Source organism: Megascapheus bottae, chromosome 27, assembly GCF_031878675.1.
Source record: "Megascapheus bottae isolate mThoBot1 chromosome 27, mThoBot2.hap1, whole genome shotgun sequence".
In the NCBI taxonomy this organism is placed as follows: Eukaryota; Metazoa; Chordata; class Mammalia; order Rodentia; family Geomyidae; genus Megascapheus; species Megascapheus bottae.
The window spans coordinates 21,773,312-21,844,876 of record NC_143535.1 but is presented as its reverse complement, the minus strand read 5'-3'; the positions used below and the strand labels follow the sequence as shown (position 1 = coordinate 21,844,876).

The 71,565-nt window shown below is 44.5% G+C and overlaps 2 protein-coding genes across 2 annotated transcripts in view; one reads left to right on the top strand and one right to left on the bottom strand.

The window, feature by feature from the left end:
* Positions 1 to 22,225: 22,225 nt before the first annotated feature.
* Positions 22,226 to 44,865, bottom strand: Adamts8 (ADAM metallopeptidase with thrombospondin type 1 motif 8). The gene is made up of 9 exons (XM_090319742.1): positions 44,098 to 44,865; positions 36,255 to 36,494; positions 34,460 to 34,595; positions 33,685 to 33,852; positions 31,769 to 32,070; positions 28,520 to 28,703; positions 26,320 to 26,492; positions 26,037 to 26,212; positions 22,226 to 23,614 (listed from the first exon to the last, which is right to left on the bottom strand). The coding sequence occupies exons 1-9, from the start codon at positions 44,854 to 44,856 to the stop codon at positions 23,044 to 23,046; spliced, it is 2,709 nt and encodes a 902-aa protein (XP_090175868.1). The 5' UTR covers positions 44,857 to 44,865; the 3' UTR covers positions 22,226 to 23,043.
* Positions 44,866 to 65,302: 20,437 nt separating this feature from the next.
* Positions 65,303 to 71,565, top strand: part of Adamts15 (ADAM metallopeptidase with thrombospondin type 1 motif 15) — a 26,034-nt gene continuing 19,771 nt past the window's right edge. Inside the window, exon 1 of the mRNA XM_090319737.1 lies at positions 65,303 to 66,347. Coding sequence (XP_090175863.1) covers positions 65,367 to 66,347 — 981 coding nt within the window. The 5' untranslated portion in view covers positions 65,303 to 65,366. The remainder of the gene's footprint in view (positions 66,348 to 71,565) is intronic.

Below are 71,565 nucleotides of genomic sequence, written 5' to 3'. Positions count from 1 at the left end.
GCTACTTTCCTGGTTGTATTTTAACAAAATATTATTCTTTTCTTCAAATAATTGTACAAAGATGTTTCAATTTAACGTGTCTATACATACAATGTGTCTTGATCATCTCATGGCCATCATTCACCCCTTCCATTATCCTCCCCCACCCATTTATCTCATTCCTGTCTCCTAAAGCTTCCTAGTTCCATTTTCTCTTATATTTACCAAGTATTATTACTCTATTCACCTATTTCTCTCCCCATTCATCCCTCAACTCCTAATCCTTCCCTCTTCCCCCTTCCCCCATTTTTAGACAAGATGCTTCAGCTTATTTGAAACAAGGTGCTACTTGTTTTGTTAAAGTGTCTATTAGTTGTTCAAAGGGGTTATGCCATGGAAACCTACCTTGTGCATACTATATTTTAGTCAGTTTGAATGGAGAAGCAGAATAGTAAAAACAAGAAACAAGACTTCCCTTTCTTTTTCTTTTCCTCTAGTCCTGGGCCTTGAACTCAGGGCTTAAGCACTGTCCTTGGGCTTTCTCAAGGCTAGGGCTCTACCACTGAAGCCACAGCACCATTTCCAGCTATTTTTCTATATATGTGTTACTGAGGAATTGAACCCAGGTCTTCGTGCATGCTAGGCAAGCAATCTTCCCAGTAGGCCAAACTCTTGGTCCTTGGGCTATATTTTCTATAAGGGGGAATCACCATATTTGCATCATGATACTACTTTGGGGAAAGTTTTTTCTTTGCTGAAGTATACCACCTTGCTTGAAAAGTCAATAAATAAGATTTAGTAACATTTATTGAAAATCCACTGAGCTTTGAAATTTTTTCTTATATTTTTAACAGACTTTATGGCGATATCTCTGATGTTTGGGAGATGTTGGGAGATGGCTGTGTCTGTGAATAACTAGAGAAAGTGTGATATATGAAAAAGTGCTATAAGATTAAAAAAAGTTTTGAAGAAGCAGCATTCAGTTCTAGTAATCTGGGAAAGTGTTAGAAAGGAGGCGGCCAAGAAAACAACATATGGGTCTGTCTATAAATGCTCAGGGGAGGGCCATAGGAGCAACAGGAGGCTGGTGGGGGTCTGAGTAGTAGAGAATTTTGACAGTATAAGCAGCCCACTGGTTCTCTCTCTTTCTCTCACTCTCTCTCTGCCACTACTCAGCTTGAACTCAGGGCCCAAATCTATCTTGCTTGTGGCAGGTGCTCTACCACTTGAGCCATACCTCCAATCCAGCATTTTGCTGCTTAATTGGAAATAGAGACTAGCAGACTTTTTTCCCACCCTGGTCTGGCTTTGAATTGTGATCCTTCTTCTGAGTAGCTAGGATTATAGGTGTGAGCCACTGGGTGCATGGCTTATCAAGTGGTTTCTATATGGACCTCAGATTCTCAAATTCCCCACTAGTTGTGTTAACTTGTGCAGTCTTCTTTCCTTGGATAAAAGTGTGTTGGTCTCCAGAGAATAATTGCTGTACGATGTGCTTGATGAATTGGAAATGAAGTGAGTGGTCTCCCCAAATGGTCTGAATTTTGACAAATTTGACAATGAAGCAGATGCTTTGTGTTATTGCCTTTCCATCTTTCAAAACTGATGTGGCTTATTTGAAAAGCCTAGCCATTATTTTACCAAAATCAGCTCTCCACACTCTGGAGATGGATTTCTCTTTGTGGTCTTTGAGGCCACTGTGTGGTTTCCCCTACTGGATTCCCTTTTGTGGTTGGAGGTCAAACCTTTTCTTGCCTGCTGCTCCAGGAATGTGTGGCGTGTGTCTCCTCGTGCTACACAGGAGGGTTTTATTTTACCTCCTTTGAATGGGATGGCAGTCATCCAGCAGGCCTGGGTGCATATATAAATAGAGGAACACGTAAGCCTGCGCTTAATATCCAGAACATAAACCAGCCACCACTGTGTGCTACACCGTCATGTTTTGATTAAAAGCTGCTGACAGCCCTACAGACCGTGCCATGGGCCCAGCAAGCCACCTAATCCCACCGCTTGATCCCAGCCACAGACAGGCAGGGTTCACTGCCAGGAACAACTAACTTTCCAGCCACTAGCCGGTCTGAGCTTTTGCTTTTGCTTTTCCTGCTTCAACTCCCTGCTACTGATGATCCATGTTCAGAGAGGCCAGGTGAACATCACTGACCTTTTTTTTTTTTTTTGCCAGTCCTGGGGCTTGAACTCTGGGCCTGGGTGCTGTCCTTGAGCTCCTTTTGCTCAAGGTTAGCACTCTATCCTTTGGGCCACCGCCTTACTTGAGGCATTTTTTGCAGCATTAAGTTAGCCTGGAACTGACTTCAAACTGTGATCCTCAGCTCTCAGCCTCTTGAGTAGCTAGGATTATAGGCATAGGTCACCAGCACCCAGCTGGCTTCTTCTTCTTCTTCTTCTTCTTCTTCTTCTTCTTCTTCTTCTTCTTCTTCTTCTTCTTCTTCTTCTTCTTCTTCTTCTTCTTCTTCTTTTGTTAGTCATGGGGCTTGAAATCTGGACCTGGGCATTGTCCTTGAGCTCTTTAGCTCAAGGTAGCACTCTACCACTTAAGCCACAGTACTACTTCCGGTTTTCTGGAGATTACAGTCTCACAGACTTCAGTACCCAGTCTGGCTTTGAACCATAATCCACAAGATCTCAGCTTCCTGAGTAGCTAGGATTATAGGCCTGAGCCATAGGCACCCGGCTTGACTTCTTTTTAATATAGGAGATTCAGATTTTGCTTCCCTGTGACCTCCTGAAGTATAGAGGTGATACGAAAGGAGCCCACTGAAGAAAAAAAAAAACTATGTTTCTGTATCTCTTGCTCAGCTTTGTACAAAGGGCCATGTGAGAGTGGTAAAGTATGTAGATGATAGTGTGAAGTATGACTTCACTGGCTAATCCTAAACTATCTGTCTGACTTTATAAGCAACTGCTTCTCTACTTCAGTGTCTATGTAAATGAAGATTGTTCTACTTTCTATTCCCAAAGTATGTATATCATGTCATTATTGTAGTAGTCTCTTCTAGTGATCTAGAAGATCATTTCCCCTTCTCTCTGCCTAGTAAGAGCGTTTTCATCCATTGAGACTGAGTTTATTTCAGTTCTCCACCATTCCTATTCACACATGTCTTTCCATAGCATAAATTATTATTATTATTCACTCAGTGAATAGTCTTGTTACTTATGACACATTCTTTATCATCTCATATACTGATTTGGGTAGTCTGATTTTAGATTGGAAGTCTAGTATTCTCCCATAGAACAGAGACCCAGTAAGGTCAATGGACTATGTTATTTCTGTAATTCCTATAGTAATGAATATTTATGTTGTATGCATGAGAGAAACCAGAAAATGCTTGTTGATTAAATTGAATGGTAATCCACTTTTGAACAAAGCAGAATCTGCTGTACTAATTAAGGAATCCAACGACCTTTCAGGGACATTCTCTGGATAAGCATTGGAAAATTGGAATTAGAAGCAATAATTAAAGCCATTCGCAGGTCCAGAAGAGAGCCAAGAGAGTACTGCCGTATGGAAACAACATGAAACATTCAGAATGCTAGAAAAACTCAGATAGCTTAGCTTCCGGATTGGAATGTTTCCAGAGATTGAAGTTTCTTGGAAATCTCTTTCATGGATGAAGAAAATGAACTTTTTACAATTATCATCTTTTAGTAGTTTTCATGTTTATTACATATTTGATGATTTGCATGAAAAGAACAATGGTCCTTTAAATATTGTAGATAATGTCTGGAATATTTGTGTGAGATGTGAAGGCTTTTTATATGAAATACAGTGTGTGTGTGTGTGTCTGAGCACTGCCCTGAGACCTCCTCAAGGCTAGCACTCTATCACTTGAGCCACAGCTCTTAGCCCCAAATATAGTTTTTGAGTAATGCCTTTGAAATTCCTTAAGTAGCTGACACAGTGGTTGAAAAGCTATTTCATTCAACAATGGATTTGATTTTTGTGAACATCTTGAAGGACAAACACTGATCAAATATGGGTTTTATTATAGAGTGTTCTAATTTGCACTCCTTGAAAGCTGGTCATAAAGCTCCTTGGTCTCATGCATAAGGCACAGACATTAAACTGAAGGGATTAAGAGTTGAGAAGCTTCTAGATGTGCCATGTCGGAACTGACAGTGAGAATTCATTATTTAGGACTGGGTGTGATGCCCCAATTTGCCTTTTATCTTGGCACTGACATCCTTTCTCTTGACTGAACTATATTCTCATCTAATCTTAGATTACCTTCCAGAGATGGTTCTTTATGCACATGGAGCTGTTTGGCAGTGTTGTCTGTGTGCTGTGGTGTGAGATAGCACTATTGTTTTTCCTTTCCAGGAAAGTGCTCTCAAGGAAAATTACCTTGTGCCTTGATTCCCATTTTCTATTTTCCCCTCTTCCTTCGGATACTTGGCAAGAGAAGGGGAGCATATACCATTGGTCCTTTGTAGTGGAACCTGGTCGAGTATTTGATGTATATGACCACACATAATTCTTCTTTTTGGTGAATCAGAAAGGAGAGCATCAGTTGTTAAGATGGTCTCTGCACTGAACACCCAAGGGAATTTAGGAATAAAAGAGTTGGAAGAAGCCTACAGATAGAGAGAAGGGACATACATCAAAGCACAGAACAGCTCGCTGTGCATGGATTGAGAGATCTCAAAATAGAAGGTGTTTCTCTTGGGATACACATCATGGGCCTTGGCAGGCAGCCCACCCTTATCAGCATTAATTTCCAGGCTTCAGAATTCGGTGCCACACCCAGGTGTTAAGCTGTTAACCTCTAGCATCAAAGCTATAGCTGTTGGGGAGAATTCTTTTCTCTCAGGCTATGGCCACCTGTGGGTCCTTCTGTTGGACATGCCACAAAGGGTAAATGGACCATTTAGTTCCATGATTCTGGGAGCTGATTATGTAACTTGGTGACTATGTCCTCTTTGTTTTGTTATTGTTATTGACTGTTATTATTTGTTCCAGTAGTGGAGCTTGAGATTGGGTGCTGTCTCTTAGCTGTTTTTTTTGGGGGGGGGTGCAGTGGGTTGATATACCAATCCTGTTTGACCTTAGGGCTTGGGGTGCTATTACTAAACTTTTGTGCTCAAGGCTAGCACTCTACCACTTGGAGCTACAGCTTCATTTCTGGCTTTTTGGTAGTTAACTGGAGATAAAAGTATAGATTTTTCTGCCTGGGCTAGCTTTGAACCCTGATTTTTTTTTTGCCAGTCCTAGGCTTGAGCTCAGGGCTTGAGCACTGTCCTTGGACTTTCTCAAGGCTAGAGCTCTACCACTTGAGCCTCAGCACCATATCCGGCTTTTTTCTATGTATGTGGTACCGTGGAATCGAACCCGGGTCTTCGTGCATGCTAGGCAAGCACTTTAACCACTAGGCCAAACTCCAGGCCCTGAACCCTGATTTTCAAATCTCAGCCTCTTCAATGGTTAGAATCCCAACTGTCAATTCACTTTATTTTAATTAACTAATTTATCTATTGCCAATCCTGGAGCTTGAACTTAGGGTCTGAGCATTGTTCTTGGGCTTTCTCAAGGCTCTACCACTTGAGCCACAGAACCACTTCTGGATTATTTTTTTGCCAGTCCTAGGCTTGAGCTCAGGGCCTGAGCACTGTCCTTGGACTTTTCTCAAGGCTAGAGCTCTACTACTTGAGCCACAGCACCACTTCTGGCTTTTTTTCTATGTATGTATTACCCAGGAATTGAACCTGGGTCTTAGTGCATGCTAAGCAAGCACTCTGCCACTAGGTTAAACTCCTGGCCCCACTTCTGGCTATTCTATGTATGTGGTACCAAGGAATTGAACTCAGGTCTTCATGCATGGTAGGCAAGCCCTCTACCACTAAGCCAAACTCCCACCCTCCCTCTCCTCCCCCGTTTTTTTTTTTTTTAATTAAGATTCACTTTCTGCCAATTGAACCATGTTTCCACATTCAGCTTTTTGGAGGTTAATAGGAGATAAGTCTCACAGACTTTCCTGCCTAGACTGGACTTGAACTATTGTTAAGGGAAGCAAAGACTGACACCATCTTGAATGTGCTAAGAGTTCCCCACCCCATTGTGGAAGGCCAACAAGGGTAAAGCAGCCCAGCCATCTTTTCCCTTCTAGGGAGGGGAAATCTTATCCTCACCCCCAGAAGGCAGGATACCTGCTTGGTTTGTGTGTGGGGGGGCGCTGCATTGTGTGGAGATCAGCCAAATTCGCATGCCAATTCCAGTAAAGGTGATGAGTTAATTCAAACACTAGGCTGTAACCCTATTGGCTACCTGCGTGTGGCTGGAGCTGACTGTATGGTCCCTCTGTGTATGTAACTATCCCATTGGCCACCTGTGTGTGGCCAGGTTTGACCGCATGGTTTTTGCCCTTAGAAAACCCAGCGTGAGAACCATTGGGCGTCACAGTGTCAGCTCCCGAGTCTGCGCTGTGTCCCTGGCTGGTCAGTTCACCAGCTACTTCCCCAATACATTCACCTTTTTATATGAGACTGTCTCTGTGTGGTGGACTCTGGTGGGACATGAAATCCCCACCTGGAGGGATGTGAAATTTCTTCCCCCTGACCCCATAACACTATGAGCCTCAGATATTAGCCTCCTGAGTAGCTGGGATTACAGGTATGAGCTGCTAGCTTATTTTTATTCTTTATTTTAGCAAATATACATATAGAGCAGTCTTCTGGGGTAGCAATGATCAATGATGCTGAACTTACAGTGAGAGTGGGGTGATGTTGGAAAGAATTCATAAAAATACAGGTGCCAGGTTGTCTATGCATATGTGCAGGTACAGGAACATAACTATATATACATATATACATGCATGCACACACATGTATATTTTAATGAATGATATATATATAGCATTTTAATGAATGGTATATGAACTTCTTTCCAAATCTGAAACCTTCTTCTAAAAGTCTAAAGGAATATGGATATTTGGAAGAAATCTAAAACTATTTCAAGAGCTTAGGTTCTAACAGAAGACTTCTCTAGGTCTAGAGATAGATTACAGATCTAAGACTCAAGAGTTTGTCCTATTTTTTCGCTATGTGCTAAGAAGTTACAATTGAGCCATCAGCAGAGGGCTCCCTCAACCTTAGAAGCTTGTAGAAACAGGGACAGCTAACCAAAGTAAATGGGAGGTAGCAGATCTGACTGTGAATTTAAAATTTAATGGCCATATGAGTTTTAGGATGGTTCTTTTTGTTTGAGTGAAGTCTGACAGTAGTGTTTTGAGAAGGCTTGTAGCAGATCGCTTTGGGCAGTGCAGCTATTTTAACAATTCTAATTCTTCCAATCCCTAAACCACAGAATATCTTTCTATTTTTGTATGTCCTCTTCATTTTCTTTTGTCAATGTTTTATTGTTTGCATTGAGAGGTTTATTACTTGCTTGGTTAAACTTATTTCTTAGTATTTTATTTTGGGGGTGGTCGTTACAATAAATTTTTTTCTACTAGTAGTTTTTTTTGGTAGTTATCTATTGTTTATAGAAACACCACTAATTTTGCATGTCATTTGGTGTGTGTGTGTGTGTGTGTGTGTGTGTGTGTATGTGTGTGTGTGTGTATGCTGGGGCTTGAACTCTCCAGGGCTTGGGAATTGTACCTTAGCTTTTTTTGTTTAAGGCTGGTGCTCTCCCACTTGAGACATAGTCTACTTCTGGCTTTGTGCTTTCTAATTAAAGAGTCTCATGGACTTTCCTACTTGGGCTAGCTTTAAACTTCAGTCCTTAGATCTCAACCTCCTGAGTAGCTATAATTACAAGAATGAGCCACCAGTACCCAGCTTTACATGTTTTGAATCTTGCAAATTTATTGAACTTGAACAGTTTTTTTTTTGCCTGAGTCTTTAAAATTTTCTCTTTATTTATCATGTCACCTTCATGCATGTCTTTCAGTTTTTTTTCTTTTGCCTAATCACTCTCACTTCTAGGACTTCCAGTACTGTGTTAAACAGAAGTAGCAAGAGTGGGCATCCTCATCTTGTTCCAGATTTTCAAGATCATAATGTTAAATGAAATAAAGCAGACACAGAAAGACAAGTATCATATGATTCACTCCTATGTGGAATCTTAAAATGCTGAACTCGTAGAAGAACACAACAGAATAGTGGTTACTGAGGCTGAGACATGGGTGCTTGCTAGAGGCTGGATGCGAGAGACTGGTTAATGGTACAAGTCATAGCCAGACAGGAGGAATAAGTGCTGGTATTCTGTTTTACAGAAGGGAGACTGTAGTCAACAATGCTGTATCCTATAATTCAAAATAGCTATGAGAGGATTTTTGAATGTTCTCATCAGAAAGAAATGATAAATGCTTGAGATGATGGATAATTTAAATGTACAGAGTTGTTCATTATACAATGTATAAATGTACCACAACATCACACTGGGCCCCTATAAAAATGTACAATTATTATCTGTCAAGTAAAAGAAAAAAATCCGAAATACTTTGATAGAGAAGAAACTGTAACCCATTCTGAAAATAGACCACTTCAGCAAGAAGGTATTTGTTAGCGTTTACATTAAATGACACTGTTTAAATTCCTGGATCAAGGTCAGTATAATGTTTATGCTCAGTATAACACAAAGCTACATTATCCTTCAAAGAAACTTAGAAGCAGGGCAACTCTTTGACCAACAGTTTAATTGTTTCTGGCCCAGTGGCTTGGCAGTTCTGAACTATCAAATCACAGAACCATCAATCACCATTGTTTCCAGATCTGAACCAAAGCTTTGCAGATGCCAGACCTCTAGATGACATTTGCCCAGATTCATGTAGGCTCACTACAACTAACGCCTGCTCTGTGCCTGGGTGATTGGGGCTGGATAACTCATCTGAAGTAAAAGAGAAAATCTCGTGGTTAAAATATAATCAGGAAGAAGAAATTGGACACAAGTAAGTCAACCTAAAGTTAGTATCTCTTAGAGATATGGCAGGCTGGTAGTCTAGAGTCCAATAGCAGTTATTAGATTTTTCTCCCTTGGGATTTGCAAGATTCAAGTTTTCCTATTTAACTCATTTTCTTCTTCAGCTTAGGACAGACAATCACCACCTTTTATTACAATGTCCTTAGAGATGAACTCTGATGAATGATATTATTTGTTTGCTATGGTGTATGCTTCCCTGAGAAAATCATAGTACAACCTCTCAAACTCTGACTGCGTTGGGAAGATATCTTGGTCATTTCTTTGGGGTCAGTACATGAAGCCTTTGATTTTTTCAGATTCTAAGAAAAAAGCACCATATTGTGGCCACATCCTATCTCCCACCTGCCCCCCATTAAAATGCATCCAACACAAGTCCCATAAGCACTGGGCAGACTAGGAAAATGAGCAGCAGGGGATGGAGGGAAATTTTATCTCTGAGGTCAGGATCCTCCAGCATAATCTACAGGCCCCCAGGAATTGTCTTCCTTGTGACAGAGAGGTCCAACACTATGCATAGAAATTCTGGGGAAATTTGTTAGGAAATGGAAAGACTTAGAACAAATCATATTAAGTTAAGTAAGCCAGACTCAAAGGAACTTAGACTCAATGGTTTCCCTCATTTGTCATAATCAGTAGAAACCTTTGGCTCTCCTAGCAGAGATTCACAACAGAACAAAATCTAGAAACATTAGGCCACTATGACACTAAATGAAAGGACCTCCAGGATAAGGAAACAAAAGCCATATAATGAATGACTGTTGTCCTTAATGTACTATGTTATCTCTCATCTCTTTTGCTGTCCCTTGGTTATCTCATATTGTTACAGTATCTCACTTTGTTATCTGATATATTGGATATATTTGTATTTGGTTATTTGAAATTGGATAGGGAAGGGGGGAAAACCAAGACGGGGGGGGGGAATGGGGGAGGGTAATGGGGACCAAGACATGTGAAAGGGTATCAATGTATGTGAAGTAATGCACCTTCTATCTGGCAAATATCATGTAACCCTTTTATTAATTACAATAAAAAAATAAAAAAAAAAGAGAAATTCTGGGGAAGCCATTTCAGCCCACAGCAGTGGGAAACTCAATGCTCTCTGTTTGTCCTGGCTTCCTTCATTCAGATGTTTCTCATCAGCCACATTCAGATTGATTCCATTTGCAAAGCTCTCCTGGCAGTCTTGGTGGATGGGGCTTGGTGGCAAAACCTCTGGCACTTGTTGATGCTGTCCAGACCCTGTCTTCTTGTGTAGTTTCTTGGCACTTTGGCTTCTCAGCAGAAATTTGGCTAAGCAGAGGCTGCTGTTGAACAAAGCCAAATGTAAAACAGAACGCTGGAAAGGCAAACGAAGGGAATTTTCTAAATGTGGAGGGCAGGGTATGCAGGGGAAGATGGTGAAGGATCAGGAAAGGGAGGGACTTCCTTAAAACTGGACTGAATCATGCTCTGGTGAAGGTGTGTCATTGTCTCCCACCTCTGATCAGCATCCGGATCATCATCCTTGCTAATTGTGTGGGACCAGAGGTTATGTCTCCTTCCCCCTTCAATCTCACTAATGAACACCACATAAAATGCCTGGGTCCCACTGGGTTCCACCCTCTCTTTTTCTGGTCTTCACAAAAGTGTGTGATACATGAGATCTGGACAGTACTATTTCTTCTTATAAGCCTGGTGCTAGGCCTCTCAGCCTCTTGGCTGCTTCTCACCTCCCCAGCACCATGGTACACACACACATGGGCCCCAGCTTTTACATCTGTACTTGACATTAAATTGTCCCGTGCTTTCGGGAGGAGGCTCATTGTCCTGCTCTGCACATTGCTGCAGGACAAACAGGGTCTGATTGCACAGCCTGCCATTTCCTCTCTTCCCAGGGATGGGATGGGAAAGGGAGTTTGCTGCCTGCCCTTCAGGCCTTCTGCTTTATTTCTCTTGGGCTGACAGCATTTGTTCTGTGGCTCTGATCCCTCTCACTGTATAGATTTTATTGCCCTATGTGCAAATCTCAGGGCCTGAATTTTGGGAACAGATTCTCTCTCTCTCTCTCTCTCAAATACTGAGTCTGGTGGTACACATCTGTTATTCCAAATGTGGGGGAGTTGTAAATAGGAAATTCACAGGTTTTAAAGTCATACAGTTTATAATCCCAATGCTGCAAAAGGTTGTATAGTAGGGCTGGGGGAGGGGCTCACTTGATAGGCCTAACTTGAAAGCACAAGGCTCTTAGTTAAAACACCAGTCCACCTTCAACAACAGCAACAACAACAACAACAACAAAGTTGTGAAGTCCTCCTGGTAGCTCACTTCTGTAATCTCAGCTATTCAGGAGGCGGAGACCCAGAGGATTGTTGTTTGAAGCCAGCTCTAAGGAAAAGAAAAGTCTATGAGAATTTATCTCCAACCAAGCACCAAGATGCCAGGCATAAGTGGTTGAGCTGTAAGCAAGTAAGCAGAGCAACATCTCAAGATTCTGAATTTGAGCCCCAGTAATGTGACATGTGTGGGTGAAAAGTTTTCCCCATGCTTGTTGTCATCTTTAGTTCCTCTCTGTAGAAGTACCCAGTGTTTAAGCATCTCTGGTTCATTTCCCGTGTGTTTCATGTGTACACAAGGAAATATATGCATACATATGCTCACATATTTTTTCCTCACCATCAGTAGCATGCGATATATTTTATTCAGTACTTTACAGTGTTTCACCATTTATTTTAATAGCTACACTGTTTCACCATTTATTTTAATAGCTACACAATATTTCATTGTGAATTTCTTTGACCAGTTTTTAAGAGAAGGGTATTAGATGGTCCCCAATCTTCTGCAGTCATAAATAAGAACATTGAGGCTGAATGTAGGGGTTCATGCCCATAATCCCAGCTACTCAAGATATGGAGATTGGGAAGATTATGGTTAGAAGTCAGCCTGGGCAAAAAGTGAGTAGGACTCCATCTCAACCAAAAAGCTGACTATGATGGTACGCTTCTGGTGTCCCAACTACCTGGGAGGTGTAAATAGGAGGTTCAAATGACACTATATTAAAAAAAATAAAGAACCCAAAACCCTAAAGCAAAAAAGGCAGGAGGCATGGGTTGCATGGCAGAGTGTCTGCTTGGCCAGTGTACAGCCCTAAGTTTAATGCCACTATTGAGAGAGAGAGAGAGAGAGAGAGAGAGAGAGAGAGAGAGAGAGAGAGGGAGGGAGAGAGAGAGAGAGAGAGAGAGAGAGAGAGAGAGAGAGAGAGAGAGAGAGAGAGAGAGAGAGAGAGAGAGAGTTATATTTGGGTCCTCATATCTTGTGTTTGTTTTCCACAGGCTTAGCATTCCCAGGAGAGAGCCCAGTGGTGTACATTTCATGTTTCTGCCATGCCAGGAACTGGATTCAGACTCCACACTACTGGGTCAGTACATGCAGGTATATTTTCTGTGTCCCCTACTTTTGCTGTCAGGTACAGAATTTATGTGATTGATTCTGTTCACTAAATTAGGTAAATTTAAGCTCTTTCATTTCCATCTCTGCCTACAAGTTGGGTGTTTTTATTTTATTTTTGCCAGTCAGGAGCTTGAACTCAGGGGCTGGGCACTGTCCTTGAGCTTTCTCAAGACTAGCACTCTACCAGTTGAGCCACAGCACCACTTCCAGCTTTTTCTATGTGTGTCATACCAAGAAATAGAACCCAGGGCTCCATGCATGCTAGGCAAGCACTCTGCCATTAGGCCACACTCTCAGCCCTAAATTTTTTTAATCTAAAAATCTGTTGTGGCAAGTAATGCTTCCAATCTCAGATGTCAAGTATAGAAATCCCCACATTTGTGTTAGGTGCTGTAATTTGTATAACATCCTTTTATTTTTATGTTTTTTTTTTTTTTGCCAGTTCTAGACTTGAGCTCAGGGCCTGAGCACTGTCCTTGGACTTTCTCTAGGCTAGAGCTCTACCACTTGAGCCTCAGCACCACTTTTGGCTTTTTCTATGTATGTGGTACTGAGGAATTGAACCTGAATCTTTAAAATTTTTTTTGTTTTTATTAAAGAATAATTAACATTGATTTTACATAATATTTCAAATGACATTTAACAAACAAGTATTCAAGAAGGGAATCTCTATATACAATCACTGGCACTTAGATTTTAGAACATAATTGAAATTAGCCTGAGGGTTTGTATGTCATAGATACATATTAATCTATATATTAAAACATTATGTCTATAGAGTCACAAATTTTTATGTCTATGTAGTTGTGTTTACATTTCCAGTACCATGTCCATAGCACTGGGTATGTGAATAATGAGTTCTCACTCTTATACTATTTGGATCTAATAGCCACATATTAAGGATACCATGAGCCTTTTGTTCCTTTGGTTTTGACTTGTCTCACTCAACATAATTCACTCTTGATTCATCCACTTCCCTGCAAGTGCCATTATTTTATCTTATCTGTTGGCTATGTAGAATTCCATTGTGTATATATATACATATATATATATGTATATATATACCACATTTTCTGTATCCATTCATCTGCAGTAGGGCATCTGGATTGTTTCCATCGCCTGGCTATTGTGAATAGTGCAGAGATGAACATAGCTGAGCAGATGTCCTTATCACATCTTGGGTCATGATATTCAGGATAGATGACCAGAAGTGGTATGGTGGGATCGTAGGGATGGTCTATTTTCAGTTCTTTAAGAAAACTCCACACTGCTTTCCAGAGTGACTGAACTTGTTTACAATCCCACCAGCAGTGCAGTAGGGAACTTGAGTCTTTGTGTATGCCAGGCAAGCACTCTACCACTAGGCCAAACTCCCAACCTAGTTTTCCTTTTTCTTTCTGCTTTTTCCCCCATTGGTCCTGAGGCTTGAATTCTGGGCCTGGGTTCTGTCCCTGAGCTTCATTTGCTCAAGGTTAGCACTCTACCTCTTTGAGCCACAGTTTTACTTCCAATTTTTTTTGGTGGTTAATTGGATATAAGTGTCATGTGGACTTTATTGCCTGCGTTGGCTTCAAACCATGATCCTCAGATCTCAGCATCCTGAGTAGCTAGGATTATAAGCCTGCTTTCTTTCTTTCTCTCCATCCTTCCTTCCCTTTTCTTCCTTTCCCTTCCTCCTCCCTTCCTCTCCTCCCCCCTCTTCCTTTCTTTTTTTCAATACAGGTTTTTGAGGCTATTGGAACATTTTATGGATGAGTTAACTGAGACTGTAGTTTGTCTAAGACCAATACAGTTGGTAAATATCAGAGCCAAAACTTGAAACTTGCCTATCTACCTTTTCATCTACTGTGTTTCTTTTGTTCTGCATGACAACAAAGTCAGATTTCCATTTAGGAATTGGTGAAAGGCTGAAATGCTTTTCATTTTTTGACATCACTGGAATTTGAACTCAGAGCTTCAAGTTTGTTAAGTGCTATACTCCTGAGCTTCCCTTCTAGTAGTAGGTTGAAATTCTAGCAAATTCTTGTCTTCTTCTTCCTCTTCTTCATCTTCCTCTTCTTCTTCCACTTCCTTTCCCATTTGAAATTCTAGCAAATTCTGATTTTCTTCTTCTTCCTTTTCCTCTTCTTCCTCTTCCTACTCCTCCTCTCCCTCTTCTTCTTATTGCCAGTCCTGGGCTTGGGCTCAGGGCCTGAGCACTGTCCTTGGGTTTTCTCAAGGCTAGAGCTCTACCACTTGAACCACAGCACCACTTCTGGCTTTTTTTTTTTTTGTATGTGTATGTGGTACTGAGGAATCAAACCTGCATTTTCATTCATTCTAGGCAAGCACTCTACCATCAGGCCAAACTCCTGGCCCACTTTCTTCTTTTTAATAGTTGCATAGTACTTTGTTGAGTTAATTCTCAGTTATCCTGGGACAAGTGCCAGGCTGGAAGCCTCTGGCCAGTATGCTTATGTCTGAGGTGGAAGTCATGGTATGGGCTTGCAAGAGAGGCAACAAGAAGAGAAGAATAGAATGTATACATGCAGAAAACCCTGCTCATCAGGCTTTGCTACATATCACTTACAGAATTTGGGACAGACACTCACAGAACTATAACAAGGCAATGCTGGTTCACACAGGTTTTGGGCTGTTCTACCTGGCAGATGGGAGAAATTCCCAGGGGCAGGCAATGTACTCATGAGCAGTAAGGCCAGGGCTGAGCGATAGGTTCTCAGACTTCTCTGTGAGGACTAGGATAAAATAAAGCTCTTCTCGGCGGCTCTTTCCTCTGTCAGGGTGGAATAACTTCCTCAGCTTCTGGGCACAGGTTTATAGTGGGTTTGCTACTGTTGTTTAATGTGCCTTCCAGCATGCACGGCTCCTGTAAGAGCCAGTTGTGCTGGAGAAAGTGGTAAAGGAGGTTGTAGAGAATCCCATAGAAGTAGGTGCTATAAAGAAGAGGGAAACAGTAGCAAGCTGTGGCAGAAGAAAGATACATTCTAGGGCTGCTGCCTAGAGACCCTGGAGAGAAAATTGGTGGCTGGGTTATCGCAGGATCAGAGCTGAGGGAAGAAGGATCCCAGGCTTGGGACAGATAGCAGGTATGAAGAGCTCTTAAATAGGAAAGGTCTGGCAAACAGAAAAGACAATTTGTCACCAGAGGAAGAAAGGGATACAAAGTAAGACTAGAAGCTGGCAGACAAGTTCCCATGGGGATGTGTTCTTGCTAAGAAGTTGGATTGTTATTCTTAGTGCATTAGCTATTCAAGTGTTTTGGTACAGAAGTGAAATGAACTGATTTTAATATTTGTAAGATCACTCTAAATAATATGAGACTGGGTTTGAAGGGATGCCATGGGAACCAGTACAGAAAGGTATAGTTGTGCTGAGGAGAAAGGACCCAGAACTTTCATGGAAAACAGATTGGCTCTAAGTACTAGAACTGGGAGGGAAGAGGGTGAGTTTGACTGAGCACATTGAGTCTGCTGGGAAGTTGGAAACATACTTAGCTCATGAAGAAAGGAGCTAACACAGCAATTCTGACTGCTGTCCTCAGAATTACCTTCCTGCAAAGGTAAAAAGGGCTAGGGAACTGGGTTCTCAGAGTGTTGACACGTTAGTAGTTAACTAGTTAGGTTGGGAGGGCCCATAGCTAGGTTACTTGAGTAAATTATATGACTCAAAGCAGGTGCTGAAAGCCTATTTTCCTTTTGGGAATCTAGACTGTTGGTGGCACTAAACAGAATGGGACAACATGAACATCCTTGTAGGTCTCTTAGGCAGGGATATCACACATGTGCTGTTGTCTTTTTTTTTTTTTTTTTCTTTTTTGGTCAGGTGTAGGTGCTTGAACTCAGGCCTTGGGCACTGTCACTGAGCAATTTTTGCTCATAGCTAGTGCTTTGAGCTATAACACCACTTCTGGTTTTCTGGTGGTTAATTGGAGTCTTACAACACACATTCCTGCCTAGGCTGGCTTTGGACCTCGATCCTCAGATCTCAGCCTCTTTAGCAGCTAGGATTACAAGTGTGAGCTACAGGTGCCTGGCTCTTTGTCCTTTTGTGATTGTGGGAGAGTGAGTTCTGAATGGCCCTTTGTGGGAAGAAGGTGACATAAAGGCTGCATTGTCCCAGATGACCCAGCTGCTTGTCCTTACTACAATACTATTAACAGATCCTGTCCAGAGAACAACTGCACTCCAGAGTCCTTTTAGAGAGTCTCTAAGTGGTGAGGTGTTCCTGGAGTTACTGACATACCGTCTCAGGATTTAAATAGAAGGAAAAGCAGAAACCTGGGGAGTAGATGAGACCAACCAGGAAAGGTGAGGTGGCGCCTGGAGGAATGCCTGGGCCGAGGGAAAATAAGACAGATACAACACAAGAAGGAGGGCCAAGACTTAGGCTGTAAGACTGAGGAATGTCTGCTGGATTTAGCACAAGGTCACTGACAGCTGGCAAGACAGTCCCTGTGGGCAGTTGCAAGAACTGGCTCATTATTAGGGGTCCTGAGAGGGGAGATGTTCTCTCAAGTGATCGTGGGAGGAGCAGAGAGGTAGCAGAGGAATTCAGGGAAAATGTTCACATTATTTTTAAAGATGGTAGGAAATGTAAATCATTTGTTGTGTCTGTGTGATAAATTCTAAGCTAGACTCAGTAATGCAAATGAACATGAAGTACAGAACCATAACTCACAGACTGTATAACATTATAGCAAAGACTGAAAAGAACCCAATGTGCTGGTGCTTCAAAAACAAAGTGTAGGGCCCGGAGTTTGGCCTCATGGTAGAGTGCTTGCCTAGCATGCACAAAGACCTGGGTTTGGTTCCTCGGCACCACATACACAGGAAAAAGCTGGAAGTGGTGCTGTAGCTCAAGGGTAGAGCTCTAGCCTTGAGAAAAGTCCAAGGACAGTGCGCAGGCCCTAAGTTCAAGCCCCACAACTGGCAAAAAAACAACAAAACAACAAAAGACCCCTCCCCCCAACAAGTGTACACCAACATGGAAGTACTTAAACTACTCTGGTTTGTTTGTTTCTTTTCTCTTTTTTCTTGGTAGTACTGGGATTTGAACTAGCCAAGAAGTCTACCATTTATTTGCCTCACCCCAGACCTTCTTGCTTTTGTCTAAATTAAAATTAATTAAATGACTTAAATTATTGTACAGGTCCCGGGGCTTGTACTCAGGGTCTGGGCACTATCGCTTATTTTTTGTTCAAGGTTAACACTCTATCACTTAAATCACAGCCCCACTTCTGGCTTTTTGCTTGTTAGTTGGAGATAAAAGTTTCATGGACTTTTCTGCCCAGGCTGGCTTTGAATCTTGATCCTTAGATCTCAGTCTTTTGAGAAGCTTGGATTATAGGCCTGATCCACTTCACTTTGCCTTTAATTTATGTTGATTATAAGTCCTCATGTTTTGCCTAGGGTTGGTGTCTGACCACAATCTTCCTATCTCCACCTCCTGTGCAGCTAGAATTGCAAGCATATTTTAGAATTCAGGGCCTATCCTGGGGAATTTTACTTAGCCTTTAATCTAGGACTTAAAGAATAAGTGGAGGGGCTGGGAGTTTGGCCTAGTGGTAAAAGTGCTTGCCTAGCGTGCACAAAGACTCGGGTTCGATTCCTTGGTACCACATATATAGAAAAAGCCAGAAGTGGTGCTGAGGCTTAAGTGGTAGAGCTCTAGCCTTGAGAAAGTCCAAGGACAGTGCTCAGGCCCTGAGCTCAAGCCCAGGACTGGCAAAAAAAAAAAAGAATAAGTGGAACTATATTCAAGTGGGCAGAGGAGAAATGGAACAAGGAATATTCTGGGAGAAGGTAGGAACATATAGGAGTAACTGGAGAGTAAAAACCATCCATGCACTTTGTAGGACTGTGGGGCAGAGTGGGGAGAGATGGCTGTAATAGGACAGGGGTGAGAGCATGGGATAGTGCTAGTAGCTGTGATGGGAACTATTGGGAGAGAAGGAAGGAGAGCAACATCTCCAGGGAGAAAGGGGTGCTTGGTACACTGAGGACCTGGCAAAGGTGAGAGCTCTGGTGTCTAGAGGGATGAGGAAACAGTAAAATTTAGAATGGATGGATGTATCTATAGGCAGGATGTTAGGCCTGGTGGTAGGGAATGAGCAGAATTCTATGATAACTTTTATCTTCTGATGGATCAGACACTTTTCTTTGTTCACCCTATGCCTATTCCTGAGATCTGGCACATTTGGATGGCAGAATTCAGCTTTGGGAAATATAACAAAAGATACAAAGGAGGGCGACACTCTGAGCCTGTGGTTGAGGTGAGTGCTCTGAGAGACAGGGCTGTGTCTTGGTGAGCGCTGGGGTTCCAGCAGCACCTAGAAAGTTCACTGACCTTTGAGAGTCTAGAGGAAGGGGATAACATTGACCAGGATGCATTTTACTGAGGAATTGACACATTGAATTGAAACCTCTTTGTCCAACTACTGAAAGATAATCAAAGGAATTCTAGAGGAGAGAATGTGAATCTCACATTTAGCTGTACTCAGATCCACCACCAGTCTCCAAGGGGAACAGCCTGTCACTTGTGGGAACTATATAGGTGAGGGGAGGGGTGGTTTGGGATAAGGACTGAGCAAAGGCTGGAGTGGGAAGCCAATGGATAATTGACAATATTGGCAAGGTGGAGGTGTGGGTGCTGGGACATGGAATCTAAATAGCTTAGGGGAAGGAGTAGAAGCAGAGGAAAAAGTTAAGGCAGTTGGGGAAAATACAAGGATCTAGGGACCTCAAGGATGAGGAAGGCTGTTTAGTGGGAGCTAGTGAAAGATCTGGAAGGATGGGAAGCTATGGTCAGGGAGTAGCAGTTTTGAATGGATGACTTCAGACAGAGGTGGGGAAGTTCTGAGTAATCCAGTCAGGAAGTGGTCTTGGGAGGGGCCTCGTTGATTCTTGTCATCACTGGGATCCTCTCTTTGATCCAACATTCACATGGTTTCTCTCTCTCTCTCCTTTCAACATCTGATGTATCTGCCTTCCTTTTCCCCCAATTTCTGGTCCAGCAAAAGGAGGAGCTCAGCATCTTTTCTTACTTCCGGAGAAATTTATTCCACATGTGTCTGATTCATTTGCGTTTACAGAAACTCAAAATCTCCAAGTGTCCAAAAATCCTTTCAACTTTTTTGCCCCCCTTCCCTTTCTTAGTAGCAGGAAGTTGTGTTTGGCGGAGAACAAACTCGTTCAATATACTCCCAAGACTCACAAGATGCTTGGGACGAGGAACAGTAAAGTCTGAGAAAGGCCTGTTTGCTTTCTCCTTTCCTGGGGTAGACTGAGCAACCCATGGGGGTAGAAGACTAGGTAGCATGTTCCTGGTCCCCTTTCTTGATGAGCCCAAGGCCTGAGGGAAAGTATGTTCTAAGAGGTGCCTTTTTCCTCTCCATATTAGCTTTGTAGTCTGGCCTGTACTTCTACATTGGGTGGCATTGCTTCCCAATACTTGAGTAGTGGCCCTGGAGCTCTTTTCCTGTTTGGTTCAGTGTGTCTGGGTTTTCCACTTCTTCCTAATTCAAATGTCGGAGAAGAATCTTCCATTTTGAAGAAAAATAATGAGGCAAATTGTAGTGGGGCTCTTCTATTTTAGTAAGGCTTCTAGGCCATTCTAAAGTGTTGGTCTAGAAGGCAGACAGGAAATAAAACCTGGGAATCCCAATCCAGCCACTTAAACTCACTCAATCCACTAATGTTTAGTGTCTGTCTCTCTTATTGTGTAGTTTTCAGAATATTTTCTTTCTTCATCCTGCTGAGGTGGTAGGGATGCATAGAACCTAGGCACATTATTACTAAGCTCGATTAATTCATTTATCTGTGTAATAAACACAAAATATGGTGTATTTATCTTACTGATGGCCCACCATAAGCCAACAAACGAGTCATCTTCAATGGGTGACTTCTTTCTCTTTCTTGTACCATGGATGGATGCAGACCAGGCAGAGCACTGCAGATGGGAAAACGTGCTCTATTAGAAGAACTCTTTCCTCATAAAGACATACTGACCTCCCGCCACAGGCCACCAAAGAGCAGACTCCTAATTATCTTCCTCAAGGACATAAGCACTGTAGGTGGTATGTGCTCAGGGTCTTGGAGGTGGCTGACAGTCTAGCCAGTCTAGCTATGAGTGAGGATTACTAGGTAGGGATATACTTCTCTTATTTAGGGAATTCCCTCCCCTAATTTACCAAATCCTTTGGTCAGCTATAGGGGAATAAAAGGCAGAGAATAAACTCTAGACAAGAAGTTACTTAGGAATGACAAGTTGGATGTGAACTTTGATGCTCCTGTACCAACTTTAAATATTCTGGAAGTTGATCTGAGTTTCCAGATTAATGACCAAGTTACCTATGAAGTGAGGGTAGAGGGACTTCCATTAGAAGGCACCAGTATTTGTTTCCATCAGGAGCAATAACTGGACAATGACACAAACTCTTAGCAGAGGAAACCTAGCTTTTACTTTACTGGATGAAATGGGTGGTTGTGGTTGCCTGGGGAAAACAGTGGTGTGGTCTCTCTCTCTGCAGCTCTGTTTCCCCAGTCCCAAAGCTGCAGCTGTTGAATTTCCAGACACAAACAAGTATGTATTCTATGAGCCTTGCTGAGCCCACACAGCAAGGGAGGGCCTAGCCGGATTCCTTTCTGCTTTGCACATCAGTAGCTCTGCTGCCAACTGAACTCCAGGGCAAATGAAGGGCCTAGTAATGATGGAGGCAGTTGGGATGGCACAGCTGGCCTGATATAGGCAGTTAGTAGGGAAAGATTTGCCTAGATTATTTAGGAGAGAATGAGAAATAGAAGGAGATGAAGACTTGCAGACATATCTCTCACTCTCAACAAACTGGGGCACAGCAAGGAGAAATCTGCTTGTACTACTTGTCAACAACATGCTTGCGTGTGCTTGCTTATGTTAAGGTAAGCCTGGCCTCCTACTCAAAGCAGAGGCTAGGCAAATACGGAAAAGCAATCAACAACTCTGTCAACTGTTATCATGAGAGACCAGATAAGTGGGAGAACAAGCTGAATCCTATTGGCTTTACCTGGTTTCCCACCAATGTTTCCTCTAGCATCCTATCTCTACTAGGGCGTGTGTTCAGTACAGACACATCTCCACATTGTGAAAGAAACTTAAAGGAGGTAAAAGCAGGGAGGTACAGGTTTAGGTTATTTTCCTTCTATTTCTAGAATATTATTTCCTCTTGTTCTTCATTTCTTTTCACCCATTTATAACCAATGATTGAAGTTCCTGTACGGGAGACTGAACCAGAGAGGTCTTTGGGGCCACCAGAGAGATGAGGAGATATGGAACAAAGGAGGGGATTTTGGAGGTTCTCAGAGTGATTTTAGGTGTCTGGTGGGAAATCCCATTCTGGACTACCAGGGCTTACTGGAACTGTTGCATGTTTCTTGGACCAAAAGAGTTTTGAGATGTGGCAGGTGACAGGCCAGTTCTGAAGATACTGGATTACTTAGTCACAGGACAAGAATATTCTAAGATCTGCAGATTTTATTGTGTGTGTTTGGCTTAAGGTTGGCAGGCCAGTGTGTAAATGCAATGATGAGACCGCTTGCAGGTGGAACAGGATACTCTTTCTCAAGAACAATACATCCAGAGGCATTGTGTCATCCTGTGACTTCTGAATTGCGATTTCTTCTGTCACACGCACCTCCATGTGGGTCCCTAGACCACCAGCCTCTGCAGCTCCTGGTTACTTGTTAGATATGCAGATTCATGGACTGCCCTCTTATCCACTGGACCCAGAAATCTGGGTTTGACTAAGCCCTTTCAGATGATACTCCTGAAGCACACTGAAGTTTGAGAAACACTGGTCTAGATCATATAAACGATCAGTTCTCTACATGAGGTGGATTCAACAGGCTTGCTAGAACCCCAACAGTTGCCCTCTTACAGAGGTCAAAAGAGAACTCACAACTGCCCACGTATGTTTGAGGTGAGCTAACTTAATTTTAGCTTTCATCTTTGGGCTTTGGGTGCTCCCCCCACCCCCCTCCTTTTTTTTTTCAAAGGAATAATGAATCAGACCAGACCACTTCCTTGGCACAAGATCATATTTTAGTTCAGAGACACATTTGCATAAATACTTGAAATGGGTCTACCGCAGGAGGTGGCAGCCTGAGAACACGTGGCTCTCCACAACCCTGTGACAGACATTGTGGACCTTTAGACAATGGATTTGAACACTTTAGACAGTCATGATCATTTCCAAAGACAGCTCTGAGAGCCCCTTGCTTTGCTACTGACTATTGACTCCAGGCCCTGCACTTCTCTTGAACTAAAAATTTTTCCCCCTGTGAGGTAGATTATTTATCAGGGAAACCAAATAGAAAAGAACTTTTCTTTTTTCTTTTTTTTTTTTCATTTAACTTTGCTAGTCCTTTGAGAATAGGCTGGCTCTGACATCTCCCTTTTGAGTCAATAAGTGCACTTTTACCTTTTAACCTACGCCATCTACTTGAACCTGAGCAAGGTCCAGTCAGCTAGAAGTCAATGTTAGCATTGTCATCCCCATCCTTTCTTCTCTTCCCTTTTAAGAACTTAGGCAGTACCCAAGGTCTCCTCAATGGGAGACCTACCTGGGTAAACCATGCCATCTTGATCCACAGGGTCACCTCAGAGGGGACCTTTGTCTATAACCCAGTACCTGAAGTTCATGAGCACAAGATGGTCCCACTGTGGGATCACAGGGGACATGGCTGGCTTTCACAGGGCTTGGCATCCTCAGGTTTCAAGTCCTTGTCACAGGTGGTGGAGGCCTGGCCAGAGGAATCCCTGCATTCCACAGTCCGCCTCTGCCAGCCAGCTCCGCAGGTGACAGAGCACTCGGACCAGTCCCCTAGCACCCAGTGTGCATGGAGCAGCGGCTGGATGAAGTTGGTGGTTGCTCTCTCTTTGTTATTCTGCTTATCGAAGTCTGTGTCATTGGGAACAAAGAAGGTATATCTGACTTTGGGAGGGAAGACCTCACCAGGGACAGTCAGGAGCTGTACTGTCAGCGGTTCAGGCAGTGCCCGGAAGCTCTGAAGCCTCTCTAGGGTTGCAATGGAGCCACTGTACTTTAGGATGGTCCCTTTCACCAAGATGTCCTGCTCTATGGCGGAGATAGCCAGATTGCCATTAAGCAGGTACTGTCCATCAGCCGTCTTCAATGCCAGGTAGCTGCCATCGTTCCGGACCCCTGGATGGCTTCGTTGTTTCACATCAATGTTGGTGGCACCAGCAGGGATGGTGACAATGTCATTGTAGCCATAACTGTGAAAGGGACAGAAAGACACTGTGATAGCTGGAGAGTGGTTATCTAGTGTAGGTACCACAAATGTTTGAGAGACAGAAGTAGGCAGTTCAGGTGCCTGGATGGGCAGACAAAAGCAACAAGCAAATAATGAAGTGACATTCTGCTACTGAAACAAGCAGAATTGTCTTGAAGTCTGGGATTCCCAAGGGTGTCTGCTTGATGTGGCATTTCTATTGTCCAAGTTAGAGCAGATTTTAACAACAGCATAGCTTGAAGAGTTCAGAGGGGAGTTGAAAAGCTGCATTGGTACAACCAAACTTGGCAGCTCTTGGTTTAATTTAGATAGTAAACACATTAGTTCCCATGTACTGGGTTCAAACTAGACTTGTCCACTTCCATACCCAGAGTTCAAACTACACGAGACTCCTTACCCATTCCAGAACCACCGAGGATGGAAAGTGGCACACTGCCTCTTTGAGTCAAGCAGTATTGTATATCGATATGGACTCAGGGAAGGACGAGGAATTAACTCTTGCTTCTTCCGCGCTACCTTCAAGTGTACCCAGACACCAGGAGCACTGAACTTCTGATGGATACTGTTTTTAAAACCTTTCAGGTGAGCCAGGTGCTGTGGGTCAGGCCTGAAATCCTAGCTACTCAGGAGGCTGAGATCTGAGGATTGTGGTCTGAAGTCAGCCACGGCAGAAAGGTCCTCACGAGACCCTTACTCCACTTAACCACTCAAAAACTAGAAGTGGTGCTGTGGCTCAAGTGATAAGAATACTAGCCTTGAGCACAAAGAGGCTCAGGGACAGTAATCAGGCCCCGAGTTCAAGTCCCAAGACATGCATAAAAGAAGTTTCAGGTCCATTATAGGCATAGTGGTTTATATAGAATGGTGAGAGCTTAGTTCTTTGATCTCTGTTAGGAATCTGGGTTACACTAGGCTGGGGAAAAAGTGAAGATGATTCAGGGGGTGGCCCATTGGGTTATTTGCTATTCTTGTTGTATGTGCAACAAAAGCTAGTTGGGGAAGGATGGAACCCCAGAGCAGCTGCTATTTTATTTGAGCTGGAAGCCATATGTATGGGGATGTATCAGCTCTGAGTCAACCAGCAAGAGAGCTCTCTGAGCAATCAAGACTTTTGCCAGTCAGACAGCTCTCCCAGGCCTGTTAAGGGAAGGACATCTTACACCAAGCCCAGTGAACCTTGTCCTTTCTGCAGATGGATATTCAGAGAAGGGAGTACAAAGGAGTGGTCTCAGCAGCCACATGAAAGTCTGAGGTCTAAGGACCTTTCTTCTCATGTATGTGCGCCTACATTCATATAATTAGTATTTTCCAAATTGCTTCATGAATTCTATGGTCTCCTTAATTCATAAAATAAAAGGTGAGCAAAACCAATACCATTACAGATGAAGAAATGAAAGCACAAAAAGATTAAGTGACTTTTTAAGATCGTATCGACAGTTAATGGAAACCAGAAAGAAGATGAGGGGTGGGGGTTGGGGGGGAGAGAAATGGGGACCAAGACATGTGAAAAGGTATCAATGTATGTGAATTAATGCACCTTCTATCTGGCAAATATCATGTAACCCTTCTATTAATTACAATAAAAATATATGGAAAAAAAAATAATAAAATAAAATACACTGAAGAAAAAAACACAAAAAAACAGAGTTTTAAAAATATTACACCATTGCTCATTTCCGGCCATTTTTTATGCTTCCTGTAGAGTAAGGGCAAGTTTAAGTATTTGTTGTTGTTACCTGGAAAATAGTATAATATTTATCTATGTTTTCCTGCTCGCTAGTTATAGGAGCATCTAAACTTCCTCCCACTAATTCTATCCTCAGTTTGTCTTACTAGTATTGTATTTACAGAGGCTTGCTCTTTTCTACCCTATATTCATTCATTCATTCATTTGTTCATTTGCTTTCTTTTATATATTATATGTGTAAAACATATTACATATTTGTATAAATGTATACACAAATGTATGTACATTTATGTCTATCTCTCATCTCACTAATTTCAATGAAGATCCTGGTCTTTTGGTCTTATCCCACTAGGTGCTAGACATATGGGCCTTGGATATTTTTGTAGGTCTAGACAAACTATTTACTGGCAAAGGTCCTGATTGTTCAGAGTAGTTCTCATGCTGATTGACTCAGAGCTGATACATCCCCATCCATATGGCCTCCAGCTCTAATAAAACAAAAAAGCTAATTCTCTGGGTCTTACTTTTCCTCTGGCCAGATCCTGTGCAAAAATGTACCACACACCCCGCCCAGGAAATCCTTACAACAACTCTGAGGGGCAGATGACTGCTATAGACAAACAGAAGCGCAGAACATTTATATAACTCGCACAGACTTCAGAATCATGAAGTAGCAGCCACATTCTTCAGCCTAGATACCACTGCTGGAGAGCCTCACCTGGTGGGAGTGAATGAGCCGGAGACCTTTCTGCATGAGGTGCCTTTGCCCCCACATACTCCACATTTGTCCACCTTCCTAGGGGAATCCACCACGTGGTCACAGCCAGCCTTGGCACATTGGCCTTTGACACAAATGGAAAGAGTCTCAGGGCCACACAGAGTGCCATCGATCACCTGGGGAAGGAAAGGGAGGAGAGGGCTTGTGGAGAAGCAACCCACAGGCAAGGTGGCCACGGGCTGCCTTCCTCCACTTTCTGATCTGTAGCCATGGAGATTCTTACCTTGGCCTCAAATACTTTAAATTCACTCCTTCCCCGGGCTCGGCAGAACAACTTGCAGCGGTCTCGAGGAGACACCCCTGAATATTTAGGGACCCATTGCAAAGGATTCCCATCTAGATCAGTGTAATTGTAGGCATTATATTTCTCACACTGCTGCTCTCTGAAGCTTTTTCCTAAAAGAAATAGCATGGAGATAACACATTGTTAAAGCAGGGAAGCCTATAGCTTAAGAAATTCTTGGACTCAGAGCACACTGTAATTTGAGCCATCAGGGTATTTGTGGGAGTTTTCCTTCAAGGAATAGGGAAAAGTGTTACTCATCACTATGTTGAGCTTTCTGGAATAAACACAGGGGTTGGGGGATGAGGTGGGGAAGATAATAATCCTATCTATTAGATAAACGTTGGTAGGAATACAGAAAATTCAGTAACTGTGGAAGGCATTGAATGATAGAACTCTGCTAATTATAGATATCTATAGATATGTATAGATACCATTGATATAGATCATTGATATAGATATATCTAGATCTAGATATATATCATAGATATATCATAGATATCTATAAATATATCCTAGATATCTATAGATAGATAGATATTTCTTTTTTTTTTTATTTTTTTTGTCCCTTATAGGCCTGGGCCTGGGTGCTATCTCTGAGCTCTTCACCCCAAGGCTACTGTCCTACCCCTTGAGCCACAGCCCCACTTCTCATTTTCTAGTGATTAATTGAGATAAGAGTCTCACATTCTTTAGTGCCCAGGCTGGCTTTGAACCAAGATCCTCAGATCTCAGCTTCCTGAGTAGTTAACATGAGCCACCATTCCTGGCTCAACTTCTATTTCTATCACTGGTTTTGTCTCTATATCTCATTTTCTACAGTGGAAAGCTCTATTTGCATATAGCACAATTGCCTCCAGTTCAACTCGATATAATCAGTCCTTCTAACAGTAGATAAGATTTTCATATGGTGACCTTACTATGTACCCTCATACCTTCTGAACATTTAGTGTCACAACCCATTATTTCTAGTCTGGAATAAAGTCCTCCCCCATATTTTGTGATTTTCAGTGACTGTATGTCACTCTTACCTACAAGGCCTTGTAGCAACCATTAGGAACCAATTCTGGCTACCCATGTGCACTGTTTTCCTCTTCCCTCCTACACCCCAGACCAAGCTGCAGGAAATAAGATAGTCTAATCGTGAAGTTAGACCTTCTCTTTCTACCATGCTTCTCCACTCTAGCTGTGTATTGGAGTGACTTATAATCACAGATCAGATTCTGTGTAAGTTGATTGAGTAAGGTGAGGGGGTCAGGCTTGTTTGGAGAAGTTTCTCTAAATCTAGTGGGGAATCTGTCATAAACTCCACATGCTATTTCAGCTTTAAAGGACCACTGCTAATATATTGGGATTGAATTCCCCTAAGCAAATGATAGCATTTCTCACACTAATACTACCTCAGGCATTTGGGATCTCAGTCTCATCAACTTCCCTAATTGACTCACTAGCCCTGGGTCTGTGCCTTGTAGATTAAGCCCTAATTGCTATGTAAAAGGGTTGAGAGACTACAAGATCCTTGAGGAAAGGGACCATCTCTTGTGCATTTTTTAATGTCCTTTATAACATTCTAATTACACAGAGGTGCTAACACTTGATGGCAATGACAGATGTGTTGCTTTCTGGCTTGTCCTAGGGGATAGGAAGAGGATAAGGTGAGGTAAAAGTGACACTGTTTCCTGGAAGTTTCTGTTGGTAGGCCCTAAGGGAAGAAGGGCAACTCTTCTTGATAGGAATGTGCATAGGAATCAGACTCAGACATCTTCCCTTCTCCCTGGGCCAAATGTTGGCTAGAAAGACCTTGGAGGTTTGGCACTGAGACTAGCTGTGCAAAACACTTCCATTCTGCACACAGACCAGGGTTCAGATGCCTCTGGGAGGATTACAACCTGGAACTTTATCCCTGTGCAGAAGTCCCTTCCTAGTAGGTTTGGTTGGAAGTGACATGTGGGTGTCTCCACATCTCTAAAGACAAGGCTAATCGTTTTACCTGGGAGAGCTGCCCTGGGTCCCTGATGACGTTTCCAAGCTTGGTGTCTTGCTGTTGCCCACTTAAGTTTGCATCACAGACATCTCAAGAGACCCACCCTTCTTCTCCTCCATAGATCTGTTGACATAAATAGCCCTAAGTGGTAATTACCATCATAGGGACATTCCTCCGTGTGGCATGACTGGTACTTGGCTCTCCGGCCCAGGCAGTATTTTCCTCCATTCTGAGGCTCTGGATTGTTGCATTCACGGTATGAAAACTGGACTCCTCCTCCACAGGTCCGAGAACATTCTCCCCAGGGTCCCCACAGGCCCCAGCCTCCATCCACCACAGGCTGCAACACATAATGGCGCTCAATCAGGAGTTAAGGAGAGGGAGCTGTGGTTGTCTGTGCTACCCAGTGACTGTGAACTTGACTTCCTCATCTAGTTACTCTTTTCTAGGGATACAGAGTTCACCTAATCTGTTGTATAGTGGTGGTGCAGCCTGTTTGGCAGTAGCTTTGGGAGCACAGAGCCTGTGCTGGGCTCCTTCACTGCTGATTGCCTGATGTTTAAAGTAGTACCTTGACCTAGCCAGATAATGGACAGTCTGCTGAATGAATGAGTCTCTAATCAGAATAAGGTTGGGTTGAATACAGTAGTTCTCCATGGGTGCCATACCCTGTCCTCTGTGGGACATTTGGCAGTGTTTGGAGAGACTGTGATTATCCTAGCTGGGTAGCGTCTGTACTACCTGTCACTAGTATGCAGAGATCATGAATGATGCTAAATATTCAAGAATGCACAGGCCCTCAGTAAAACCTTTTTCTAGTCCTCACCCCTACCTCCAAGTCACTAATGCCAATGTTGAGGCATCAGGCACTGGTGGCTTATCCCTGTAATCCAAGCTACTCAGGAGGCTGAGATCTGAGGATCATGGTTCAAAGCCAGCCCGGGCAGGAAAATCTGTGACACTCTGATCTCCAATTGATCATCAGAAAACCAGAAGTTGTGCTGTGGCTCAAGGTGGCAGAGTGCTAGCCTTGAGTAAAGAGTTCAAAGACAGCACCCAGGCCCTTAGTTCAAGTCCCACAACTAAGCTCCCCTGCCCCCCAAAATATCACTACTAGGTGCTGCCAGTACATACCAACACTTGGTGTCTCCTAGAATAATGCTGAGAAACAAGCAGAGACTCAAGTTTACAATTGACTTAAGAGAATAAAGCTTTTCCTTTGGTTGCTTTATTGAGAAAGGTTCAAGATGAACTTCAAAAATGATAAAAGCATTTTTAATAAAAATGTGCTATTTTAGAAATGAAATGAGTGTAACTATAATAAAAAATAAAATAAAAATTTCACAGTTAAAAAATGATAAAAGCAACATTCATTCAAATAAAGATGAAAATTACGGAAGACTATTAAGAAAAAAAGAAGTAATGCTTTGCAAATATACTGCTGCCCATTTAAAAGCATTGCCACTATTCTCATATAATCATGAAGATGTGGAGCTTTCTCAGTTTACAAAGCCATGATTCTGTATATAAAAATTACATTTTTTCCCTTAAAAATACCCAAGAATCCAAGTGCCATTGGCTCACATCTGTAATCATAGCTACTCAGAAGGCTAAGGTCTAGATTATGGTTCAGAGGCAACACAGGCAGGAAAGTCTAGGAGACTTTCATTTTCAATTAACCATCAAAAGCTGGGACTGGTGACTCAAGTGGTAGAGTGCTAGCCTTATTAGCCTTGAGTGAAAAAGCTAAGGGACAGTACCAGGCCCCCAGTTCAAGCCCCAGTACCTGGGGACAAATGATGAAACACGATTGTGTCATGATCGACCATGCTTCTCTCCTTGATGCTAGCTTGATTTGGCCACTCGTAAGTGAATGAGTGGTTGGACCCTTGTCCTTGCGCTTGAATTATGAAGAGATTGGGAATTGGCTGGGCAGGAATCTATGAATCTTGTGCCAGCTCAATTTAGGATGACAGTGTATGCCTGATCCTGCCTAAGGAGATTCTTGAGGCTCATGTAAAAGGCCAGCTTTATGGAGCATGATTCAGTGCTGGGCAGGGACTAGGCCGCAAAACTCAGTGGATGCTATTTCATTCCAATGGCTCAGTGACTTGCAATAAGAGAAATGTGATCAGCCTTGAAGTTTGCACATATTAAGAGCAGGGCACAGAAGTGAGTCACTTAAAAACGCGTGCTGGCATTGCCTTGGATTTTCATGCAAGTTTCCTTTGGACTGGGCCAAGTTTTCTCTGCCTGGACAGAGGCAGTTCTGATGCCTGCTCTCCTCCTCCTCTTGGAGTAGTCTGAGATTCCTACAATGACTCTCATTCCCTGATCTCTAATTAGGAATTCATTTCAGATGTAGGTAGGCTATGAATGTTTCTCATTCAATCCTTGGTGAAATGTTCTGATCCCATGTCACTCTATTAATAGAAGAATTCAGGCCGGGAGTTTGGCCTAGTGGTTAAAGTGCTTGCCTAGCATGCGCAAAGACCGGGGTTCAATTCCTTGGTACCACATACATACAAAAAAGCTGGAAGTGGTGCTGAGGCTCAAGTGGTAGAGCTCTTCTAGCCTTGAGAAAAGTCCAAGGACAGTGCTCAGGCCCTGAGCTGAAGCCCAGGACTGGCAAAAAACAACAACAACAAAAAACACAACAAAGAAGAATTCACACTGGTCTTCAGACTTGTTAGTTTGTGCAAGCCTTTGGTCAGCTCCAAATAAGTTCACAAAGGGAGTAGCCAGATGCCAGTGGCTCCTGTCTGTAACCCTAGCTACTCAAGGCGCTGATATCTGAGGGTTGCGGTTCTAAGCCAGCCCAGGCAAAAAAAAAAAAAAAAAAAAAAAAAAAAAAGTGCCTATGAGACTCTTATCTTCAATTAATGACTCAAAAAAAATGGAAGTGGAGCTATGGCTCAAAGTAGTAGCCTTGTGCAAAAGAGCTTAAGGACAGCACCCATGCCCCGAGTTCAAGCCCTACAACTGACAAAGAAAAGGGGTGGGCTGGGTCACAGAAGCACCCAGAGCAGTGGCAGTATCCCACTGCACTGTATAGTTTCATTTGTTTGTTAAAAGATGAATGTAGGCCAGGCACAGTGGCGCATATTAGTTACACAGGAGTCTGAGATCTGAGGATTGCAGTTCAAAACCAGTCTAGGCAGTTAAATGCCTACAACTCATCTCCAATTAACTAGCAAAGAAGCCACAAGTATATGGTTCAAGTGGTAAAGTGCCAGTTGTGAGCAAAAAAGCTAAGGGAGAACACAAGGCCCTGATTTTACACTCTGGTACCAATACACACACACACACACACACACACACACACACACACACACACACAAATGTGACAGTCCCTGATGAAGCCTTCTTCCTTTTTCCTGTTTCCCTCCCTTCCTTCTCCCTCACCTTGGGCTTTTCTACTTCCTTTTTGGGCAGGCAGCTGCCATCTAAGCAGAGGTGCTCAGGTCCACAGGGTGTGCCGTCAGCCCATGGCAGGCTGCCGTTCTTCGTGTGGCAAAGGGGCTCATCACTCTCTGTGTTGCACCAGAGCTGGGCGCAGATGTCCTGCGGAGGAGTGTTGGGGCAATGGCGGAAACCAGGCCCAAACATCTGCTTACACTGTTGGTCCAGTGCGTAGAGACCCTTGCTGCCTGGCAGGTCTGTAGGAAGGGGCAGAACTGAGGTGGGAGCATCCAGGAGACAGTCCCCTAGGAATAGAGAAGCAGAAGAGTAAAAACAAGAAAAAAGACTTCCCTTTCTTTTTCTTTTCCCTCAGTCCTGGGGCCTGAGCATTGTCCTTGGGCTTTCTCAAGGCTAGCACTCTACCACTTGAGTCACAGCACCTCTTCTGGCCTTTTTTGTATATGTGGTACCAAGGAATCAAATGCAGGGCTTTGTGCATGTTAGGCAAGTACTCTACCATTAGGCCATATTCCTGGCCCAAGACTTCCCTTTCAGCACTTCATAGCCTCTCACACTCTGCTCTAATTTCATAGGACATGACTTGGTCTGTGTGTACATGTGTGCATGCTGGCTTGGGCTTAAGCTTGGGGCCTGTGGGCTGTCCTTTAGCTGTTTTCGCTCAAAGCTGGTACTCTACCATTTGAGCCACAGCTCTACTTCTGGATTTTTAAAAATACATAATTTTGTTGTGGTACAGAGGTGTTTCCTAAGTCAGATAATGAGAACTCTTTTTGGACAATGTCATTCACTTTCCCACAGTTTTAGTTATGGTTTTTAGTTTTTGCTACAAAATTAGAATTAAAAGTTTTTGAAGTCGGATAGGGAAGGGAGGAAAACAAGATGAGGGGCGGGGGTGGGGAGAGGGAAATGGGGACCAAGACATGAGAAAGGGTATCAATGTATGTGAAGTAATGCACCTTTTATCTGGTGAATATAATGTAACCCTTCTATTTATTACAATAAAAATATATGAAAAAAAAGTTTTACAGATTTTCCTTCCTTGGATGGTTTTGAATTGTGATCCTCAAATCTCATCCTTTTGAGTACCTAGGATTATATAGGGGCCACCCAAGCCTGGCTAGGAAACAATTTAAGATACAGACACCAGGACTTCTTTGGTCTCAGTCTAAACATTGTCAACACTCAATCAGCAACCTAGATAAGTATTTAATTTTGACTAATAATAGCAATGTTTTTCTTTGGACTGCTTTTACTTTTCTACCTAGAACATCTAGGATGGAATCTCTGTGACCTACTTTAGAGAATGCCCGCTAATAAATCTCATCACAAAATCAGTTTTTGGGTGGGGATGTAAATTGACACTTAAAAACCATGCAGATAAACCATAAGTACGTACACTGGCATAACCGCGCATGTCTGCTTCCTTCAACAAAAAGGAAGCACTTCATTGCCTTAATCAGACATCCCCAGCCCCCACTGCTTACTTCTTGTTCTCGCATGGCCTTCTCAGTGCCTCTGCTATTTCTGAGCTATCATGGGTCCATCCTTCTAGCCTGGAACATTCCCTTCTCTTCCCAAATGCTACGTTTTTCCATTCTGTTCAGCTCTGTTCAAACTCACCTCTTCCAGACAACCTTCTCAGACTAATTCCACCTGCTTTGTGATGAATAAATCTAGATGATCCCAGAGCAGATGGGGCACAGATGGGGCATGGTAGGGCGGATGTTTGGAATGCCTTTCTAGAATGACATGTCTCTGAAGTCTTTCCCCACCCTAAGCTTTGTGAGAAAGCACAGCTGCCGGGAGTCCCCCCCAGTCAGAGCAGGTGCCAGTAGCCTCCGGGGAGGCCCCATAGCAGCTGGCTGGAGAGAAGCAGGGAGGGCCAGAGCAGAGCCTACCGTGGCCATCGTCCAGGAGCTCCGTGAGGTATGTGGCACTGCAGGGAGACCAGGGCAGCGTCTGATTCAGGTGCACGAAGAGCGGCGCCATCATGTGGTGCTTACTCATGGGCCCAAAGAGCCTCGCGCAGGGTTTAGAGTCGTCGTGGGGCATGCTGAGAACGTGCCCTGCGGAAGCAAGGACCCTGGTTTACTGCCCCTCTCCCTCTTCCAACCACCTGTCCTGCCCCAGTGCTACTCACATGGGCCAGGGGTGGTATGGCCTAGGGCAGTGCTTGCCTGGTCACCAGCTCTGGGTACAGACAGCTTGACTCGCTGAGACTTTTGTTTCTGGCCCCATCTTGGGCTTTTCTCTTCTAGGAGGCTTTTTCAGGTGGCAGGAGAGCATCATTACCCCTCTATTTTCTACCCTGTCTGTCTGAAACCCACACCTCTATTATTCATTAACATGGTACTCTCTTCAAAATCCATCTCCTTTCTCCTTCCCCCCAGGTCCTTATTGCTAGGTTTGCACAGCATCATGTTTCCAGAGTACTCTGTAGCACCATACTCCTGGCCAGGACAGTACTTGAGTGTTTTGTTCTTGTGCCCAGGGAAGTACTAGTTAGCAACACCACGTACAGTATTTCATATAACTGCAGTCAAAACTCTGAGCAGATAATGGCTAAGTGTGACCTCTGTTTTTCCCTCCATCCCTTTTTAGGATGAGGTCATTTTGGACAGCATCTAGCTCCCTTTGAGGCCACAAAACAGGCTTTGGCATGACAAATCTTACCTAGCTCATGGGCCAGGGTGTAGGCAGCCTGGAGCCCTTCATCTTTGATCACAGAGCAGCTCTTGCTAGGATCACAGATGGTGCCAATGTCTGCTACTCCCAGTGTGTCACAATGCCCTTCCTTCCCACAGAAGTTCTATTTGGTAGAGAGAGAAAAGATCGTTTTGAGGACCATAATCAGGATGAGAAGGAGATGTCATCTCATACGTGACATTTTCCCACAGAATCTTCTGTGAGATACTACCTGCTGGGCTTGTGCTTACTGAATTTCTTTTCTTTTCTGGTGCCAGTGCTGTGGCTTGAATTTGGGGTCAGAGCACTTCTCCTTATCATACCTCTACTTCCAGCTTTTTGCTTGAATGTAAGAGTCTCACTGACTTTCCTGCTCAGTCTGGCTTTGAACCAGCATTCTCAAATCTCAACATCCTGAGTAGCCAAGATTATAAGAATGAGTCACTGCCCCTGCTTTCTATCTCCCCAAGTAACTGAACTTTATTTTTTTTTTTAAAGACTTTGGATGCAGCAGTGGGTTCATCATTTATAGATATGTCATCTAGGATCTCTGCAGGGCTAGGGTTTTTTTTTAATCTTGGTTATATTCAAGATAGTTCACTCATTCTGTGTTTCTGAAATATAGAAAGTGACCCATGAAATAAACTTTTATTAAAATAACACACACACACACACTCATGTACTCGGGAGGAATTTCTGAGTGACATAAACATCTCCCTCTTGATTACAATAGCTCAAAACCTATGTATATAAGGTCATATAGGATGAGACTAAATGAAACGAACTCTAGGATATGGAAACAAGAGGTTTATCTTGTGTGATTATTGTTCTTAATGTACTATGTTATTTCTCTTTTTTTTCGCCCTTCTGGTTAAGCTCATGCTGTTACTGTATCTGATTTTGTTACCTGGTATATTGTATATATGTTTATTTGTTTATTTGAAATAGGGAAGGGAAGGGGGGAAAATAAGATGATTGGGAGGTAGTGGGGGGAAGGAAATGGACAAAAACATGAGAAGGGGTATCAATGTGTGACAAGTAATGCACCTACTACCTAACGAATGTAACTGTAACCCCTCTATATATTATCCAACAATAAAAAAATAACATTTCCCTCTGACTTCCTACAGGCTGCTCATGTAATGAAGTCTTTTCCTCATCTGACCTCAGTGTTCCAGGCTGGCCAGGACTTTACAATGCACAACTCCACAGCCCAGCAGCCAGGCTGTCTTAGACCAACTCTGGGCTCTGTCACTGTGTGCTTCTTGTATCTCTGTTGTAAAGTGGAAATCATATCACATTTCCCTGGAGAGCTGTTGTTGCCTGTGCTACTCAAAGGTTAGACAGAGTTTGGACTGTATTACTATATGCCCATGTCTTTGAGAAGTTGTCTGAAGAAATTTTACCAGATAAGTGGGATGACCTCTCACTGTGGGAGAAACTCTGGGAATTCCCCTAATTACCTGCCCCTTGAACAATGACTGGAGACAGAACCCGTCTCCCACTTCCAACTCTGTTCTTTCCCTGGATGGTTCAAGCCATTTCCTCTCATGTATTATGACCTCAGCAGACAGCTGGTTACAAACGTTTGGAAAAGAGCCCTTATGAGATTCTTCTCCTTCCCTTACAAATACCTCACACTTGTCCTCCTCCCACATGACCTCCTCCTCTCCATTCCAGCTGAGGCCAGCAAGGAGACAGTTCCCATGTTTGGGCCGTCCTTGTGGCCTTCCCTTTGAGCTATGTGTTCTATCTCCTGCCCTCATTCTTCCAGCTCACATACCTGTCTGGTGAGCAGGATGGCAGTGTCATAGTGTTCTGGGTGCCGGTCACTGGGCTTATTGAAGTGTCGCTGCCAGCTGCAGAAGTTACGCAATGTCAGCCCACCATTGTCTGACACCTCTGGGCCCTGTTTCTCATCTTCCACGATCAGTACTTTGACCACCATGAGGCTGATGGAGTTCCTGATGCTGGGGTGCTTGTAGATGTGGGCTGCCAGGGACATTAGGGTGAGGACGTGGTTCTGTTTGGAGGCAAAGCAAAGCGTTACTCTTGGGGCCCTTGACTGTCCACTGTCAACATCTCTTCTTACCAGGCATTTAATTTGTTCATAGGATGCTCCAGCCTGAGCACTAGCTTTGAAGCATCTCAAAACCCTGAGGGCAAGGGTAACAATGTTCGAGAAGTAATTACCCACTACCTAATGAGTGTAACTGTAATCCCTCTATACCTTACCCCTACCCCCCAAAACAAAACAACAACAACAAAACAAAACAAAAAAAATCAACCCTCAGGGGCTTGGTCTTCCCAGAGAAGAAACCCAAGGTTTAGTAACTGGCCCAGGATTAGAAAGCTAGAGTTTACTATGGGCACTGGAGCCCAGATCTGCCTGCCTGTAAAGCTTGTACATTTGACATCCAGATCAGCTACACTATCTGAATTCCAATGAATTCAAATTCACAAGAATCAGAATAGACAGATCTGCTGTCACATTGGCCACCAATGGCCATATATAGCTTATGGCTACTGTATTGGAAGCAGACAGAAAGTTCTTTTGAGCTCTGGATATCATTTGTCTCCTTGTTCACTGTCCCTTCTTTGTCTAGCTTGAGCCCAGAAGTAGTGTTCTGAATGTTTAAGGTGAGAGAAATATTCCTTTAGAAGTCCTCCTGTTCCTGCTATGTCTGCTAGGACAGCTACTACTTTCTAGTGTGGGAACTGTTAACCTGAAAATTTCACACTCATAACCATTCTTGGCAATAGCTATTTTGTACCAGCTACTGGCCACATCTGACACATCATTAAATTCTTGCAATAACCCTGTGAAGCAGGCATCGCAATCCCCGTTTCATCAAGAAGGACATGGAGGGTCACGCAAGCTTAGTAACTTGTCAAAGGTCATATTGTTCTTAAGGCCAGGATGCAAGCCCAAGTGTCTGCTTGAGGTCTACATTCTTCTCATCAAGTCTCTCAGAGTTTGGTTTCCTGGATAGCCCCAAAGGGTTTAATTGCCTTCTGCCCAGGGCTTGGACGTTTAACAGGTCTAATAAGATCCATATGCTTAGGGTGCCACCTGTTTTCAGTTCCACCCAGCCCTGCTAAAGGAGCCTACATCACTGTTTGGCCTCTGTCTTGTCTGTAAGCTGCCAAATACTCCCCTAATCGATTCCTAGGTCTTGACAGGAGGCCAGATGCGAGCTCACATTCCTGCCTTGGGTCCTCACGAAGTTGCCTTCTTGAATTCTTTGGCAGAGGTAAAGACAAAGGTACAGAGACAGGCTAGCCTTGAGCCTATATAGCATGGCTTCTCCCTCTGCCTCTGCTCCCTGGGGCACCACCTCCTGTAGCCTCTCTCTGTCCTCCTGCAGTCTGGAAGGTGGGAGTGGAAGGAAAGGAAAGGCTGTGTGTGTGGGGGGGAACATTCCATTAGAGGAGGTCCTGTGTGGGAGTCCCAGATGAATCCCATTATTTGTGAATGGGACCTGTTTGTTTATCTCAAAGGCAACAAGCCAGGCATTTTGTTAGTCTTACAAACAGGAGTTGTAGGGTTACTAAGGGCAGGTTACTTGGCCCATCACGAACTCCAGCCATGTTTAGGCTGATGTAAACCTCTTATCAGCAAAGTTGAAACTTGGCATTTGCTCCTGGAGTCGGATTCCAGAGGGGAGCAAAAGCAATCACATGTTACGCAACTAGGGGTGAGGAACAGTAGCTTGCAAGGCAAATTCCTGGCTAGGTTTTTTTTTTTTCCTTTTTTTAAACTGTTTCCATAGGCTAAAGTCTTCTGGTCTGTCTAGAAAAGGCCATGATCTGATAGACAGAAAAACCAACCCCTGAAATTTCTTCTGAGATTGACCTGCCAGCTCACAATCTGAAAAACCAAACCTACTCTCACAGAACTTCTTGCTATTGAGTCCTGATTTCAAAATCTGAAAATTGGGATAAATTAAGTCTTTTCAAAGACCATGTGAAACTAAGAGATGCTAGCTGGTAGGGATTGGAAGGAGGAAGCTCATCATGAGAAGTGAAGGCCTGAGGTTTGAGAACTGTCTATAGGCCCACACTGACCGGGTCAGACAGAGGCTGAGTGACAGAGCAGGTGATGGTCATTCAGGGGAAAGCAAAGAGAATTGGTATGGACTGCTGCATGAAGATCAGGAGGAGACATCCTAACCTTAAGGAGTTCCCAGCACTAAATTTTCTAGGGAGCTGCCTCCATCTGCAGTTTAGGGAACTCATAGGATTGTCTCTAGATACTACACAGTCGTCAGGCTAAGCTGGCTGGTCAGGCATTTGCTTCAAGGGGATGATTAGACATGACGGTATCTGAAGTTTTTTCCTAATCACCAACTATCTCAGGAGACAATCTGTGTTGTGAGGGCTACAAGGATTCTGTGGTCTCATGTTCCTTTCAGACCCTCACTCCAGTTGATCCCCCATTATCTCTAGTAGTCTTGATCAGAAGCCTGCTATCTTTTACCCTCACCTGCTCCTTGTTAGCTCTTCTGAGAAACAGACATCTAGGAGCTTTGCCTTGGAACAATGCTCGGTTTCCTAGTGAGAAGGACCAGGGAGGACAGGCCAGGTACATGAACTCGAGTCCTCTAAATCCTGACCTCCCACCCATTCCCTGGGCTTGTAGTCATCTGGACAGCAGGTCCAGGAGCCAGTCAAGGAGAAGGACAGATGGCTTGCTCTACCACTTGGTACCTATTTTTCCCTCTTTGCTTTCTATATAAGCACAGGCTCTGTGCTCCAGAATGTAAATGGAATCCCACACAGCAGGCAAGCGTCCCAAATGGCATCTGTTTTGGTGGGAACCTAGGATCTGTACAGGCAAGGGTCGTCAAGCACCCCTGCTCTTGGGGATCTCAAGTCCTTAACTTTCATTAGGAAAAGATGGCTTTTTCTTTAAGGGATCTCTTCCTGTGTTGGTGTCCCCTAGAATATAAAAAAAATGGCACTTTGATAATTTGAACTATGAACTAGAAGAATTCCCTCCAAGGTACCAGGCTCCTCTGGTATCTGAAGCCTACCTTGGGAAATCTCGGGGCGGCCAAGCCTGAGCCAAGTACATTTCCAGAGGCTTTGCCCTTGCCAGAAGGCAATGAGCTAAGCTCTTGGTGCCCTAACTCTTCTTCCTGGAATGGCTTTAAAGCCTGGGATGGTGATAGGGAGAAGGTAGAGCCACAAGCAAAGGAAGAGGACAGTGGTGAGAGGAAGAAAGAGCAAGAGCAACTTGGCAATCCTTTACCTTGCCTTGTGTTCCACACAACAAAGGGCAATGCCACCTCTCCAATACACACACTGACATGGAACTGCAAGAAGTCAGCCTTAAACACCGGAGCTGGGAAAGATGAAGAAGAAAGTCTTGCCTGACACCAGTGGCTCATGCCTATAATCCTAGCTACTCAGGAGGCTGAAATCTGAGGTCTATAGTTTGAAGCCAGTCTGGGCAGAAAAGTCCCCATGAGACACTTATCTCCAGTTAATCACTCAAAAACCACAAATGGAGCCGTGGCTCAAAGTGGTAGAATGTTAGTCTCAAGCAAAAGCACTCCAGGACAGTACCCAGGCCCCGAGTTCCCAAGTACAAGCTCTACAACCACTACCACAACCACCCACAACAAAAAGGTCTCTCTGATACACAGGACAGCAAGGCTAAAAAGCAATAGCTGGCATTTCAGTTTGTGTGGTGACATCCATTCTAACAAATGGATTCCATCACCAAGGGTAACTGCAGTTAAAAGCAGGCACAAAGTCAGGTGCCTTCCATGCTTTGCGAAGTCTTCAACAAAATGGTAGGATCTGGGTATAACTTCTATTTTGCTGGCAAAGAAACTGAGGTACAAAGAAATAGGTAAATCTCTGTCTGCCTGTCTCTTTTCTTTCTCTTCTATTTTACTTCAAAGTCTATGCTTATGATCATCACACTATCTGTGAAGTTGAGCCAAAAACCCGAAGCATGTAAGCAAGGCTGTCCCTATTATTGTCTATGTACATACCACCTCTAGAATAGTTGGGCATTTTCTTTGGGAATACTCAGTGTCTCTTGACTGTCATCTTGATTGTGGAAGATACAAAGGACTCATTTGCTTGTGAGATGAACAGAGGTAGTGCAACTACACAACTAGAGGGGCCTATATATATATGTTTATCATTCAATCTAGGACACTCTTGGCACTGAAAAATGACAATATTAAGAATTATGCTGCAATCATGAATTGGGACAATGCTGGGGACACCAGGCTGTAGGATCCCTGCAGTCAGAAAGCCTGTAAAAGGACAGCGGTAAGGAGGGATGACTGTGACAGCTGTTCCCTGAAATGAAACCCCAGAAACCTGACATCTGGAAATGTTCCAGTCTGCTTTGGGGAAGATGTACTGCTACTCTTCAGCCCTCTGTGCTAAGAAGATTTAAAGCTCTGCTCACGGCTGGGATATTAGGAAAGAAACCAAGCCCGGGGAACTGTTCAGACTGACATTCTGTCCTGTTCCAGGTTCACTCAGAGGACAATTAGCAGAGGCCAGATGTAGACTGAGTTAATGGACGCTTCCAAGGTGGTCTCTCCTTTCAGAAAAGCCCCCTTTGTCTGAACTCCTTAACTGTGACACCAGATAAGAAGGTAGAAGGCAGAGGCCTCTTTTGTGAAGGGATTAAGTGAACTCAATTGTAGAGTTCTGGAAAACTTCACTGTTGCTTAGCAGTGACAAGGGCCTCAAGCATAGCTAATTCTTTTTTGCAGCCTTGAAGGCAAAGATAGTCCCTTCCCAGAATAGGGCTTCAATACTTTGGTTGGACATTTTGGAACCCCTGGATATCTACAATATAAACAGATACAAGAGAGGAAATAGTCAGAGATCCTCCTTGTGCAAAGATGCATGCAGCATGGTACAATAACAAAGAATGTTGGACTCAACGTTGGGTTGCAAATACAGCCCATCACATACTAGCTTTTTGACTAGCTGGGGAAGCCACATGTTTTCTGTGAGCTTTGTGTTTTCTCTCTGCGTCTCTCTCAGGTATTTCCATTGACCTCATGTAAGCAAAACTATTCTGTGCATTGAACATTCTGAGAGTATCTGCATCTTCCAGCAGATAGGATCCTTGTGAAGCAACTTGATCCAGGTGACTTACTACATTTTACATGGTTAGAGTCTTTTTTTGTTATCACTACCTTCTTCCCTGATTAGTCTATGACACACCAAAGTGCCTTCTATCTGTGTGAATGATATCCCCAGGAGACTCTTTCTAAGTAACATGCAAAGAGCTGCCAGGTCTTGGGGCACCAGGACTTGATTTTTACTTTTCTCTCTGATTAATTCATGGACCCATTTTAGGAAGCCTAGGGGACTGGAGCTGAGAATCTCAATGGCTGCTCTGAGGGGCCAGTGGATAATCATAGGAACAGCTGTGTGCCTCAGCTGCTCTCTTATCCAAGAAGGCATAAACAAGGGGGCAGATGAGCTGGGACATGATCAGACCAAAGGGGAAGACTTCAAAATTTCAAAATGGTCTACCTGAGTGAAGAGTAGACCGTCTGGGGAAGAACACAGGTGTCTTATATGTCTGGTACCTGTTCCTGATGTCTTCCCCTTCCAAATTGGCCAGGTAAGTGGTGACAGTGAATGGTCCAGAAACCTGTCTATGTAGAGGGGGAGTGGACTGGACAAGCATGAACCAGGCTGTCTAGAACTAGACAGGAACTAGAATTTCCAAGAGAACAGAAGTATACCATAGCGCCACAAACCTGGATCTCAAGAAGTGAACCAAATAAGGCCCAGGAACCAACGGTCCTGTTTCAGTGGCTTGGGAATCCTGGAGCCTGGATCTGGAGCAGGGCTGGCTGTGGACAGCTGTGGTGTCTGGAGATGCCAAGGGTGTCCCTGAGGGAAATACTTGGCACCTCCAGTGTGCAGGTGATGAGTTGACAGAGTGAGACGTTAGGGAGGACATGTTGGCTCGGAAGCTTGACAAGCTGACGTGTTCTGCCACTTCCCCACATTCTTGTTGGCTCTTTCACCCCTTGGTTCTTAGGCAGATGCCAGAAACTGGTCTAATGCAGGGTAACAAATGCACATTTCCTCTCTGGGTTTGCAATTTCTTTCTGGAGGAGCCTCCTAGAGCCAGGTGTGGTGGTCCTATTACCATAGATCTTTCCTCACCTTTCTCCTGCACCCTCTCTCTAGCACTTGCCTGGGCAAATGGCTCTTTCTGCTCACAGAATAGGACAGAGAAGCAAAGAGGAAATTAAAGTAGACCCATGCCTCAGCCATCTGCTCTGATAGCTCAGAGTTGCCTTGCTGTGCTCTGGGAAAAGCCAATATCACAAAAGCAAGCAGAGGAGCCCGCCGGGGCTGGAGGAACGAGACAGACCTCTCTCCCATCATGCTTCTTCATCAGTTTCTTATGAAGCGTTCATTCTCTGTCATAGAAGGTGGAAAGATCAGGGTTTTGCCTTCTGTGTGAGGCTGATGCCCTTACTATACCCAACAGTGCAAGCCCGAGCCTAGAGTGAGGTTCTTGGCCAATGATGCCATCACTTCAAAAATTAACTGAGCTTCTGTGGTGCCAAAATCCCTGTTTCAGGAAACCATGACCTCTAAGCAGGTCAGCAGTCTAGCTGGCACATCTCAGGCTCCCTAGAAAGAAAGAATAGAGGAAGAGAAAAATACAGCTCTCTCTTGGAACCCACATCTCTTTTCTTTGGGGAGATCTTTGTCCAGTCATTACAGAGAATATTGGAACCTCTTGCCAAGTCACTACCATCTTTGCATCCACTTAGACAGTCCAGCTATGGTAGCAATCTCGTCCGCTCAGTTTTTCTCTCCCAGGGAAAGCTGTGTCTAGGCTCAGCTGGGTGGATGGAGCTCAGCTCAGGCTCCTCCAGAGACATTAAACAGTGCCTGTTCATCCTCACCTACCCCCTCCCTTTTTCGTGATACGGCAGCTATCCCGGCTGAACCCTGAGGCAGACATTTTGTTCCCCTCCCTTCTTGGGCTGGATACTGGCATTGCCAAGTTCTACCGGGGCTGAGAGCCAGGTTGGCAAGGTAGTCAAGTCTATTCCCCCTTGATCAGAACCAGCTGGGCACACAGAAGTGAAGCAGCCCCTTTCCGAGTTCAGGTCTCTCCAGGCAACGACTTGTACTCAGTTCAACCTCAGTTGGGTACCTAGTGGAATCAAACCCACTCTTCTTCCCAGCTCAGCTGTCTCTCCCTGGAAGTATCTCAGATCAGGAGGCAGTAGCCAGCAGAGGGAAGAGTGTGTGTGTGTGTGTGTGTGTGTGTGTGTGTGTGTGTGTGTGTGTGTGTGTGTGTGTGTGTTACTCTTCCAGAATGTTCAATTTTTATCTCTGTTGGGAGAGACAGGTGCCTAGTGGGTTGTGGGCCAACCCACCTTCAGTTCCTAGTGGCACACTGGTCATGTGCTGGGAGAGACTGGAGGGGGGTGGTGAGAGAAATATCCTGCACTCTAAAATCTGGAAGGGGTTTCGGGGGCGAGCGTTGGGGAAAGAGGAAGGCAGAACAGAAGTGAAGCAAGGACAGAGAATCTGCTTGGCAGTAGGCTTGGGAGAGCGAGGGGTTTTCCAGACAGACTCCCGGGAAGGCTCTTGGATCCTACCTGCAGATCGGCCCCATAGAAGGAAGCCATGGACGCGTCAGCCACCAGCAGAATTTCCACGAAGCGCGCCTCGGACACGAAGCGCTTGGTTCTGCTGGTGCTTCGCAAGGGTGGCGGCGGATCCCGGACGGCTTCTGCCTCTTGGCGCTCCTCCTCTTCGTCCTCGGGCTCCCCGTCGCCTCTCTCCGGACTCTGATCCTGCCCCACCTCCGCCTCCCACTCGGGTCCTTGAGGGAGGGGAAGGGCTTCATCCAGGGCGAGCTCGGGATCCCCGCGGCGCCCCGCGAGCCCCCAGCGCTGAAGGACGTGCGGCTGGTCCAGGGAGCCCCCTGCGCCCTGCGGGTGGACGGCGAACTCCTCGCCGGCCACCAAGAAGGAGCCGCTCAGCCCGCGGCACAGGCTGACGGCGGCCAGGGACTCGGGCTCCCCGTTCACCGTGCCGGAGAAGAAGCAGCCGCGCAGCCCCTGCTCGCCCCGGGCCTCCCCGCTGGAGCCCCCGACGTGCTCGATCTTGAACTCGGGAGCCAGGAAGCTGGCGTCAGGCGCCAGGCGCAGCTCGAAGCCCCGGCCGAAGGCGGACAGGTGGAGCACGAGCTCGCCGGCGCCGCGGCTCGGCAGGCGCGTGGGCACCACCACTTCCGAGGCCTGCCCCCCAGCTCCCGGCCCCGCCGGGGCGCCGCCGGCCAGCGGCGGCTGCAGCAGGAGCCGCAGCAGCAGCAGCAGCGGCGGCCACGGGGTGGCGGCGAGCGCCGGGGGCATGGGGACTCCGGGGGGAAGAGGGGCGGGCGGCGCGCGGGAACCGGGAAAGGAACTCGCCCGGCGCGGGCAGGTGCGAGCCACCGGATCGGAGTCCCCTGCAGGAGGGCTGGCGGCGCCTCGGGTTCCCGCAGCCCGCGCGTCCTCCGCGCCGAGCGCAGGCAGCTGGCGTCCCGGCCCGCGTGCGCTCGCCCTCCGCTCGCTCCGCGCGGCCGGCTCCGGTCTCCTCCCAAGCCCTGGGAAGCACCGAGTGGGTTGCTGAGCTCTTCGTATTTATACTTCCTCCCCAGCTTTGACATAAGAGGTTTATTTTTGATCGCTCACTATTCCCGTTTCCCCTCCCCTGGGGTCAGAGGGGGGGGGAGGGAGGGAGAAGGAGGGAGGGGGGGGACTGGGATGAAATGTAACACCAATCAGAAGTCAGCGAGCCCCTCCCCCCACCCCGCGAAGTGTCAACTCCACTCCTTCCTCCCCCCCTTCCCTTTCCACGAGGCCCCACGTTAAGGCCATGTTAACTCCTACAATGCTGGGCGCCCCCTCCCCCGCCCACCCCCGGGATGCAGTCCTCAGGAGCATCCCAGCCTCGCTCTCCTTTGTGCCAGGTCCGGGCGCCAGATCACATCATAGCAAGATGCTCCTGCACAGGTCTCAGAGATGGCGTTCAAGTCCTTGCAAAGATCCGATCGTGTAAGGAGGGAGGTCTTCGGAGAATGTTCCGGGGCTTTTCAACTGTAAATTACAAGAAGGAGGTGGGAAAGGTCGCTAAGAGCCTACTCTCCCTGGAGAGAACCACTGGCCTCCAGGTCTCCACGACCTGTGCCACTGCTGTGCCAGGGGTGGTGCAGTACATCCCAGCCAATAGGAGTGACCAGCAACCCGGCTGCCAGCCCGAAGGGAGAGGCAGTGTTTCCTCCGAAAGGAATCTGGCCTTTTGTTGTGCAAGATTACACTGCTAGTTAAGAGACTTAAAGAAAAGGGGGCAGTTGGCCGGGAGTGTGGCCTAGTGGTAGAATGCTTGGGTAGCATGGGAGAAGCCCGGGGTTCCATTCCTTGGTACCACATACACAGAAAAAGTCGGAAGTGTTACTGTGCCTCAAGTGGTAGAGCAATGGCCTTGAGCCCAAAAAGCTCAAGAACAGTGCCCAGGCCCTGAGTTCAAGCTTTAGGACTGGCAAAAGGGTAGGGGGGGGCAGCACCCCTCTCCCCAGCACTAAGAATCCAAGCAAAGGAGGTAGATTCATTTTATTCCACACCAACAATAGGCACAGGTGGAGCCCCCGGAAGCCAGTGGTGGCACTGTGGATTACAGGACCACACATTCAACATTTGTATCCAGGCTTACAGCTCAGGTCTACTTTGGATTCAGAATCCTGTTCTCTGAAGAATCAGCTCTGGACTCCACCACCTTCTGACCTTTCTCAGAGTTTGAGCATGGAGGACCCCTAGAATCAGGCCTCATTATAGTCCTTCACCTTCTCACCAAATATATCCCGCCTTCTGCTTATACCAGGCTTAGCAACAATGGAAACCATCCCTGCTTCTTTTAGTCCACCAATTGCTTTCTGTAGCTATGAGGATCCTGCAGTGATAAAACTACTTTGGAGACCATAAAACCCAGAGAAAGTTTGCCAACTCCCTGCTCCAAGTCCTTCTCTGGTTTCCAGGAGCATAAAAGGGATGGCTATGAATTAGACAGAAAGCTAAACTTCCCAACTAAGCACAATGCAGACTCTCTTACAAGATAGCTTGTTTTGGGGAGACCCTTCCTGTAGGCAGGGATGGACAGAATTGTCTCTCTCGATTCTTTTCCAAACATGAGCATAAACCTCTGTCCTACAGTAGTCAATAGTCTCAGGACAGCTTGACCCAACGATGACTAATCCCATTTTGCATTGGGGTGATTGTGAAGACTTCAATCACAAGTCTCTTGTCTCTCTGAAACCCCTTATTTGTCATTTCCCTGAGTACAACTCTTGATTTTTTTTTGGTTCTTTCTTGAGATAGGGTCTTGTGATAAAGTCTAGGCTAGCCTGGAAACATTGTATTGCCCAGGCTGGTCTTGAACTTGCCATCTTTGCTCCTTAGCCTCCTAATTTTCTAGGATGACATGTATGCATCCCCATACCAGTCTTTAAACTCTGGGTTTATAGTAGCTATTAAGGCTTCCGCATTATCTCCTTTGTGATTATCTTCGTGGTATCCTCCCTCCTGGATGTCTTTACATGGCTAGAAGTGAGAGGTTTAAGCAGACCAGGGAACATCTTGAATGTTCCTGAAACCTTAGCTGCAAAGACTCCAAAACCTTTTTTTCTTTCTTCCCTTTCTTAGTAGAAACACACCCAAGCACGACTTTTGGGAGTTCATTAAGGGAGAATCAGATATGGATTTCACCTTGCCTCATTTCAACAGTCTGAACTATAACCACATCCACACAAACAACTCTTGGCTGGCAAGCTGTCCCTCAGTGCTGTCTTCCCCAGAGGATGTGCCAGGCGGTAATTTTCAGGGAAACACCTGTCATTTGCACAGTGACCACAAGGTGTCAGGCTTACCCTAGCTATGCTCAGCCCCAGGCCTTTGGTGCCCCAGAGACTGATGGATTTCTAGGGAAAGTCCTTTAAAAAATGAAGCAGATGATATATATTCCATAGACATAAATATGTATCTATGACATACAAAGTCTCAGCTTAAATTTAAATTTTGTTCTTAAATTTGTGTGCCGGTGATTGCGTATAGGCATTGCATTCTGGAATACTTGTTTGTTAAACTTGACATTTGAAAGAGGATGTAAAAAAATCAGTGTTAATAAAATCTTTTAATAAAAATAAACAGATGAAACCAGGGGTGCATGCCTGTAATTTTAGCTATGCAGGATGTTGCGATCTGAGAATCATGGCTCAAACCCAGTCTTGGGCAAAAATATCTTTGAGATTTTTTTTTTACCTCCAACTAACCAGCAAAAAGGCAGGAGTGCAGCTGAGGCTTAAGTGGTAGAGCTGTACTCTTGAGCAAAAATATGCCAAGGTACTGCATTCACAAAAAAAGAAACCACTACCATGATATAAAGACCAATATCAACATGTTAACCAGTAAAAATGTCCAAATGAGCATCTTGACAATTCTGGATCTCCTATATCTCTTTTCCTAAATATGTAATTATTAGCAAGGAACTGGCAAATTATAGCCCATGGGCTAAGTAGTATAGGACATCTAGTTTCTGCAATTTACAAGCTAAGAATGTATGTGTGTGTATGTGTGCTATACATTTTAAGTGGCAAATTAAAAAAAAAGATTAGAATTGTTAGTGCTATTTCAATACACTTGAAAATGGTTTGAAACTCAAATGTCAGCATCTACAATGAAGTTTTACTGGCACATGGCATGAGCACATGGCTGCCTGTGAACTCTAAGGGCAGGGAGGGTGCCTAAAGTAATTACTATCTGGCTCTTTTAAGAAGAAACAAAGTTAGGTGGTGCTGGTTACTCATGCCTGTAATCCTAGCTACTCAGGAGGCTGAGATCTGAGGGTCAAGGTTCAAAGCCAGCCTGGGCACAAAAGGACCTGAGACTCTTATCTCGTAATTAGCCACAAAAATACAGAAGTGACTCAAAGTGGTAGAGTGCTAGCCTTGAGCTGAAGAGCTCAAGAACAGTGCCCAGGCCCTGATTTCAAGCCCCATGACCAACAACAAAACAAAAAAAGTTATTTGGCTAAGTATAAAGAAGCTTTGGGATGGGAGTTTGGCCTGGAGGTAGAGTGCTTAACTAGCATATACTTCCTTCTTTGGAAGGGGGCGAAGAAATCTCTTTCTTCCAGAGAAAATGTACTCTTCCATAAGTCTCAGGAAGGAAGGCAGGCACTGATGATTCATGCCTATAATACTAGCTACTCAGGAGGAGGTTGACATCTAAGGATTGTGGTTTGAAGCAAAACTAGGTAGGACAGTCCATGACACTCTTACCCCCGATGAACTAGAAAAAAAAGTCTGAAAGTGGAGTTGTGGCTCTGGTGGTAAGGCACTAAGTCTTAAGCAAAAGAGCTCAGGGAACTCTTGGTCCTTATCTTTCATATCATGGATGACTGCACATGTCCCAGGCAGACTGAGTACTATTTTTATCATCACTTTTGTATTAACATTCATTTTCTATTCTCTTTGCCGCACAGCTTTCTGGGATAGCTACCTATACAGATGTGAGCTTTCCTGTGCATTTAAAAAAATCTGTTTAATGCCTCCCTGGTCCTAAATAGTCTGTCTACTCAAAACCATAGGAACATCACTTGTCATTGAGAAAACTATTCATTCATCTTTTTGAAGTCAACCTAACGTTAACATCCTGCAAACGGCCAGTTTCTATCTCCATCTGGTTATTCTGGACTTCATATTCATAGACTGGATTCTGGTGTTTAGAGACATAGACTGGGTGGGGCATACTCCCAAACTTGTTGCCTGTACCATTGTGAAGCAGACGTGCAAATCTTACCATAATATTGACGTTGACTTGTTTGCTAACAAGGTTCTAGCTCATTTTGAATGCACTGAGAAGTGAAAGTACCAACAATATCTTTTTCTCTTACAATTTACATTGTTAGTGGCTGTCTAGCACCATTTCAAACTGTCCACCGAAGTTTCATAAAAGATGATTCCTGCCTTCCAAGTTATAGTTTAATGGAGGAACGGAAGGGCATACGGGCAAGGTCAAAAGCTGCCTTGGATTTTATGTGGAATGAATTTGTGATTACAATCTACTATTATGTAAACAGGTTACTTATATTTGACTGATAGGAGAAATAGAAGGTAGATTCTACTTGTTGTACCACATCTGGCCAGAAGGGGACACTGTTGGAACTTGGTATTTACCTCCAAGGCAACTTTCTCAAAAAACAATAAACCAAAAAAACCTGAGATGGATCATATCATGTAACAGATGAATGGATCCAGAAAATGTGATACACAGACAGACAGACAGACAGACAGACAGACAGACAGACAGACAGACAATGGAATTCTATGCTTCCATGAGAAAGAATGACATGACCCCATTTGTAGGAAGAAGAAAAACTTAGAAAAAAAAATTAAGTGAAGTAAGCCAAACTGAAAGAAACACAAGCTTCATGATTTTTCTCATTTGTAATAATATATACAGGATAGTCCTAGAAGAGGATCACAGTAGTGCAATAGCTATGTACATATGACCATATTACTGCTATTCTGTGTCTTGTATATACATTTATCTGATTTGGAGAAGGGAAGGGGAATAGAAAAATGATGAAACAAGGACTAAGGGTGAACCAATGCAAAATTGATACTCACAAGACACTAGGTTGGAAATAAACTTTACAATTAGGGGAATAAAATTGGAGAAGGTAACACTGTTCAACAAGAAATGTACTCGTTACCTTACTTATGTAACTATAACCCCTCGTACATCACCTTTACAACAAAGTAAAATTAAAAAACAAAGCAAACAACAATAGACAACAATAGAAAAAGCAAAAATAAAAACAGTTCATAGACTAGAAAGACAGCCAACAGACTGGAAGAAGTTTTTTTTTTACTAATAATATATCTGACAAAGGTTTCATATTCAAAATATGCAAGGAGCTCAAGAAACTAACCCCTCACAAAGCTGATAAACCAATCACTAAATGGACAATGGAATTTCAGAAGAAGTAAGCATGGCACAGATACATGGGATAATGCTCAATATACCTGGCCATAAAGGAAATGCAAATCAAAACAGTTAGATTGGCCAATACTGAGAATTTGAACAACAAATGTTGGCAGGGGATGTGGGAAAGGAAACCCTATTACACTGTTGGTGAGAATATAAGCTAGTACAGCCATTCTAGACAGTAGACTGTAGACTTTCCTTATTACCCAGCCGTACCACTCCTAGGTATCTATCTAGAACATCACAAGTCAGGATACCATAAATACACTTGCATATGCAGGCTCATTGTTGCCCTATTCACAATAGTCAAGTTGTAGAAACAATCAAATTGCACTATAATGGGTGAGTGGATCCAATAAGTGTGGTACCTATACACAACGAGATTTTACATAGCCATTAGAAAGAATAGTATTATGTTATTTGCAGGAAAATAGACGGACCTAGAACAAATCTCGAGCTACAATTGATGCATGGTTTTTCTCATATGCAGAAGCTAGATCTAAAATACACAGGGGCATGGTCAATTATACAGGACTATAGGTCTTCACACACAGTGAGACCAACCTTGGAGAGGAACACAAAGGTGTAATGCCCATGTGTCTCTGATCACATAAAATAATATTTATTGGAAAGAACTCCAGGGAATGGAAGCAATTTTTTTCACCTTTGTTCTTGTTTGTTCATTTATCTTACTTTGGGAGGCTAAAGGAGAGGGGCACAGAAATGGAGGGACAAAAAGGGTGAACAAATTCAGCAGTGGCACCCACTGGACACAAGGCTGAAAATGAACTATACAGCTTATGAATGGGGATGGAAAAACAGAGAGAGGGAGGGAAGGGGGGTGACATTATCCAAAAAGACTTGCACAATTTACCTGAATTATGTAACTGCAACCCCTCTGTGCATTACCTTTATAATAACAATAAAAATAAAATAGCTCTTAAAAATTGTTAACCCCCCCAACCTCCAGGATATAGAAACAAAAGCCATACAATGAGTGATTGTTGTCTTTAATGTACTATGTTATCTCTCATCTCTTTTGCTGTCCCTTGGTTATCTCATATTGTTACAGTCTTTTACCTTAGTATCTGATATATTATGTATATGCTTATTTGGTTATTTGAAATAGGATAGGGAAGGGGGGAGAACAAGATGAGGGGCTGGGGTGGGGGGAGGGAAATGGGGGCCAAGACATGCGAAAGGGTATAATGTATGTGAAGTAATGCACCCTCTATCTGGTGAATACAATGTAATCCTTGTATTAATTACAATAAAGATACATGAGATAAAACAAACCCCCCTGAATGTTCATTAGCTTTCTCATAGCCAGTCACTGAAGATGGTATGATGTCATCATCTTGCTTAAAATTAGGCAATGTCCTTTTACCTTGATTTCTGGTTTTCCTAAGACTAGCCTCAACGTTCAGGCAGCCCAGGAGAGCTGCCTAAGTCCACATGTTCTCCAAATCTGGGACTACTTGAATCATGAGAATGGCTTGGTTTCTGTAACTCAGTTCATTTTAAATACGAACAGTACATTGCCACCCAAATCTTCACTATGGATTCTAACCACCAGATGGAGGTCTTGTTGCATTTACTTTTCATATACGGGGATGTGTATCGTCACACACACAAAATCAGTGTGCAGAATTGCACTTACATAGCCTTGTTTTAGAAGGCGAAATAGAGAAAAGAAAGGAGCTGAGCTCTTCAAGATTGAAAGCGGTTTCTCAGAGCAGGCAAGGCCCTTGGGAAGGCTAACAGGGACTTGAAGTGCTGAGTTAGAATGTGAAGTGCTAAGAACAGTGCCTGGCACAGTTATGCATTTAGAGGTGTTTGCTGGTTTTTTTTTTATATCATTGTGGCCTTCTCTTCTTTCTCCTTCTCCTTCATCTTGTTATCATCATCATCATACCACCACCACCATCATCATCATCATCATCATCATCATCATCATCATCATCATCATCATCACCATCACCAGCCACTCCACCCACCTGGCCAGCAAGAATAAATGGGGAGAAGCATTTAGAGTTAATCTTACTGATTTTCCTTTTATCCTCAGGTCTACCACCTTTTAGGGTTGCCCATGGCTCTCACCTGACTTCAGCTATCAGAAATGGAAGCGAACCCAATAAATCATGAGAACTTTGGGCTTACTACCTAGCTTCAAAGAATGCTCAAAATGTGAGACCCGGGGAAGAGGAACGAAGAGGAGTGAATAACTTGAAATGCCATGATTCTAGAACAAGGGGGGGCCCAGGGCCACACGCCAGGCACTCAAGAAATGGGCTATTATTTTTCTTTCACTTCTGTCAGATTCTTCAGGGGGAGCTTTCTGTCAGTGGAAGTGTTTGAAAGAAATGACTGGGAGAAAAGAGAATTCCTGGAGTGGGAGAGAGATGCTTCTATAAAAACTTTCGAGGCTGTACCTGTTCTAATGTTCAAATATTTTTGAGTAATGGAGGATCTTTTTTTTCTTCTGGATAAGAAACTCAGGTGTGTGTGTGTGTGTGTGTGTGTGTGTGTGTGTGTGTGTGAGAGAGAGAGAGAGAGAGAGAGAGAGAGAGAGAGAGAGAGAGAGAGAGAGAGAGAGAGAGAGAGAGAATTTGGCTTGGCTTTTAGATATGCTTAGAGCAAAATTTTCAGCTTGTCTACTCCCTTACTTGATTAGATTACATGGATTCTCCATTCCCCCACACACCCCCACCAATCCTCACTCTGGCGTCCCATTCTGTGTCTTGTAATTAGAGAACTTTAAAGAAGGACAGAGATATTAGATAGAAATGAGATCTTAGAGAATCTTCTTCTCTGACTTTTAGCTTTACTGATGTGGAATTAAGATACTGATGTCATGCAACCAGATCCAGGTAGCTAGGTGACAGGAGACTTGGGGCCAGACCTTGAGTGCTTGGTTCAGATTCTCCCCATGTTGTGTCTAGTTTCACTGTCTCCCTGTAGCTCTGAGCATGAGCTTGGTTGAGGACCTGGGACCATCTCCAGGCAGTAGAGTCTGGGTGACTGGCAACCTCTAGCCTGTTCCCTAATCCAATAGATCATGTGTTTTTATGCAGACTTCTTCCTGTGGATGTCTGCTTTCCTTCCGTAAGACAATCTTACGTTATGGAAGAATTCAAAGTCTTCAGAATCTAATCACATTTAGTGACTTTTGAAGGACTGTTTTTACCTTGGGTGACCAGTTACCTCTAACTCTCGTGGAGAAAGAAGACAGGCCTGAGAACTTAGGAAAGATTTAGGCCAGGCATGTGGCAGAAGACGAAGGAGAAGGGAGGGACAGATGTGGTACATCTGTGTTAATTACTATGGAGGTTTCAAAGATTGAAGGCAGCGTGATACCTCACCTGCTCACCTACACACATTTATTCTCCTGATAAGAAACGCTTTCCTACTTCTCCTCTTTCTCATTTTCTTCCCTTGCTCTGTCTGTCTGATTTCCAGAGCAGTCTTCTCTTTTCTCCTTGGATTTATTCCTTTTCTCTCCTCCTCAATTTTTTTCCCCTTTCCTTTCTCGCTATCCTCTCCCTCCCTTCACCCCTCCTATTTCCTGTCATGTCACCTTTAGGCATTTTGTAAATCTACTATGGGCCAGAAGTGGACCTGGATACAGAAACAAAGAAATACAAGACAGATCTTATGTCCTGACCTTGCCACATCAAGACACTTGCTACTCTGGTGCAAGAGCAAGTGAAATATCTAAAAAGCAATCACAGAATATTGCCAGTGCAAGAACAAAGCTATCTGAGAAGACTTTGGTGTCCAGAGTTGTTCAGTGAACATGTATTGATTGAATTAAGTAGTAAGGTGAATGTAGCAATAGCTGTGTTTTGATGGGCAGGAAGAAGGTTGAGAAAGATTCTACTTGAGTGATGCTTTTGTTGGATTTAATGAATGAGTAGGAGTTCACCAGGCACAGGAGAAAGAGAAATTGGAGAAAGGCAGAGATGATTACGCATGCATACACAAAGGCTCGGCATGCAGAAAGACATCTGAGGGAAAAGAAAGGGAGAAAAGAAAGGAATTCAGTGGGTCTTGGCTGACCTGCAGTGGAGTGGCAGGAAACCTCATTGGTAAAGTCAGTTGGAGTGATGTGCAAAATTCTGTATTACAAGCCAGGCACCAGTGGCTCATGCAAACCTCTAATCCTAGCTATTCTGGAGGCTGAGATCTGAGAAGCAAGCCTGGACAGGAAAACCTATGAGATTTGTATCTCCAATTAACCATCAGAAATCCCGGAAATGGAGCTGTTGCTCAAGTGGTAGAGTGCTAGTCTTGAGCTAAGAACCTTAGAGATCATGCCTGGGCCCTGAGTTCAAGCCCCAGGCTAGGCACCTAAAAATAAAAAATAAAAAAAACCCCAAAAGTTGTATTTCTTGCTCTGAGTACTGTGAACTTCACTTCAGAAAGCAATGCAAATGCATTAAAGACTTTTCACACAAAAATCTTAAAGATATTTTAAGACAAGAAGTAACACGATCGCATCCATCACACTCAATTTCAGCAATAAGTGGGACAGGAACATGAAGGAACAGATCGATGAACCAGAACTATTGGGTCATGACTGCAGGAGAGGACACTAGGTTGAATGGACAAATTCGCAGTGGAAGAGAGAGAGACAGGCCAGAGCCTCTTGGAGTTAGCACTGGGTCAGAGTTGAGATGCACTGATGGCCTCCTTAGGAAAGCAGAATGGGGAAGATGCATTCATTCATTCAGATCTGAGCATGGTTTTGTGTGTGTTCACAGGGGGTCGTAGGAAGATGCTTAGGTACCATCTGGGATGTCTAGTGGAAATGAGCATGTGTAAGGAAGCACAGGTCACGATAGGGTTAAGCATGGGGTTTTGGGAGACAAGTGCTGGCAAGGGGAAAGTTGCAGTTGAAATTTGGTCTTTTGTTTTCTTCAAAATTCTCCCCTGAGCTGGGTGCTGGTGGCTCTCTCCTGTAATTGTAGCTATCCAAGAGGCTGAGATCTGAAGACTGAGGTTCAAAACCAGTCTGACAAGAAAATCTATGAGTTTTTTTTTTTTTTTTTTTGGCCAGTCCTGGGCTTGGGCTCAGGGCCTGAGCACTGTCCCTGGATTTTCTCAAGGCTAGGACTCTACCACTTGAGCCACAGCACCACTTCTGGCTTTTTGCTATGTATGTGGTACCGAGGAATCGAACCAGGGTATTCGTGCATGCTAGGCAAGCACTCTACCACTAGGCCAAACTCCCGGTCCCTCTATGAGATTCTTATGTCCAATCAATCAGCAAACAGCCAGAAGTGGAGCTGTGGTTCAAGTGGCAGAGCACTTGAACAACCAAACCTCTCCTTGTCTTTCTGGTGTTCTCTCTGTCTCCACTTTCCCCCCACTTTCTTTGGTCACATTTCTAGGAGCAGGTGTGAGATCTGCCCATCCACTCACATTTTTTTTTTTTGCTGTCTCTTTTCACCTCATACCTAGAGTGCTTCCAGAGGCAGTGACGTATGGTAGTTGGGCTCAGTGACCTATACATTGTCTTCCTGCTGTTCTGTCAGCTGATTCCATATGTCAGACCCTGGGCATTCAGAGATGAAGGACCAGATTCCTGGCTAGTTTGAAGAGAAACAGGAGAGACAGAGTGGGAAGAATCTTGACTGAGAATGCTTTGAATGTTGGAATCCCACCAACCATGGCTTGAAAGTACTGAAGACAAGTTGCTAGGCTGTTCCTGCCAGGTTGACTAAGAAGGGACATTACTAACTCTCCATGGGGAGGCAGGGGCTGCCCAGCAGGGCAGGGAGGACAAAGCAGGAATGGCAGATGAAGTCTTCCTTCTCAGCAGAGCTCTGGCCTTTTGCTTGTTAATGCAGCTAAGAGTTTCAAGGACTTGTCTGCTTGGCCTAGCTTCAAACTTCGATCCTTCAGATCTTAGCCTCCTCCTGAGTGGCTTAGGATTGCAGAGGAGAGCCCAGATCTCCACTTCTCCTGTTCTCTTAAGACTTGGCCTTGATGGCTGACCCCCTAAAAGTCTACCATCCTGGAATTTGGTTTTGAAAAAGTCTTTGATCTTTTGCAGGTGTAAATATGCACGAATGGGAAGCATTTTAGAGCTGATATCAGTTACTTTCACCTTGGTGTGAAGGAAATGCTGGCAGCAAGTATTAAGGACAGGGAGTGAGACTGTGGGGGAAGAATTAGACAGAAGAGCATGAAGCATGGCAGTGATGGAGTGCGGGGTGTGCCAGGGGAGACAAGAGTGGAGGAAGAAGGTATGGACAGACAGGACTTACTGCCTCTGCGTCTGCACAAGCTACCTGTCCATACCTTAATTTCCCCTAAATGAAGAGCAAGGAGCTTGCAAGTCAACTTCAGATTTTCTTGGCAGACCAAATCAAATCAATTACAAACTCCTCAAGTGAGAATTATATCATTACATTCTTAATTGTATTACATTATCATTATATTCTCAATTACAAGAGTCTCAAATAATGGTATTCACTCATGGACTCCATGTGTATTCATGATAATAAGAATATTCTTTCTCTCAAATGAATAAAGGTTTCAAAACTCCAAGAGTCTGGATGGTTTAGCTGATATCCTGATGTCAGAGTAGACTGAGCCCCAGCTTGCCAACCTGCAGGTGGGTAGTGGGTTGGCCTGCTTTCTACTCCTGCTCATGACATTGTACAGAGTATGGTAGATCTAGCTTGGGCCTGGCAGAGTCCTTTGTGAGTTTCAAGTTTCTTCTTGTTTTTGTTCTTGTTCTTGCTCTTTTCCTTCTTCCTCTTCCTCTCCTCCTCCTCTTCCTCCTTCTTCTTCTCCTTCTCCTCTTCTTTCTTCTCCCTTGTCCATCTTCTTCCATCTTTTCTTTCTCCTTTCCTTTCTCTTCCTCCTCTTTCTCTTTTGTGGGTACTGGGTGCTGTCCCTTGGCTTATTTTTGCTAAAGGATGGCCCTCTATCATTTGAGACACATTTCAACTTCTAGTATTTTGAAGATAAGAATCTTACAGACTTTCCAGCCCAGGTGAGTTTCCAGCCTCCACCCTCACTTCTTAGTCTATGGAGTAGCTAGGATTATAGGTGTGAGCCACTAGCACAATCAGATGACTTTCCTTTAAAAAAATACTTTTTGCCAGTCCTGAGGCTTGAACTCAGGGCCTGGGCACTGTCCTTGAGCTTTCTCAAGGCTAGCACTCTACCAGATGAGCCACAGGGCCACTTCTGGATTTTTCTGAGGAATCAAACCCAGGGCTTCATGCTTGCTAGGCAAGCACTCTATCACTAGACCACACTTCCAGCCCTGATTTGTGTGGATTTATTCAAAGACAGGAATAGACTGTATCACTCTATGGATGTCATATTAATTGCTGACCCTACTGAAGGCAATTAAAGGTCTATCTACTAAAGGCAACTCACAGGATTCTTACAAATTTGATTTAAGCTAGTTGATGTACCTTCATAAAACTGTGCAGAGTGTGGAATACGAAGATGGTGTATGGCCTGGAGCTGGTGGCTCATGTCTATAACCCTGGCTACTGAGGAAGCGGAAATTTTAGGATCAAGATCAGAGCAGGAAAGTCCTTTAGACTTATCTCCAACTAACCACCAGAAACCCAGAAGTGGTGCTGTGACTCAAAAGTGGTACAGAGCAGCCTTGAGCAAAAAGAGCTCAGAGACAGCACTCAGGCTTCGAGTTCAAGCCGCAGGATCAATTAAAAAAAGAATCTGTGTATGGCTAGGAGAATATAAGAGGATGGATAGTGAGGAGCAGAAATGAAAGGGAAATGGATGATTGTGCTGAGGAATCTTTAGGCAGGGATAGAACTTTACAGATGGTTATCTGATCCATTGGATGTATGCGTATTTGGTTATTTGAAATCGGATAGGGAAGGGGGGAAAACAAGATGAGGGTGGGGATGGGGGGAGGGAACTGGGGACCAAGACATGAGAAAGGGTATCAATGTATGTGAAGTAATGCACCCTCTATCTGGTGAATACAATGTAACCCTTCTATTCATTACAATAAAAATATATGAAAAAAAGAACTTTACAGATGGGTGGCTTTAACCGTCAAATCTTCATCATGCTGCTTGCTGACAAAATATTGATTTGAGTCTTGGTTCTGTTTTTTTTTTTGGTATATTTTTGTATTAGTTCTAGGGCTTCAACTTAGGGCCTTGTACTCTCACTTGGCTTTTTGTCACATGGGAGCTCTGCCACTGAAGTCACACTGCCACTTCTGGATTTTTAGTGATTAATTGGAGAGGAGTCTTTTTTTTTTTTTTAAATCTTTATTGAAAAGGTGATGAGCAGGGGAATTACAGTTACACAAGTAAGGTAATGAGTACATTTCCTCTTAAACACTGTTACCCCTGCCTCATTTTTTTTTGTCCCACTTATCCTTCTCTACACTTTCCCCCTACCCCCCAACACACACCAGTCAGCTCTCACTGACTTTTCTGCCCAAACTGGCTTCAAACCATGATCCTCAGATCCTCAGATTCCTTCCTTTTGAGTAGCTAGGTTTATGTGTGTGAGCCACAAGCAGTTGACATTTTAGTTATCCACATATGAGGTGTGAATAAGTGTCCCATCTGTCTCCACACCAAGAATCTTCATGGGGTCAAGGTAAGACAGTATGCATGAACCCATATACAAATTATAGGGGAATTTGTATGTGCCAAGCTGTTTTTATTAGGAAGGAGAATGGGCCTATGGAAGAAGACATGTTACTAGGGAAAATGATGAATTTTATGTTGGAGCCTCATCTAACAAGAACAAGTATGGGGGTGGTCCATTACTGACTGGGGTGGAACAGAGGCTTGAGGAAAAGTTCAATCTCAAAGACATGCTGAGGTCTTTGAGGACATCTCAAAGGAGATGCTGATGGTAATGAGAAGAGATAGAAATTTATTTGGCAGGAAAAAATGGAATTGTTTTTAAATCCCTAGGTAGGAGTTAAGAGTTTTATTTCATGTCCATTCTAAGCATTCCTCCTCCACCAGTCAAAGGTGGAAAGTGAAGTTCGATCTCAAATAGTCACTGAAGTATGTATATCTAAAACTAGAGAATAAATGACTGAATTGGGGAACCTGAGGAGCGAGTGTGGCAGCTGGCATTGTATAAAGGGATTCAGGGCAGCAGTAGGAGGGGGCCTGGAATCATGTGTTGAATTATACCAAAGTCAAATCAAGACCCTTTGTTCTGTTTCCCCTGTTCAACAGAACAAGTCTAGTAAAGTAACAGAATACTTTACCCCAGAGACAAAACAGAGTGGGTAGCTGAGAGGGAAATAACAAGAGTTAAATATTTCCTCCCAGCAATGAAGAAGAGACTTAAGCCTAGAGCTGTAATTTATAGGATCTTTGATGAATCTAGCTGCTCAGCTGTCTCTACATTGGAAGAAGTAGCCCAGGGTTCAGTGGCTATGAACCTAGCACATGATAGCAGCTCCAAAGCGCTTCTACACAGGCTTCCGAAGGCCCGGTGTACCCAAGCCCATCTCTGTTGTGCAGGTTTTGTGAACAGGTGAAACACACCAGGGGATCTTTGACAAAGAATGATAAGACAGCAAAAAGGGTCAATTACACACACACACACACACACACACACACACACACACACACACACACACGGTGTAAATCTATTTTTGTATTGCTCTGGAAAATCTGGCTTACAACCTGATGCAGTTTATAATATCTGATCTGTGGAATCCAGGCTCTTACAATCATTGCCTTTTTTATTACTATCTCATCTAGATCACAGTGCAGTCATGTATCACCAGACCTGGCTTGTTTTCGCAACATGCTAGTTTTTTGTTTTTGTTTTTGTTTTTGTTTTTTTGCTTGGGCTGGCCTAGAACAATGATCCTCCTGTTTCTCCCTCTCAAGCTGCCAGGGATATTAGGATTGTGGAGAAAAGGGAAGAAGTAAGAGGATGGTAGCTGTGGAGTTCGGGAATGGAAGTAAGCTTGCTGAAGCCTCATGGAAGTCTCTAAATTGAGATAGGGAGGATGTTCCAAAAGGAACAGTAGAAAACTTCAGAAGACAACGAGGGCCAGCTAAAGATTGGCAAGTCGTAACACAGCAACAACAATAGCAGCATCTGGAAAGGACATTGCCTATACTATTAGATCACACTTAAGAAGTGTGTGTGTGTGTGTGTGTGTGTGTGTGTGTGTGTATGTGTGTGCTCAAATGCAGCTGAGGTTTTTGGGAACATTAACCATTTAATCGACACATTAATGATAGAAGATGGAGTATTGTCACCTCTACTATAACATCAAAAATGGGAGATTTAGGGGCGGTATAGTAATGTATTCAAGACTACAAGGCTCACATCTGATGGAGGATGCAGATAAGGCTCTCAGATTGTAAACCTTCCCTAGGCCACAAACAGACATGTGGTATTTGCTCTAGAAGAGACCTTAGATGTTCCTGAGGTCAGAGATTTCCGGTGCTGCCCTCTGGCTAAAGGCCAGTGACCTAAGATGCTCTCTTCCCCTTTGACAGCTGGGGACATTCAGAGCCTGAGAATCAGATTGGTAATGAATAGTGTAGATTCTGAGCTCTTCCAACTTCCCCTCAAGCATTCTCCATATTCTACTTCAGCATATACTTTTATCCTCACTTCTTTTTTAGGAACCTCTGGCAAAGGTGCTTGGGTAGAACAATGGGTTCCCAAGAGGGGAAAGACACGTGTTAAATAAGATATTGCACATAAAAATTTCAGTATGAGGCTTAGCACCTAGTAAGCTTGCAAAACATGTTAGTGCCTTTGATAGAATCCATGTGACCAAATCTATGCTTAGGGCTGAGGTTTGCAGGTGACTGGAGAAATAGAAATCTCAGTGTGAAAGGGCCTGGGGTCTTTCTGGGCCTAGGGTCTTGATTAATAGGCTTCAGGCTTTGCCTAAATTCATCAACCATAGTGAAAGTAAAATGTGATAGGAAACCTTGTATAAAACCCACTATGGTATGACGCTAAATGAAAGGATCTCCAGGATATAGAAACAAAAGCCATATAACGAGTGATTGTTGTCCTTAATGTACTATGTTATCTCTCATCTCTTTTGCTGTCCCTTGGTTATCTCATATTGTTACAGTATTTCACCTTGTTATATGATATATTGTATGTATGAGTTTTGGTTATTTGAAATCGAATAGGGAAGAGGGAAAACAAGATAAGGGGTGGGGGTGGGGGGAGGGAAATGGGGACCAAGACATGAGAAAGGTTATCAATGCTTGTAAAGTAATGCACATTCTATCTGGTGAACATAATGTAACCCTTCAATTAATTACAATAAAAATATTAAAAAAAACCCACTATGGGAAGGGAGGGGAAGGAAGGGGGGACAAAAATATGAGAAGGGGTATCAAGGTTTGAGAAGTAATATACCCATTACCTGATAAATGTAATTTTAACTCCTCTATTCATTATCCTGACAATAAAATACCATTAAAATATCCCACCAGTAAAGCTTCTGGGTGTAGGGAAACAATTAGTTACACTAAAAAAGTGACTCACCATTGCAAATATGCTCTTGAATGACAGACCTTCTTTGGACATTCAAACACACAGGGTCTTTGTTCCATATGTACATTCTCCCTTTCATTTACAGAGTATAAACACACATCGTGTACTCATTCATATAACAAAGTTCAGCTCCTTGTGTCTCAGTTAAGGAGGGGCTCTCAGAATTATGGGCATCTTCACTATCTTTCTGTCCCCAAACCGCAGGGACCCCTTCTAAGAGGGAATCCTTTATGGAGAGAAGATAATAGGCAAAAAGTACTTTTCATTAATGGACAAGTTCCAGCTTTCTTTCTTTGACAATAGAGTTATTTACTTAAGCAGTCCCTTCTCTAAGACAATTCCAAAATTCTTCTACACTACCTCTTTTGTACTTAAAATCACCACACATTCCCCTTTTCTCCTTTCACAAACTCAACACAGAGGCCTTTGCTTCTTGAAAGAATTTTTTAGATGTTGAGTGAGACTAAGCAAATCTGCTTCCTCTCAGCTTTTATTCCTTGTTAGAGAAGGATGTTGATTCTGCCGAGAAATAAGCTTTGAGATCTAGAGGCAAGTAATAGGCTCGTCCAGCTCCTTTCTTTTCTTTTCTTTTCTTTTTTTTTTTTTTGCCAGTCCTGGGCTTGAGCTCAGGGCCTGAGCACTGCCCTTGGACTTTCTCAAGGCTAGAGTTCTACCACTTGAGCCTCAGCACCACTTCCGGCTTTTTTCTATGTATGTGGTACCGAGGAATCGAACCTGGGTCTTCATGCATGCTAGGCAAGCACTTTAACCACTAGGCCAAACTCCCGGCCCCTCGTCCAGCTCCTTTCTAAACTGGATGTTTGTGTCATTTCCACCTGATCTATACTCAGCCTCCTAACACTTGAACTGCGCTCATGCCTGTAATTCAGCTATCTAGGAAGCTGAGATCTGAGGACTGTGATTCAAAGCCAGTGTGGCAGAATTAACCAGCAAACCAGAAGTGGAGCTGTGGCTCAAGTGGTAGATCAGTAGCTTTGAGCAGAAAAGCTAAAGGACAGCACACATGTCCTGAGTTCAAATGTCAGTCCATCAGTTTGCCTCTTGCAAGAAGATAACCCCTCTGGTATCCCTGCAACCTCAGTGCCTGCTCTATCTCTGCAGGTACTGGAATGCTGGTAAATGTCTGCTCATTTCCCCTCCTCAAATCCTGATTGGCACTATTCCCTGTACTCCTACCAGGACCTATTTCAAATAGTCAACATGTGTTGCTCCTGAATGGAGAGATGCAGAACAGCAGGCCATTTAGAGTCTCCATTTTATTTTCCCTCACAACTGCTATCTTTACTGGGAGAACAAGCCTAGAGGCTCTTGGGGGATGGGGGAAGGTGGGGGTGGAAAGAAGGGCTGGAACTTCTAGTGGCTCTCAATCATAGACAATAACCAAATAATTAGGAATTGGTGATGGGTTCTAGATATTTATCAACTGTTTAAAAAGACAACTTATTTGATTGTGAGTTTATAGAGTATAAATAATGACTGTGTAACTGAAAACATAACAGTCCATTCAATATATACAACACACCCCTGGCCCCAAGTTGATAAGATAGTAGGCTAGGCTAAGGATCAAGAAAACTAATAACAACAGATGCTGGAGGGGATGTGGCCAGGAGGGATCACTACTACACTGTTGGTGGGAGTGCAAACTCGTTCAACCACTATGGAAAGCAGTATGGCAGTGCCTCAAAAGACTAAACAGAGAGCTCCCCTATGACCCAGCAATTCCACTACTAGGCATTTACCCAATCATCCAGAAACAAGGGCATACTAAATTCACTAACACAACAGATGTTCATTGCAGCACTATTTACCATAGCAAAGATATGGAACCAACCCAGATGTCCCTCAGTTGATGAGTGGATCAACAAGATGTGGTATTTGTATACAATGGAATTCTATGCTGCTGTCAGAAAGAATGACATTGCCCCATTTGTTAGGAAATGGAAAGACTTAGAAAAAATCATATTAAGTGAAGTAAGCCAGACTCAAAGGAACTTAGGCTCAATGGTTTCCCTCATTTGTCATAATCAGTAGAAACCTTGGATCTCCTAGCAGAGATTTGCAATAGAGCAAAACCTAGATACATAAGGCCATACAGTATGACGCTAAATGAAAGGACCTCTAGGATATAGAAACAAAAGTCATATAATGAGTGATTGTTGTCCTTAATGTACTATGTTATCTCTCATCTCTTTTGCGGTCCCTTGGTTATCTCATATTGTTACAGTCTTTTACCTTAGTATCTGATATATTATGTATATGCTTATTTGGTTATTTGAAATTGGATAGGAAAGGGGGGAAAACAAGATGAGGGGTGGGGGTGGGGGGAGGGAAATGGGGACCAAGACATGAGAAAGGGTATCAATGTATGTGAATTAATGCACTTTCTATCTGGCAAATATAATGTAACCCTTCTATTAATTACAATAAAATATATGAAAAAATATAGTAGGCTAGGCTAGCTCTGAGTTCCAATAGGGCTCCCCGTGTTTCTTGGAAGCTGTTTCCTTCTCCCCCCTCCCCACCCCTGAAATGGGACATTTATAGGGGTGAGAATTTTGGTTTGGAGTCTTTTAGGGGATCTGGGGATGAAGAAACAGCAGGGACTAGAAGGATGAGCAGAGTCTGGGAAGTAGTGTTTTCATTCCTGACACCGGCTGCCTTGAGAGACAGGCTGTCCACTCTGGTAGTGGATAATTCGATGCGCCCCTGCACTGGGGCAACACGCTAAGGAGAGGCTCCAGTTCTGGCTTCTCTGGCCAGCCCACGCCTCCAGCCTCAGCTTAACGCCACCCCCTCCCTGCCAAGTGGCTCTCGCTGTGGAGGCGGGACCGAGTTCTCCGGTGGCCCCTGGAGGCTTTGGGGCTGTGAGCTCTGGGAGGTTGGGAGGGGAGAAGAGAGATCGGCGCTGACTGGGCAGCCCAAAGAGGAGGGGGCCCTTTAATAGGCTCGCCCAGAGCCTGCTTTGCAGCTCAACGAGTGGCTGCGGTTCGGAGAAGCCACCGGGGCACCTCCCGCCGGTTCTCCCCGCGGCAAGTCTCGGTTCTTTGCACTTGACAGCAATTGTTCCCAAAGCTGCCGGGGCGCGCTTTCCTGGCCAAGGCACAGGTAGGAGGCGCGGGCTGCCGGGTGCGCGCTGGCTGCTCCGGGAGGAGTCTCCTAGCCTGGGTTGGGTCTCTCTCACTCTCTCTTTTTTTGGGAGGTGGTGGTGGTGGAGAGGGGGAGCGCCGGTGTCCCGGTGTGAGGCTGCCGGGAAGCCAGGCCAAGCCCCTTCCCAGAGTGCGGCGGTGCGCGGCCCCGGCGCCATGCTTCTGCTGGGCGTCTTGGCGCTGGCTCTCCTCGGGCGACCTGCTGCTGTTACCGCCGCCGCCGCTGCTGGCAGCTCGGACCCAGACTGGGAGGTGGTGGTTCCCATCCGACTGGACCCGGACCTCAACGGCCGCCACTACTACCGCAGGGGTCCCGAGGACTCCGGAGAGGAGGGACTGATTTTTCAGATCACCGCGTTTCAGGAGGACTTTTACCTCCACCTGACGCCCGATGCGCAGTTCCTGGCTCCCGCCTTCGCCACCGAGTTTCTGGGTGCCCCCCTCCAGGGGCTCGGCGGCAGCTCTCGGGATCTGCGACGCTGTTTCTACTCGGGCGACGTGAACGCGGAGCCGGCCTCGTTCGTCGCCGTGAGCCTGTGCGGGGGTCTCCACGGAGCCTTCGGTTATAGGGGCGCAGAGTATGTCATCCGCCCGCTGCCCAACGCCAGCGCGCCGGCGGCGCAGCGCAACCGCCAGGGCTCACACCTCCTCCAGCGCAGGGCTGCGCCAGGCGGCCTTTCCGGAGACCCCACTTCTCGCTGCGGGGTGGCTTCAGGCTGGAACCCCTCTATCCTGCGGGCCCTGGATCCTTACAAGCCGGGGAGGACGGGTTTAGGGGAGAGTCACAGCCGGCGCAGGTCAGGACGCGCCAAGCGCTTTGTGTCTATTCCACGGTACGTGGAGACGTTGGTAGTGGCGGACGAGTCCATGGTCAAGTTCCACGGGGCGGACTTGGAGCATTACCTGCTCACCTTGCTGGCCACGGCAGCTCGACTCTACCGCCATCCCAGCATCCTCAACCCCATCAACATCGTGGTCGTCAAGGTGCTGCTGCTTGGGGACCGTGACTCCGGGCCCAAAGTCACGGGCAACGCGGCCATGACCCTACGCAACTTCTGCGCCTGGCAAAAGAAGCTGAACAAAGTGAGCGACAAGCACCCAGAGTACTGGGACACCGCCATCCTCTTCACCAGGCAGGTGAGTGGATCTGTTTAGCCCCAGTTCTCTGAAGAATCACCTCCCCTAGCTAGCCAAAGTCCCTTTGGGTTTTTTTGGGGGGGTCTCCTCACTTCCACTTTGGAACTTTGAGTTCTAGCCCTCTGCGGGGGCTCGGCAGAGCTCCGGTTCACGTGCATCTGGGTGGTGGGAGGAGAGCTGGTTTCTTCCGAAGGTGTTGGCCTGATGCAGCCAATCAGTGCCTCCTGGAGCCGGTGCCCAGGGGGCTGGAACCCAGGAAATTGCCGCCCCGGAGCTGCGGTTTGTCTTAATGGCCGATAGGGGGCGCTAAGAGGATGGTGTTGTACAGGGTGGGAACCTCTGTCTTTCTGGTATGGAAAAATCTAAATTTTGTCACCCCGGAGGAGGGTTTGTTTTACAGGCTGTAGAAGTGGAAGGTGATCCAAGGTCAGTGCCCGCTACATTTCTAGCATTCTACATTTCCTCTCTCTGGCTTCGGCCTGAAAAAGAAAAAAAAAAAAAAAACAAACCCCAAAACCTGTATTGGGGTGAAGGGAATCGTTGAAGTATTTTGTAGGTTGCAGCGAAAACTACGCCCTCCTCCTCTTTTCTGTTGGGTCTTGTCCAGAGAGTTCCAGAGGGGCAGTTTGGCAAAAGGCACCTGTTTGGTGCAGGGACTGTTTGACTTGGAGTTTCAAGTAGAGTTTCACTTGGAAGGGAGCTGAGAAAATCTCTTCCGATTTTCCCAGATCCTTGTTAGCAGAGGTGACCTATCCGCCCAGAAGTATGGTGCAGAGCAGAACAGGTAAGGTCACTCATATTCTGGACTCCCTGAAGTTCCAATGACCCCACTAGGGTGCAGGACTCCACAGTCCGGCTCACAGTGGAAACAGTGTGAGATTAGTAAAGAACTTTGGAGGACTCCAGCTGCAGGATTGGAAAGGTACCCGGTGTGGAGATTAGAGAGCCGGATCCAGACCAGGAAAAGTACCTTTGCCCTTTGCAGGTCTTTACCTGATAGTCATCTTCAAAGAAGCTATGAATCGGTGAACGTTTAGACTCATAGGTGTTGACATAGTTGGAAACTGTAAAGTTTTGAGATTCTTGAAATTTCTCAGATACAGAAGACTGGGAGGAAAAGGGACCCATTCTGTCTGAGTTTGGGGGCTGCGACTTGGATCCGTGTCATGTCCTGGTTTTGTCATAATCAATACTACAGTAATCTGGCGATGGCACAGAATCTTGGGTTACTTCTGGGGCTCTCAATCTCCTCTGTTTCCAAATGGCCACTTGAAGCTGGTCTGGCGTCGCGGGCTGGAGCTGGAGTCTTCCACAATAACCCATTTGGCACACCCTCGTCCTTTTCTGGGGCTGGAACTTCCTTCTTTCCCAGCCTCTTCTCCTCCCACCACCTGGTTTCTCTAGGGAGGTCTTTGGCCTGAGTCTTGCTTCCTCGTTTTCATTCTTCCAACTGAGGTTTGTGGAGCGGCTGCTGCCCAGTTCCTACAAGCTCTGCCTGAGTCATGGGGAAACTGAAGAGAGATGGCTTCAACTTCGGCATGCACACAGCCCTGCAGTCCCACCGCTGGGGATAGGGGAGAGAGGGGGAGGAAAGCAAAGGCCAAGAACAGGATATCTTAATGGGCAAAGCAGCTGTTGTTCTATTTGCTACCCGGGATGCCCGGGTGGAAGTCACTCCCAGGCTCTAAAATAACAGGCCTGTCTCTGCTGTTTAGTGCTCAAGGATGACTTTTGGGACCAGCCCTAGGAAGTGGAGTCTTGCTGGGGAATCTGGGCCCTGCCACCACAAGGATCCTGCCCTTTGAAGAAGAAGCAATCAAACAGCATGACAGCTTCTGTCTGTCAGTGTTGTGCTAGCTTCCCAGGGAGCTATGTTCTCTGTGTATAATGGCTACAAGATGCATGACCACTTGGGTCAGAAGGAGTTGATATGCAAGATGTGCCTTTTAGAAGCTGCATGCCCTTTAGGCAAAGCCAGAGGGCAGGAGGCTGTGTTGGCAGGTCTGTCATCAAGGTATGTGTGTTATGCTGTGGGTAAACATCCCCCTCACACCTCCTTGCCAGCACAGATTTTGGGGCCTGTTGAATTCTTGGAGTCTTAGCAAACCTCTCATTCCTGAGCTCCCTGGGGGAAGGTACAGTACTGGATGAGGACAAGAGCAAACAGCTGCTCTTTCTAGTCCAAGGCAGATGTGGTCTCCAAGAACTTTGACTATCCAGAGGAGAGAATACATTGATCATACGGCAAGTGTTTTGACAATTGGAAGAGTTTCTGTAAAGATTCAGAAGGAGTTCATGAACCAAGAGTACACAACTGAGTTTGCAAAATCAGTCAGCCTCCAGGCTCCTAACAGCAGGATGAGAGAGATCAGGCTGGGACTGGAACAAGGATCTGGACACAATCAGAGATAGTCTTTGCCATTTACTTCTATAGAAAATGTTCCTCGGACTTCTTGTACCCAGCAGTAGATACTAGGTATTGCCCTCTCCTTTGGCTTTCATCCATTTATTTACACATTCTTTCAATGCTTATGAGCATCTATTATTTCAAGGTACTCTTGGGGCATATTAGTAAGATGTGGCCCTAGGAATTTACTGTGTGGTAAGCAGCAGCTAATCACAAGACAGGGTGCAAAGTGCCAGGACAGAGGGGTCTCCTGGAGGCCAGAGGATGCTTTCTGAGAGTTCCAGCTGCAGAGAGGCTACTTCTGCCTGGGGAGATGGCAAAGGAGACTTGTTTTCCATGTGGTAGGTAATCTTGACTCTTTTCACCATTGGTACCACTATGATATTGCTTCTCTTGCATGAAGACTTGTAAGTTATTTTTTCTCTACCTGCTAATTCTTTCATTTCATTTCTTTCTTTCTTTCTTTCTTTCTTTCTTTCCTTCTTTCTTTCTTTCTTTCTTTCTTTCTTTCTTTCTTTCTTTCTTTCTTTCTTTCTTTCTTTCTCCTCTTTCAGCTCTACCCCTTCTCATGTTTTTGTCCTCATTTCCCTCCCTCCACCCCCTCCCAATCATCTTGTTTTTCACCCTTCCCTTCCCTATTTCAAATAAACAAATAAACGTATATACAATATACCAGGTAACAAAGTCAGATACAGTAATAAATGAGATGAATCATAACTAATTCTTTCATGTTCTCTCTCTCTCTCTCTCTCTCTCTCTCTCTCTCTCTCTCTCTCTCTCTCTCTCTCCATTTCCCCTTTTCTTCTGGCCCTGTTCTTTCTTCTCTTGGGATTATCCATATAGGCAGGGCTTCTTTCTCCGCCCCCCCCCCCCGGCTTTCTGTCTTATTTTCTTCATTGATACTCTAACCTTTCCGCTCTCACAAACTTACTGTTGATAACTGTGGAGGACTGTGGTTTGTGGGGATATTCTGTACTATGCATGGCAGAATGGTGTGTAGAACCTCATGTGACAAAGATGTCATAGGTTTCTGTATAGAAATGAAGCACTTGAAATGGGGCCATGGATTTAGTGTTAATAACCACACATAATCTAGGTGCCAGTGGGCTCATGCCTGTAATCCTCACTATTCCTCCCTTCCTTTTCTCTGTTTTTAATTAAAAAGATAAATCACTGATTTAGTTAAGAAGGCCAGTGAGACACTGAGTGTGGAGGCTTATGCTTGCAATTCTGCCATACATGGGGGACAGAGATAGGAGGACTGAAGTTCCATGCCAGCTTAGGCAAAAAGTTACTAAGGTTTTATTTCAAAGAATACGTTGAGTGTAGCGTTGTATACCCATAACTGCAGCCACACGGGAGGTAGAGGTAGGAGGACTGAAGTCTGAGGCTAGCTCTGGCAATGAGTGCAAAATCCTTTCTGAATAAGAACAGAAGCAAAAATGACTGGAGGCATGGCTTGAATTGATCACTTGCCTAGCAAGCATGAGTTCAAACCTAAGTACTGTGAATAATAATAATACTAATAAATGAAAAAATGTAGCCAGTGAGATTTTCCATTTCGTTCCTCTGAATTTCTCTCTGGTTATTTCTCTCTCTTGCTCTTTCCATCCCTTCACACTTCACCCACCTCATTTTGATACCTTGACTTGATCACATGACACAAGGGAAAGAGTCAGTTGAGTCCTAGCACTTAAACTTTCAACCCTAGGACCATAAATGAGTTAGCGCCCTGCATTTCATTTTCCTTATTTATCATCCTTACACTGAGGTTTACAATGACAAGGTGACCTCTAACTGTTGGGCTTATTTCAAGGACAAGTTACTAAATCACCAAGAAGAGGCAGTTGAAACCAGCAGCTAATAGTCTATTCCCATTACCTTAGAAATTGTATATAAATATATTTTGTTTTCAAATGATTACTTACTGAATAGTTAACCATTCTTGCCAGAGTGTAAATTTGGGATTTCTCTGGCTTAAAGCATTCGGTCCCTTGCAGAGAATGCTGCTGCTATCTTTTGTCTTTTCATATCATTTGGCTGATAAACATTCCTGTTGTGTAAAAGAACTACCGGTGCCAGCATTTGCTTCATATTTGCCTGTAAGCTCCTTTAGGGTAGGGATCCCTTTATGTTTTTGTAGCCCCTGCACAGCCTTATGGACCTTGTGGCTCAGCAAGTATGCATGGAAGCATGGGAAAGCCTGGGGCTCAGATAGTTAGTTGCCTCCCTGTGGAGATCATTAATCCAACTTCTAGGCTGTCAGGCTGCAGGGTTGGGAGAGGGAGCCATCAGTTCTTCCGGCATTGCTTCTTGGCGCTCTGCCATCAGGCTTTGTCTGGGAGAAAGGTGGGGCCCAGAGAGGTGCATGATAATCTACTCTGGAGTCAGCAGACAGGGTGCGTGATAGGGCCGGGGGGGGGGGGTCAGTGTGTCAAGGCAGGTGTGGAGAGGAGCCAAGAGCCTGCTCAACTAGCCAGGCAGCAGGAACCACTCTCAGCACTGAATCCCAATGGGCATTTTCCCTTCATATTTTTCACTCAAGGCTAGCACTCTACCACTTGAACCATACTTCTGCTTCCAGCTTTTTAGTGGTTGATTGGAGATAAGAGTCTCAGGGACTTTCCTGCTTGGTCTGTGATCCTCAGAGCTCAGTTTCCTGAGTTGGTAGGGATATAAGCGAGAATCACCAGTGCTCAGCTGGCTTTCCCTCTTGAGAATCCTTAGCCTCCTTACTTTTAAGGTGAGTGTGTACCATAAGCAGAAGAGAGCTTGGTTAGAGTTCCTAGACTGTACTACCCTAGGTCTCAA

What these genes read in the sequence shown, in the direction of transcription:
- Adamts8 (XM_090319742.1), bottom strand. Translation starts at nt 44,856, where the DNA reads ATGCCCCCGGCGCTCGCCGCCACCCCGTGGCCGCCGCTGCTGCTGCTG. An exon ending in GGAGGAATGTCCCTATGATG is followed by an intron (nt 26,493 to 28,519) that starts GTAATTACCACT and finishes TATTTCTTTTAG; the next exon opens with GAAAAAGCTTCAGAGAGCAG. An exon ending in GGCTCATTCACTCCCACCAG is followed by an intron (nt 23,615 to 26,036) that starts GTGAGGCTCTCC and finishes TCCCTTTCACAG; the next exon opens with TTATGGCTACAATGACATTG.